Source organism: Homalodisca vitripennis, chromosome 1 (genome assembly GCF_021130785.1).
Source record: "Homalodisca vitripennis isolate AUS2020 chromosome 1, UT_GWSS_2.1, whole genome shotgun sequence".
In the NCBI taxonomy this organism is placed as follows: domain Eukaryota; kingdom Metazoa; phylum Arthropoda; class Insecta; order Hemiptera; family Cicadellidae; genus Homalodisca; species Homalodisca vitripennis.
The window spans coordinates 22,144,111-22,216,199 of NC_060207.1; the positions used below are offsets into that span (position 1 = coordinate 22,144,111).

At 30.5% G+C, this 72,089-nt stretch overlaps 1 protein-coding gene across 1 annotated transcript; it reads right to left on the reverse strand.

The window, feature by feature from the left end:
* Nucleotides 1-44,594: 44,594 nt before the first annotated feature.
* Nucleotides 44,595-51,915, reverse strand: LOC124354925. The gene is made up of 3 exons (XM_046805773.1): nt 51,893-51,915; nt 48,161-48,351; nt 44,595-44,809 (listed from the first exon to the last, which is right to left on the reverse strand). Exons 1-3 carry the CDS (start codon nt 51,913-51,915, stop codon nt 44,703-44,705), a joined length of 321 nt encoding a protein of 106 aa, XP_046661729.1. The 3' UTR covers nt 44,595-44,702.
* Nucleotides 51,916-72,089: the final 20,174 nt, after the last annotated feature.

The following is a 72,089-nucleotide window of genomic DNA, read 5'->3' on the forward strand; positions in this document are numbered from 1 at the left end:
ACGTAACAGTACAAAATACGCAGTACCTAGCTTAAGGGATGTTTTTCGCTCGCTATCAGTGCTGCCGCAGCCCGCATTGATGTCCGGAGACATTTTTGTCAGACCGTTCGAAACTGAAAATACCTCCTCATCCTGTTTAAACAGAATCATACAGACTTTGGGTTTTTTACTGTTTCAGATGGGACACTAATGACTCCAGCCACAGGTGCTACCCTACACCGATGGTGACAAACGAAAAACATCCCTCGAGATAGTACCTATAACGCAACAGAATATAATTCTAGTGGGTCTGATTAGAAATATCTGATAGCGCTATTAAATATTATAATTTCATTTGCAAAATATAGTTCGAAGCCTGGATGACCAGGTTTAAAGTTCATTTTATTATTTTGTAGCATTTTAATATAACTAAATTATATAAAACTTCACGTAAAAGTGAAAACTAATAGGAAATCACGTTGAATTTAGCTTGCTTTCACCTTTTCGTTTCCTGAAATCTATGTCTGTCTGAAGAAAACATTTGTCCAAAAGATCGGCGTGGAAGACGTTCAAAACGAACTCTGAATCAGAGATACTTAGATTACAAAAGAGCTCTATCTGTTTACTCAGCAGCCACCCAGAGTAGTCTAGGTCTAGGTAGAGGGTTTTATCAGGTGCTTAATTGTCTTTGTAGTATTTTATATTTGTATATCTGAAAACGTGCTACAAACACGTGGTTTCTTCTGAGATATAATACAAGAAATGTGTATGTTATCCTTACCATCAGCCATTCATTACCAAATTGGACAACACCTGAAGAAAATGTCTGATGTTCGTAGACCAAGCCTGCGGTATCTAGCTGTCTTAGAAGCAAGATAATCCCCAGCTACACAATTAGACTATGGGCAATTATGTAGTATTTCTCCGTAAACATTTAAGAACCGGCTTTACTGGAGGCTTTATCTTGATCGTATCTCCACGAGATCAATGTTGATCTTAATGCACTTTAAGTTCTTATTTTAAGGCATAAAAGTATAGAAGATGTCTCATTTTAAAGATATATTTGATAAGCATAATCTATGATAATTCTATAGATTATTTAGAAAAATCCTAAACATGTCTGTACTTCATAGTTTAAATACCCAAAACGAATACACCTCAAAAAACTAAAAAGCGTTTGGATGCGTAAGTTATTAATTATAACTTTTAAATATTTTAAAAATTTTAATCTTCCATAACGCAACCATCAAAAATTACACTTTGAAAAGGTACTTAGTAACATTTTAATAAATATTAAATACACATGTTACCTTCATACGAAAGGATTACAAATGCGCAGATGACACTTTTGTATACTTACACCACCTCGGAAAAACACTTCATATACTGTAATACATTTTGCAGTGCATCACATTTTGTGCGGCACATTCACTTGAGTAAGCATTTAATTGGTTTTTTTTTCAATAGTTTTATTTATAGTATTTGGTAAATATTGTGGAGGTTACCGGAAAATTACTTTTTTTGACGTTAAACGTTTTGATTAAACAGTTGTATTAACTGTATTACTATTACTATTATACATTAAACAAATATGTGTGGATGAACCTACAAGAAATTTGGAGCACTAATCATCAGTCATTTAAACGTACCTACAGCAGTTTGTACAACCACAGTTTCAGTACATTTGTAATGGTTTAATTGTTTAAATAAGAAATTTCAAAAATTTATATTTTATGAGCTATTAGTTATTACTGTATATCAATGTTTTCGTTTTTTATACAATAACATATATTATAATAGTTGTAAAAAGCAACAAAATTCATTTTAAAATTTACGATTGTTCCAATAATAGTGCCGTTTACTATATTTATCATATATTGTTCCAATTTTAATCTATATTTTACATATAAGGAACAATTAATTATTAAATTAAAATGTTGCTTCTATGTTGCTCCTAACCTATTAACCTATAAATCCAGCAAATATGTTGGACATACACTTGTATAAACACGATGGTACCGACATGTAACTCACCGTGAACATAATACAAGTACACAAAAATTTAATTATTTAATGAAATAACAGATATCGAACAAAATTATTGTTACCTTTTGTGTCGAATCCGACTATAGAGAATGTCGGGACGCCATGTGTTTCCCGCCCTTTCCCAGAGAGTACTGAGCTGTATCCCCTCCTCAGCTTCTCGCACCCCCCCCAATCCACCCCATTGGTGAGGGTGGAAGCATTAAAAACACCCGACCTCCCAGCATCATACAAAAACCACTTATATTGTTTACACCTCTCAGTGCAGTGATATACGCTACGGTATATCTGCACGTGCAGTTATATCGGGAGTAAGCGATGACGTTGATAGTCTCATCCGTAACAGTTGCTTTCCACGAAAGTCCCTCAGACCTTTTTTTAAAAGAACATTTAACGCACATGAACATTTAACAATACAAATATCGGAGGAAAATATTTATATATTGCAATAATTTTAAGACGAAAGTTCTGAAGGTAAGAACACTAAAGCCTTTCTTTATTTTAAGTAGTTTCTTTATCTATTTACGTTCTTTGTATATTAGATCTTTATGTTTGTTGCATAACATAAATTTAAATAAAATTAAATTTACGATCTGATTTTTGAATTGGTAATTAATAATTGTAACTGGTGTACTGTTACAATAGATTACTCCAAAGTTAGAATACTTGTGGTTGCTTCAGATTTAGAATGGACTAACTAGGAATGTTGGAATGGAATCTAGTAATGTTATTGTTGCTCATAATTAATGCGATGTGGTATGGAGAAGTAGGTTTCTATTCCCTTAACAGGTAATGTTTTACCAAATATAATTATAGTTCAATTATGGGAATAGAATAGCATATTTTTATACATTTGGAGAATCATAAACAAATCGCTGTTTATTTTTATGTTGCTAAAATGAAATATGGACTTTATTTGAAATAGATATGGACTAAATGAAATACAGTAAAAGGTGTACAATCCATGTAGAGTCACACTATCAGTATATATGCCAGGTATTAAGGAAATTCCTGTTTTTAGCTCGAACACTGAGTTCTGATCTAAATGTTCGGATCCTGAACCCTCGTCAAAAAGTGGTTATTCGGACTGACCGCCCATTGGGTTCCTGGTTAGACATTTAACCTAATTTTATTCACGTAATTCTCAGACAAAGCACCCAAATGTTTGGCTTTAGAGCAATACGCAATAATTAACTTTCTTAATCTGTTTTTCTTACGTAAATGAAAGTGACTTTAGAATACCAACTAAGTGTAATATATTCTAAATTAACAATTTTATATTTTAAGTTTTAACATAATTATAACATATATATATATATATATATATATATACCATATATATATATATATATACCATATATATATATATATATATATATATATATATATATATATATATATATATAAAATAGCCTAAAATAGAATGAAATGAACATTGGTTGTAAAAGTAGTATTTAAATTAAAAGATAATTGGAATTAACTGACCATAATTGTCGTAGGTGTTAGAGATTATTGATTGATATTCGAATACGTCTCCTTTTATTACCATTCATCTATTAAATGTAATTGTACCATGTTATTGGTAAAGACTGGTCAAATTTATTATATGTTAAATGGAATTAAGATTATTATCATCAATCCAATTAAGATTGCGTCTCACCTTCCTAGCAGTTACCCACACTTTTGCCAGCAATTCCATAATGAAAAATGAAAATATATCGTGGTAATATTTCTTTTGAATGACATTTTTAACTCTTCTTAGATAAGTAATAGTCAATAAACATTATTGTACCATCCTGATCCGTTTAAGAGTCAAATTTAAATTTGGGACTCTTAAGTTGGAAAGCGAAACAAGTTTTGATAAGCATCTCTTAAATGACTAGAATTCTACTCAATATTCTATGATTTTTTATTGAATACATCCAACAATGTCAGTAACAATTAAACTATTTTAGCCGAATTTGGAAGAATCCTAGAGTCCTTTGATTTTCAGTAACGCACTTATAATGTAATACATAGTGGGGCTTTGTGTAGTTTTGTAATGGAATAAAGCATATTTTAGTACATATTTTTACAATATTCCTGGTTCAAAGTTTCAGATGTTAAGCGAAATTTTGTATGATTTTTATTAAACGCTATGTGCGTGTATGAACATTTCTGGCTCGACGTCAACGTTAACGCCAATTACTTTCCCGATCAGGAATATGGGTTATATAATATATAATACTGTAAAAGTAAAAGTAAGATACCGATAATAATTTTGTTTTTTATATCAATATTACACTACTAATCAAGCACTGTATAATTAATGTTTAGTAACATTTACAGTTAAAAGGGGATCTCTGTACCCAGCATTGATTACAGAAAAGGATAAAATAAACATTAGTGTTACTTTTTACCTTACACTATGCTTTTAATTTAATAAGTTATGTTAATAAACAATAAACGTAAATTAATTTAAAGTGGTTAATTTAAACACATGATTTTTGTCTCATTATAATGTTCACAAAGAGCAGATGATTGTATATAACAGGCTATTAATAACATAAATATAACATAACAACTTAATAACATATAACATAAATAAATAACATTTGTTGGCTATAATGCATTTGTGAATTTTTGCAACTTTAGGGGCCTGTGGGATGGAACCCCGAGGTCGAAAAGAAAATCTAAACCTAGTGCGCCTCTAAGGCACAGAATAAAGGTATGTACCAAATTTCATGAATCTACATATTTCATCGTATTTTTTGTGTGTTGATAAACAAGTTAGTAGGAACATCTATTTTTATTTATTATTATTATTTCCTCTTGTTTTTTATATAAACGTCAATTTTATTATAACTTCTTATTGCTTATAAGTAAAGTATTGTCATTGATGTCTCCCGAAGACCTTTTTACGTCGAAATATAATAACTAATAGGGGTAGGGTTTATATTTTATTTTTATAGAAATATTTGGACAAATTTCCTATCGAACTTTCCTTTGGTTAATTAAATAATCTGCATTATCACAACTAGAACACGCCATTATCAACTTACTTCATTTGTGTATTTAGTAATTTGTGTAATAATCTTAATATGTTCAAGTCATGTTCACAGCTAGGAATTTACAGATTTATGTGTTGTTGTGTATGTCTAATTTATTTAAAGTACAAACACTTTTTATAAATAGGTATAATTATTTATCTGCTAATTTTGTTTCAATTGATATAGTTAGGGATATCAATAATGGGTGTTCTTTTTGTGTTTAGTTTTTGTTAAAGTTTTGATTTATTTCCAAAGGTACAAAATATATATGTATGTAAATATGTAACTTTTTGTTGTATATAGTATTTATTTCAGCTTTTTCTCAACTTAATAATACATATATTGATACAATGAATTTTGAATTTAAATGTAAGATATTAACATGTTTTCAGCTCCACGTGTATTTGTAAATATTATTGGTAATATATACCTGTATTTATTAGGTTTTTTATTTTATTTTCCTCTCAAGTAGCTTCGGATAGTAAAGATAAACATTAACGAGATACTAAACAAAAGGTTATTTTCGCACAAAGAGATTAAATTGAATTGAATTATCGCAGAATTATACATTAGTTGATAAAGTCGTTAAATGTGTCATACTGGTAATATAACTTTAATGAGCCATGAGTAGATTACTTGATCAAATATCCCCCTAAAGAGAAGAAGTTTCTTTAATAATAAGATCAAAATTATTTTTGAGTGAATGAATATATGATCAAATATAACTAGGGACTTAAAATATGTAATCGAGCTTGTTTAAACGCGAATTAAAGTGTTAATGCTATTCTAAGAAATTGATATGAGTTGAAATAAGGTAACCCAATTTCTCTAGTTTATGACCACAGAATTTAGTATAATATGTTTGAATGCCTTTTTGTAAATATTCATAGATTAATTTAAATATTTAACTAAAGGTAACGTTGTGGCATACCATTCAAATCTCATTTAATTAGCAGATTTTAATTATGTTTAAATTTTTGTAACGATTAGAAAATAAGAAACATTTATTCTGTAAGAAAATTACTTTTATAAACGTTCTGTTCAAGATGTTAATGTCAATTGTACATAAAAATACGTTTACTACGTACCTATTAAATTTAGAATGAAATTCGTTTTCACTAGCTATGTAGTTTTTTTTTTTTTACTTCATGTTTCTTTAAGATCACAGAACTATTCTTGCATTCTTATGAGTTTTTTTTTAATTTGTTAAGTGAGCCCGTAACTTTAAAAATAAATTACGTAAGCAAGCATGCACGCGCGAGAGTAGTAGTGATTTGGCTACTCATTAATACCAATATTTCAGCTGTGTGAGGCATCTGGGTTTGTAATAGTCGTGTTCCTAACAAACTTCAGTGGTAATTACTTGAAATAATCAAGTAACATTTGATGATACAAACTGATTTGACCGGGAATACTAAAATTAGTAAAATATAGTTGCTTCAATAAAATAACATACACAAGAAATAACGAACATTTTTTCAGACACTTGTAATTGTTACTGTCACAAAGCCAGTTTCAAAATCTACAATCTAATCTCTGCCTGATGCGGATAGCTAATGTAACATAGAGACTACAAACTCGTAGTAAATAAGACATAACAGAGCCGTATTCACGTATAACACAGAACAAACGTATTACTCGTATGTTTAAACTCTCAATCATATTTTCTCTCAAATATGCATTTAATAAAAGTACTGCTAATTGTAATTAAATTGAACTAAACACCATAATACGTCTGTTCTCTCACAGTAACCAACAATTGATCATAATCCTCCATCGTCAAATACAAACTGTAATAAAACAGCGGACGGAGAAACACTTTACTCAATAAAATACCGAGAAAGGTTTTGAAACACATTGGTTCAAACAGTACTTGACAATTACATGTGACATTGATAAATAACAATAATATAATTTCAATGTTTTATAATAGTTGTGTCCAAAACTTATTTTAATAGAAGATGTTGACTATCCCTATGCACAGGTCCAATAAACAAACATATCGTGATTATTTCATGTGGGATGTTATGTCGAGAAATATTTCATTTGAAAACTTTGCATTTTGCATGAAGTTTTTTTACAAAAGTTTTTATATAAGAAGGAGAGTGCACATGATTGTGCATGTCTAACCATAAAACTTGGCTGACCGACAATTTTGAATTTGTGTATAATATATTTAATATAGTCCTATTGTAACTATAGTGGTATCTTCAATTTATGAATTCGTAGTAATGTTAGTGTATTGTATTATTGACAATATTCGCCATTTTCTTGTTTATAGTATATATGAGTCCCATCAAATTTTGTACAAAATCTAAATTTATAATTTTGATTTTAGAATATTAAAAAGAAATTAGTCACATTAGCAATGCGAATGGAATGCAATAAACATGATATGATAATATGTCATACTTTATATTTCAAAAATAAGGATAATAATTGTGTGGATATATTTGTTAAGTCTTAAATTTTGAAAGTTAGAAGTATACAAAATGTATTCGTTATTACGAGGTTTAAATTTGTATTCATTTCATAGAAAATACTTAAAGTTTTACAGTTTATACGACTATGAAAACAATTCACTTTATATTGCACTAAGGTTTTGAAGATGCAACAAAATATCCACTTTATGGTGTACATAGTATACGATTGTATGTATAACAGTAATGTAACTCTGCACCTTTTGATCAAGAAGTGAAGTGCTTGAAAGCATTTTGCTGAGTAGCTCTTTCTCTGGACTATAAATCAAAGGTATCTTAAAAGGAATTGGTTGTATGCTACTCAAGCAGTATTATATCTATTCCAGATTATCTAGACAAAATTATCTGCAACACTGATCTACAAATAACTGAAACGTGGTAAAGAAAAGTGTCTGTTTGTCTGATTGTCTGTCCGTAAACACTCTTAGTGGCCGTATCTCAAGTTCGATTTTCTCAAAATTTGTCACAGCGTTTTCTCTTATAAATAAAAAACTTAAGTTCGGTATGTAACTCAATTTGAAGAAGGAGTAACCCTACGTTAAAGCAATAATATTCAGCAACCATTATATGATTTTTATTTTTTGGCTATCCTAACGAAATTTATCATAGGTTTAGGATCCTACTGTTTTATAGGTTGTTTCAAAGGTCAGATCCTGATTTCAATCGTAATGTGACCAAATGGAGCGAGCCTGTCGATAGAAGCATTAAATCAAGTGACTTGTTTAGTACCTCTATTAATGGACGGATATTATCTGAAATTGGCATCAATATTCTAGGACTTATGTGTTGACCAGGATCTGTAGCAAATACTTTTTGAGCCAAGAAAGAATGTATAGAATACATTCTATACATTTGTGATTCGTGAATACGTCAGTAATTTGTGATTTTATTAGTCTGAACGGATGTCATAATGGGACTAAATGGCGTACCAAGCCAATCCAACTACTTGGTCGAGATATTTATTACATACATTTTAGTACCGAATTTGCATTAGTTTCGCCTTTCTAATGGTCAGTTGCAGGTAAGAGAAAAGCATTTTACAGAATTTATATTTAATCGTTATTTTGGAAACCACTAGACAAACAAACAGTTTGTCAATTACAAAATGTTTTTGCAAATAACACAAGCATCCAAAACACTTTTACTTTTTTTCTAGGTTCATAAAAAGCTTATTTGTGTATTTTTGTGATGCCTACCATACTGAAACTAAATTGTTTACCAAGGTAGGCAACGAACTTAGCTTAACATTTTTGTTTAAATTTGAACTTTTTGCGGACAATTACCGTTTCCACAAGCTACGTTATAAAGCATTGTATACCGTGTGTCTAAAAGTCCCCCCTTTCCTTATTAACTTTCTTATGGATAGAGATGAAGTGGTTTACTTTGGGGGATGTTTATATGACTAACTGAGGAGGTTTTTGACATATGAACATTTTTACGGGAGGGTAAGATCCCCAAATAGAATATTTTTTAGGTAAGTCATAATTTTAAGTAGAAACCCCTAGCAAGTGACACTTAATTTTAAAGCTAGCCTAAAAAGAAAAAGAGTACCACAAATTAGAGGTCTCTAATATTATTCTATCAAAGTTGGTGGACAATTAAAGTTTGAACATTTTATAAAACCTGCGCAGTTTAAGTTACATTTAAAGTTATTGTGAGATCAATAAAACATTCACTCACTAGCTATTTTGAGAAAGTAGGACACAAAATCATAAAACAATTACAAGAATCAATAAACATTAACAACCATGATTAACATAGCATTTGGTTTTGTTTTGTCTGCCGAAGCCCATTCGGTTCTGAGAACACCAATAGTTGGTTTTGACATGTCATTTGTTAGTGTTTACCAATTAATATATGAGACACATTCAGACCAATTTGACACAGTAACTGGACTATTCATCAGAAAGTTAATATTTTTATGACACTCGGTACTTGTATACAAAGTGAATAAAACTACTGGGGCTACTGATTGTGGCTGTATAACAAGTGAATATAGAAACTCCGTGTCTTTGTGGCCAGATAATTCGATAAAACTATGTTTTAACTCCAAAAATATGTAAAGGGTATTTTAAGGGTTTGAGGTTGTTTTTGGGACATTTTTAAATGCAAATGAGGGGCATGTGGTACCTTATTAGGTTCTTGAGATATTTAAAAAAAGTGTTTTCAGTTTATCTTGCTGTAAATGTACAAGGTTGTCATATAAAACAGCTTGTTTTCCTTTTATAAAAATATCTGAGTTGATAAGCATACAACAAAATAATGTACTACACATAGTAGGTCAAATAAAAAAGTTATTTTTTTATTTCTTTACTTATGAAACGTAACATTCATGTTTATTCATAATATGTAACTTGTTGTGTGTTTGCGCTACAATTAAATTATACTTTTGCAGCTAAACAGATGTAGACTGCCACAGAATATTCCTAACTGTATGTGACCGTGTAAAACATGTACACTCATTTATTAACGCCTGTGCTAAACGGGTTCTTTGCAGTTCACAGAGCACAGTAATGAACATCCAAAGCAAAGAACAGAGGGAATTGGCACTGCAGTTAAATTACAGCAAGTCTGGTAAATCGATTGGTACTAAATGAATAACATGCTACCATGTCCAGAAATTAAAGAGCTATCGATATGAATTATTTGTGCATATTGTTCTAAAGACATGTTTTGATCAAAACTTACAGCAGAAATGTTTTTTACTCATCATGTTTATATCGAATGAACTCTATAATTAACAACCGAAATGATTACATTTATGCATACGAGGATCTTTTGCTATCATACCGAATTGTCTATTGAGAACTGACATCAATACAAATTTGGGCATCCAATTTTTGGGATGGTTTTTTTACAATATTTCTTACCCTGCAGGCTTTATTAGAATAGTCCATTTAATTAAATATTTTTGGGAGATATTAATAGTTTAAAATACATTTGAATCGAGAATCAAGTTAGATTAAATTGTAGGATAATTTCATAAATGTGAAGATGCGCTTACATCGAGTTTTCGAAAAGTAAGTATTTGATTTAGAAAGTCCCAAAAACACCACCTTATTTAAAGTTGTTTAGAAAAAATTACATTTTTCATTACAACATACTCTACCATACTATCAAATTTAAGTTATTGAATTTTCTCTTAGGTCTGTCTCTACGGTTAGAATTTGCAACAATCAAATGTTTTAATTAATTGCAGCAAGTATATCGAAATAAGGCAAACGTTTTAATTTCAATAGTTAAAAATATACCATCAAGTACTATATTAAAGGTGTGTAATTCGTGTGAAAAATGTATTAAAACTAAACAAAGCAACAATCGCAGCTACGAAAGTTCTAAATCACATTTTAGCTAATATAAGTACTTAAATGGAATATTTATTATCCTAAAATCGATATTAATATACATGATTCCTTAATGGCTACATCTATGGAGCCTTGCGAGCTACAATGAATTAGTTGACTGAAAATTATGAACAATACCGGAAATATTTCTTCTTTCATCCTTCACATATATAATTATGTAGGATATAAAATACTGAGACGCAATGTGAGAGAAAAGAAGATAAGCATACTCGTATTTGCTCATTTACAAGATCAACTACCAAATACAGATCTTGATAGGAGAAATACTCAGTCTTGGCTGACCAGTGTACAACGCCAGGACAATACACTCCAGAACCTAGTTGATCTAGGATCTAATCTGAAGTCAATGGAGCAGCAACGTTCAATATAGTTCATAAATCACAAAAGAAAATGCCTTCTGACCGTGTATTGCTTAACAAAGTTAAAGAAACATTCATTCTAGGTATACTCAATATGTACTAGGTTGAAGCTGTTGTAACAATCAATAATATGCAACATTTATACGAGTAATTACATCTGAATTTGCGATGTATGAACCAAGTAATTAGATGTTATTTTTCCTTGGATGCCTGAAGCACAATGCCTTATTAAATAGTGCTTGTTTGTGGAAAATACATAGTATGTTTTAAACATGTTGGGCAATCTCAAATCAATAATATCAAATCAAAAAAGTGATTTTACGGATATAAAGTGATTAAAATGTACTACTTAACCATTCAAATCTTTGAAATCCCCTAATTTAGTAGAATTACACTACTTCACAACGAGTTCCACATTGTACACACGTGTTTAAAAATTTCAAGAAAAAATGTATGATTAATACAGCTTATGAAGTGTCTACACACACGCGCGCTCATACGTGCGCGCATGTACGCAAATTTGAAATGTTTTGCATAAAAGAAATAAGTTTTGATTGCTAAAGTTAACTTTCTCATAAGCTCGATGAAGTTTCACTCTTGGAAAGTCGATCCTGTTCATATTAAATTTACTTCAAGAACTTACTCGTACTTCTGTCGTTCATTAACTAAGTAAGTACTTTGTTCCAAACTACTGAGCGTTACAATTTCAATTAAAATAAATTATATGTATTCTGATTATATTTCAATTAAACTAAGGAACACATTTTCAGCAATGTAAATTAGCAGTTTAATTTATTACAATAAGGTATGGAATACAAAATAAAAATGTGTATATAGATTATTAACATTTTGGATTGTTTTAAGAGTTATTAGTAATTATAATTATTGCAGTAATCGTCATAATTTTACTTTTTATTTAAATAAGTTATTTATGTGGGAATATGTTCCAATTCATTGTAGGTATGTATCAGGTTTTAATTGTAAAGTTAAACAATGCCCATTATATTGAGTTTTGAATAAATATTAATTTATGAGGTTAAATGTCTTTATGCTTGTTCGCCAGAGTTTGTGTATTTTAGTGAGAGATTCTGATTGCTTTTTCTGTAACATTTTGAATGTGAGAAGTATTATCTGCATGCAAAGTACGTATCGTAGTTTTTAGTATTATTTTTTATTGATTTTATGAGTAAACATGATCGCAAAGAGAAAATTTCAGAATAAATACATTTATAAATAAACTAATACGCTCATAAGAGATTAAAACATGTGACAACTATCTGAACACACACATAATTTTATAGTGAATTGGTGTGTAGGGTTTCATCATTTAAACACTGATATGAAATCCAGTTATTGAAGTAAAATGTGAATTTATTATCTGGTAAGATATGTCGAAAAAGGTTTCTTATGTAGACTTTACATTTTACATAAAGCTTCATGTTTAGATGAATGAGTTCCATGATAACTAACTTTAGTGTCAACCTCTTTTTACTGCTGTCTGTCTGTCTATCTGTCCGCAAGAGATCTCGAGCATGAAATGAGCTTACAGATTTACAATTTTGTATACAACCTCAGTGAAGCCTGTTACGACACGTGGTGTGTTGTATTTATTACCTTTTAATTTAAATATACAATTATTTAAATATACCTCTATAAACCATATTACTAGTTGTTTAAATAAAGTTTAAGAAGAGTCCATAAGGAATAGTCCAAAGTGTGATTTAATCTCTACGAGAATCGAACCCGCAATCTCTCGGTTAGAGAACCGCAGTCTTACCTTATGCTACGGTGAAGGTCAAAATAAATTTCCTTAATACTTCATGTTATCCAATATTAATCTCGGTTGAACATTAATCACTTAAACATTTATTATACTGTTGTATAATTGACGTAAAAAGAGACAAGAAAGGAACAATTATATAAATCAAGATTAGTTCTTCCTTGTTTACATACTAGTCACTGCAGAAGGGTATTAGAATCCATGTAATTCGCTAATGCCATTCTGCTTTATAATATTAAATTCGATAATCCCGTTGACGGGTCATTACACAAAAATAAAATGTCTGGTTTAGAACTACATTTCTAAATTGTAGAAAGTCATAATTTATATTATATTTTTTTAATAATATAGTTGAACTGAGAGGATTTATTGTAGACTGGTAAAATAGAACAGGAGCTGAATACTTCAGCGGTAGAATTCACTGTACTATAAATCACACATACAGTAGTAGCGGTGGCGGATGCAGAGTTGCCAACGTAACATGAAGAGCTGTACACTCTGCAACTGTCCGTGCTCGTCGCGTGTTTGTGATTTCTGTTTACAGCACTGTCACTAGTGTGTCTATAGAGTATTTTCAAGCACAAATAGCACGTATAGTGCTGTTGCGATCGGTGACTTTGATGAAGACACAATATTTCACAGAACCTGTTTTGTGTATGCTCTCCGAATAATGCTATCAAAACAAACAGAACTTGGAGTTTAAAGTAGTGTCTAGAGGGGGGAGCTAAATAAGTATTTAACCATTAGAGAGAGAGGTGCAATTATTTTACGAGATGTTAGATTGCCAAGTAAGTAGTGGTAATCCATCAGCCGTGATCCAGATCTCAGGAGCAATTTGTTGTGGCATTGTTTTTGCGCAACAGAATAAACGAAAGAGAACGATCATAGATAACATCATATTCTACTGTAATACATTATTGCGTGTAATTAAAAATACCCGTAAATACTTAGTTAATGTATTGTGAAATGCAGATTTCCAATTTTGAGTAACAGTATTTTTAGAAGATTGATTATTAATATACAAATTTCAAATAAATTGGTGCACGAAGTCAGTTTGTTTTAAGAAAATTACAGAAAGACAATAAATCATAAATCTAAAATAAAATTACAGAGTACACCTTTAGGCAACTACATTATATCGTTACCAATCGATTCATACGTATAATGATGCAGGTGAAATTATCTAGTTACATTATGAAGTTGTAAAATGGAATTGTGGAACTAATTGAGAAACATACATGCATACATTAAAAAAACTGAATATTAAGTTATCTGAAATGGAGATACACTAAAAGTGTGATTACACGTGTATAGTGTAACAGACTGCAAGTAATTGAAGGTGTCGGTAGAATGGCGCGTGGTAGCAGCTACTAGTAAATTAGCTGAAGTAAGCAGTAAACAGCACAAAATTCTACATTTGTATTGTGAAGGAAATTGTGAAGAACAATCACAATTAGTTACAGTGTGATTCAGTGTAGTAATTTAACAACAATTTCTCAACTCACTGATTTAGTATTGTTCTAAAGTATACTAACAGATGCAACAAGAGAAAAAATTAAAAAATACGAGAAAAATTAAACAGCTCATACCAAATTTTGCCTATTATTAAAAATATTGATAGCTTACTCGGGTTTGATTATCATCAAAAATAAAAGTATTCAAGAGTTCTCTAAATTATTATTTTTGGTGTTACCGTTGCAATGGCTTTTTGAACATTCAAGCAGTAAACATACTAAAATCAAATTCAACATTTAAACTTCACAGATCTAAGAAGATTCCAAGGTTCCAAGTAAAAATGATGTTTTACCTAAACTCGTTAGTGCTCTTGTAATATGCCGTACAGAATTAAATAATATACCACAATATTTCTGAAATGCAATCCTCTTAGGGATACGAAAGTCTGTAAACAAGACCTAACCAATCCATTGTGTTATTGGGTATTTTTATGTTATGTAATGTTTCTTGTTTAAATAGATATCGTTATGAAATCTTGCAACAGTTCAGATAATTTTTAACATCCGTTGAAATATCGAATAGATCTATTATATTTTTAAATCTAACACATAATTTTGAAATACTTGTACACAAGATATCTTACATGGCATAATAATAATAATAATAATAAGTAAAAACCTAGAAGGTAAAATATTTGGATTTTTAGAGATTTATAGTATAATATTTATAAACTTTGTCGTCTTTAAAGCCATTTAAACACGCCATAACCATTGAGGAGTAAGAGTATTAAGATGTGCTTAATTGAATAGACTTCGTTAACTTCCATTCCTGAATAATTAACTTAATTGAATTTCAGATTCAAGACTTCAGTTTCTTCTCTATTCTAAGAACTCCACTATTAGAAACTTTATATAGCAGTGCCAGCAAGTTTAATGTTTTACAAATATTTTCAAAATTAAAATAAATCCCACTTGAAGATGAATTAAATGTACCAGTACACGTAGACTAAATATAAGTATTTCTACATAGTTTCTTTGCAAAATGTTTTCAAATACTGAAACGGTTAAGACTTACGTTGAAATGTGCCCTGGTATTGGAATGCAAATCTGTTGAAGGTGCAATGAAGTTTCCAAGAATATATAGATTACAGGGTAATCTATATATTCTTGGACTTATAAGTATTTATAAGTATTTTGGACTTTTGTCATCGTTTTGTCTTACAAATATAAAACAAAACGTTTCAAGGTTGAAATTCGTGCTCTTCATCGGGTATCGAAAAAACCTTGTCACAAACTTAAGTATACAAACAAATTAAAATATCTAGTAAATACGTAGTGATTAACTCACCTAAGTTATACATAACAACCGAAAATTTTTGTAATGTCAAAAAAGTGGCAAAGTTGGTGCTTATTCCAATCACCTTAGATTATCACGTGTATTACAGTTTTGGTATGTACTGTACAACATCTTCTGTTGTTATCCTTAACATTGCCGAGTTAATTGCCACATATTTGCCAAATATTTTAATTTTATGCATATTAACAGTATGAAATTAGGTGTTTTGACACCTGACCAACACAAAGCGATGGCAATAGTAAATCTTATTATCCTTTCAAATTATCCATCGTTAATATCAAACATATAAATAGATACAATTCTACAACTAAATAAAGTACATATTTGTATTTAAAACACACATTTTGTAAATTAAATTTGGATCTCTGTAAGTTTACTGGATATTAATATAATGACAATTCTTCCATTTTATCTATAATTTCACATATTACTAAATATGTGCCAAACTAAAGTTTTTTGTTGCTCGCTTAGGGTAAGGAGCAGTGAAAGATATGAAAAAAACCTTTGCGCTTTCTTACTGACACCTGTCAAGGTCTCTTGAGGGAAGATAGCAGACTATATCAGTTATGTTAACTTGGAGAAGGGAAGGTCAGCTTTGTTCCAGTCTCTCCAGCCAAAATGGGAAGGCGACAGCACTCCTCGTGTACAGACATAGCAACAGACTTTAACACTAAGGGAGTTCCACCCACACCAACAATCATCCCCTTAATATCATCCCCTCATGATCCTTTCAAATTATCCATCGTTAATATCAAACATATAAATAGATACAATTCTAAACAAAGTACATATTTGTACTCAAAACCTAACTAAATTTAATTCTCTGTAAGTTTACTGGATATTAATATAATGAAAATTCTTCCATTTTATCTATAATGTCACATATTACTAAATATGTGCCGAACTAAAGTTTTTTGTTGCTCGCTTAGGGTAAGGAGCAGTGAAAGATATGAAAAAAAACCTTTGCGCTTTCTTACTGACACCTGTCAAGGTCTCTTGAGGGAAGATAGCAGACTATATCAGTTATGTCAACTTGGAGAAGGGAAGGTCAGCTTTGTTCCAGTCTCTCCAGCCAAAATGGGAAGGCGACAGCACTCCTCGTGTACAGACATAGCAACAGACTTTAACACTAAGGGAGTTCCACCCACACCAACAATCATCCCCTTAATATCATCCCCTCATGATCCTTTCAAATTATCCATCGTTAATATCAAACATATAAATAGATACAATTCTAAACAAAGTACATATTTGTACTCAAAACCTAACTAAATTTAATTCTCTGTAAGTTTACTGGATATTAATATAATGAAAATTCTTCCATTTTATCTATAATGTCACATATTACTAAATATGTGCGAAACTAAAGTTTTTTGTTGCTCGCTTAGGGTAAGGAGCAGTGAAAGATATGAAAAAAACCTTTGCGCTTTCTTACTGACACCTGTCAAGGTCTCTTGAGGGAAGATAGCAGACTATATCAGTTATGTCAACTTGGAGAAGGGAAGGTCAGCTTTGTTCCAGTCTCTCCAGCCAAAATGGGAAGGCGACAGCACTCCTCGTGTACAGACATAGCAACAGACTTTAACACTAAGGGAGTTCCACCCACACCAACAATCATCCCCTTAATATCATCCCCTCATGATCCTTTCAAATTATCCATCGTTAATATCAAACATATAAATAGATACAATTCTAAACAAAATACATATTTGTACTCAAAACCTAACTAAATTTAATTCTCTGTAAGTTTACTGGATATTAATATAATGAAAATTCTTCCATTTTATCTATAATTTCACATATTACTAAATATGTGCCAAACTAAAGTTTTTTGTTGCTCGCTTAGGGTAAGGAGCAGTGAAAGATCTGAAAAAAACCTTTGCGCTTTCTTACTGACACCTGTCAAGGTCTCTTGAGGGAAGATAGCAGACTATATCAGTTATGTCAACTTGGAGAAGGGAAGGTCAGCTTTGTTCCAGTCTCTCCAGCCAAAATGGGAAGGAGACAGCACTCCTCGTGTCCAGACATAGCAACAGACTTTAACGCTAAGGGAGTTCCACCCACACCAACAATCATCCCCTTAATATCATCCCCTCATGATCCTTTCAAATTATCCATCGTTAATATCAAACATATAAATAGATACAATTCTAAACAAAGTACATATTTGTACTCAAAACCTAACTAAATTTAATTCTCTGTAAGTTTACTGGATATTAATATAATGAAAATTCTTCCATTTTATCTATAATTTCACATATTACTAAATATGTGCCAAACTAAAGTTTTTTGTTGCTCGCTTAGGGTAAGGAGCAGTGAAAGATCTGAAAAAAACCTTTGCGCTTTCTTACTGACACCTGTCAAGGTCTCTTGAGGGAAGATAGCAGACTATATCAGTTATGTCAACTTGGAGAAGGGAAGGTCAGCTTTGTTCCAGTCTCTCCAGCCAAAATGGGAAGGAGACAGCACTCCTCGTGTCCAGACATAGCGACAGACTTTAACACTAAGGGAGTTCCACCCACACCAACAATCATCCCCCGCAGTAGTTTGGACCTATCGATCTACTCTTGTACAACCGCTCCTGGACATCCTGAGGGTTTCCCATATATAAGTGACACATTTGTTTTTGCTGTACCCAGTATAAAATGAACTGGAATGTATAAAACATCCAGAATGAACCCTATTGGGAATATAATTAGGGTTCACTCAGCTCATGTTGCAGGTCTACTCTGGTAGGGTCCTTCATTTGCTCTTTCTCTCTCTTTTTTAGAATTAGAATGTTCAATAAAATAGTGGAAGACCGGTAGACAATATTTATTTTTTATATTATAAACATCTTAATCGAGGAAATAAAGCATAAATTAAACTTAATTACTGCACTGGGAGTTATCTTAGAACGAAATGAAATTGCAAGAGACGTAAGTAGACTTTTTTGATAGATATAGATTTCCGAGTATTATATAAAACAAATTCAAATTTGACACTGTAAATATATTAGACCGGAAGTTAATTTAAAAGGCCTGAAGTAGCCGCTTTTTGCCTGAAGTAGGCTTTTTAGTCCTAAGTAGGTTAATATATTTCCTTCGCCGAGAAAACAATGGCATACTCAACTATGCCACTGGTAATAATCAGACCACAAGAGCTGGATAATAACGGTTATGCTAAGGAAAGTATGTTTTTGAGACCCATGTATATATTTTATTTGTTGGGGCAACAAGGCAAACTCAACTGTGATATCGGGATTATAATTAATTTGAAGCAGAAATGCTTCTATACGTGCAGAATTTATGTAGGTCCTCATCTCTGATTGTCTAACCATAAACACTGAACTAATATGCACCTAATCGTATGCCAACTTACACTTCTAAAACATCATAGGGGACCATCTTATTATATCATAAGTATTTTGATTTGCTAACCTGCGGAGTTGTACCTCAAATATTGCGTCCAATGCCGCGGGTAACACTAAACACAAGTTAAATCAACTTTATTAACGTTCTTAATGTTGTTCCTATTAATAAAAACTTATAACAGGAATGATGCTGATTAGCCTAATTCAGATTTTTATTATAAAGCCCTACGTTATGAAGTGAGTACTACACTACCGTTTTGCAGTTATTTTTAATGTTTTAAACGTCTTAAATACCGCACTATCAAACTCTGAAGAGAAGGCTTAAAATTAAATCATCGTCAGGTATAAGTAATAGCGCAATCAGTAGTGACAGAGAGTCAGTTAAAGGAATGAAGGTGGCACTCCGCCCCTTCAATTTGTCTTTGGTTCCTGGCTTTATTAGGAGGACCATAAAACATTGTTTTTTAACTACTTCACTCATGAACTAAGGTGAAAATATGAACATATATATTATGAATAAATATTTTTAGAGTATTTGAAATGACATTTTAAAATGATCCTTTGAATCAAGTATGAGTAAAGTCATAAAATATGATAACAGAGTATAATGAGATAAAATGTACTTAAAAATTTGATTTGAACAGTAAAAAGTCCTAACAAATAAATTATCATTATAACCAATTTTACAATGACGGTGTTAGTTAAGTTGCAATAAAAAAGGTTATCTTTGTAAGTTTTGTAATAATATTAATCATAAGTTTGTGTAGGAAAGGATAACGATTGCTTGGCTCCTGAACTATGTTTTAATGTAAAATAAACGTAACAAATTCATGAAACCTCCATTGGATAAAATGAAACGTGACAACTATATATATATATATATATATATATATATATATATATATATATATATATATATATGATTAAATATATAAACTAGAGGGAAGAGGTAGAACAAGTGTGATAAAAAAGTTCATGTTTCACGCCAGCATCGTTGGAGTCACGCGGGATAGCCGCCAGGTAACATTGTCTGGCTGAACAGTAAACGATATCATCAGGTTCGCAATTAAACTTTATCTCTATATTGCGATTTTGCAGCGTATATCTATGGTTTACTGACATAGTGGTAAAACCCAATTATTAAACACTGGCCTGACATCAATCATTTAATTACTGAGATAGTGAATGTATAGAGAAATAAAGATACGACAATATGAGAAGGTATCAATTTTTAAATTTTATTACTGCGGTAATCTTTTAAGACTGTGCCTGTATAGCAAGGCACATTTACTTAATTAGGTTTTCCAAATTTGAAAAACACTTAAAATTAACGATTATAAAAATCCGAAGACTAAAAGAATAATGTTTCAAATTTCAATTTTTACTTATAAAGCTGTATTCCAACAATGATCTAAAGCAAACATTTGTACAGTTAAAGTATTTCGTATTCATATACGTTTAAAAAAATAACAAAACTACAAAATGCTATTACTGCAAAAGCGCGTAATAATGCAAAAATATTATTTCACAGGAAGGGGTTTTAAAAATTGTGGGAGATGTTATTATCATTTATAAGTACAGAAAAATGTTGTTACGTAACATCAATTATTTAGTCCAGACATGATATTATTATTAATAGTCCAAAAAGTAATATTTAAAAGATATATGAATCAATCATGTTTATAAAACGTTTTAGTTTCTGATAGTATAGTAATTTTCAATATTAATTATTGTTTAAAATCGCAAGCTTATCTACAACAAAACAAAAAACACTTTATTCATACAAATTACTATACAAGTCACTCAATCCAAATTATTTTGTATGATACGTTTGATAAGTAGTGTTCAAAATAAATTTTTTCTTATATACTTAGGCAGGAATGTTTAAAAGTTGTAATTTCCCGTACAGTTATAAAGAGAAAATGAGCTTTCTATAGCTTTTCAATGTAAAAAGAGGTAAGGAATAAATATCGGAAAGCAAATAACAGCGACGTATCTGGAGTGTTCCAGACGACTTGGCTAACAGCGCACAATAACTGGGGGAACGCGGGGTGTGGTATTGGTGGGGGAAAGAGGGCAATGGGGGACAGTGTCGCTTCTATTGTTTGTGGAAAATTAACGCTTTTCTTCTGTGTGTTATTGAAAATGAATATTAGAAATATAATGTATTTCGAGTACATAGATTTTGAATATGAATAGTTGAAATTATTGTTTACTTATTATATATTATAATATATTTTAGATTTAATTCCTGTTAATTAAGAATTTTAAATTGATTATAAACATTGATATATAAACACAAACAAACACACGAGCGCGCGCGCGCGCACGCGCGCACACACACACACACACACACACACACACACACACACACACTTTATAATTAGACAAAAATTTTAATTTTATAATATTTAGTAAAAGGTTTTGTTAATTTCTTCTTCAAAACTTATATTGAGTTTCTAAAATAACACTGGTTTTCAAATGAATGCCAGAAGATTCATTTTGCTGAAAATTGTTATTAAAATATTAAGCTATAATATGTATTCGTAGCAATTTTTTTCAAGTAACCAAGACTGTGTTTAAAATTTTTTTAAACAGTTATATCAGAATTAGCATTAGAATAAAGTATGTTAAAATAACATGTATCATGTATATCATGTATACATGTATAATATGTGTATCAAACACAATAATAAATTACAGTATTGCATTATGATTTGAACACGTAAACATCGTACGGTGCAAGCGGTGCGGTTTAGAGTACATGCACTATAGAAGCGCACTACCTGGGTTTACTATAGAGATATCGTGCACTACCTGGGATATCGTTAGAGAAATTTCCTTCAAGAGATAAATCGATCGTCAGCGGCGCTAGCTTGGGTGCAGGTCGAAATGAGAGGGTATCAAAAGAGTTACAATATGAAATGATTTTTTTATCGTATACTTGTAGCTTGACACGTCTAAAATCAATCGTCAGACACAAAAAATAGTGTTAAATTAGATTCCGCGAACCATATTACAGACCGGAGTTGTGGCGAATTTCAGTCCTGTTATCTAGTTGTCTGACGCTGATATATCATGAATGTGTCTAATTGTTTATTAAGAGTATCAAGACAGGAATGTCGGAAAAAATATCGTTTCATATTTATGATACTTTCGAAAGTCTCTTTAATTCGAACCTCACTAAAACTAGCGTGACTAACGATCAAATACTTACTTAGGAAGAACTCCTTTGACGACTTCAAGAAAAACCAACTTGTGTCCTTATAAATTGAAAATTGAGTTTCGACTAACGACTGAGCGAGAAGTACACTATATTCAGTCACTAGTACTAAATTTAAAATGTTTAAAATGCCTATCAGTGTGGTCTGTCTCCTATATTGAGGCTTGTAAGACCTAACGTATGAATATATTGATTAAATCACACTGTTTTACTCTTCGTACTTCTCTAACATATCTGTGTTATGTGTTATGTGTATTATCAATCAGGATATGTTTATTTTAATTAATATTGATTTATGACCCCTCACATGTTGTATTTATGTAAAATCAAACAACAAAATACTAATTCTTATATATTTTCAATTTAGTCGCATCATACATGCTCATTTTCCTTGCAATAAAAATCTAATATAAAAATCTCTCCTAATATGAACGATTAAAATTTCGGTAATATTCAAACAATTTTGGTATTTGGCAAATGCTTTCAAAACTACTGCGAACTTGTGTACTATTCAGACAGAGAATCTCAATCACAAATATGCGTACAAAGACTTTCATGCCGTACTTGTGTGCATGCAAAAGTCAGTCCAACTTGGCAAAAAAAAAAAAAAAATGGAAAACCCCTCAATTAGATTTAAATAAGTGGCATACAGGTACGTCATAGCAGCTGAGTAGGTTGGAAGCTATTCGGGCCTGGAAGTCTTTCACATTTGTGTAAAGGATTTTAATGAAATACAGCACAATCTTTCACAGGCACCACAGGCAACTAATGATAGCTAAATCGTCTTTGTCAGTTATAGTTGATATATCCTAGTATTGATAAAGCTTCTTGCAAATCATCCCACCCCTAAGTTTGGAGATTTTTAATGCATTTTTCAAAGATTAGTTTTAATTTTTTTTCAGTCTGTTGGGATCAAAATGTGGGGTATGGTGAAATAAAGTGTTGCGATTACTAGGTATCCTATACTTAGATACTGTACCTATCTTTCGTGTATCAGTCTCACCATGTATTTGTCTGTGTTAGTAAAGGTAATGGTCAGACTAAGTCTTATTCCACATTATTTGCTAGTACACTTACTCACAGTACTAAGAGACTTACGAAACTAAATTTTATTCTTAAAATGTATAAAAATAAACCGTAAATAAGGCACTAAAGTAATAATACAGTGATCTGGAACTGTAAAACTAAACTTTAACACTCCAAGAAGCTAAAAACTGTGATTTAACTGTGATAAAGCCGAAAAAAGAGAGGAACTTGAAAATAAGTTTTCAAGCTCTGCTGATGTTGCAAAGAAGACCTAGTTAGCTAATCAAGATATTGTTAAGAGACTAACAATTACGTTTGTATGTTTATTTGGCTTTTGCCTACATCCATATTTGTAGCAATCAAATTTAAAACTGACATAGCAACCAATAAAAACTTAATTGAAAAATTAAGCTTCAAGTTTCAGCGTTATAAAAAACTGACTGTACATAATAATCTAGTTATTTGCCCCTATAAAAAACCAAAAATGTTTGATATAAGTATGTTTTTTACCTAAATTAAATAGTAAACTAAAGTCAAATAATTTCAATATGAATCATTTAAGCGCACAGAAATGCTGAATAAAAACAACGTGTTTAATTGATTTAGAGTTGTATATGTATTAAATAGACGTTCAAAATGGAAAAACAAGAGTTTGCACATTTATTGTGTTCATTTACACTTGCTGTACAGCACACAGTCAGAGTAGAATAAAAATACACACATTCCCTAGATGTACCTGTTCCTCCCCCCTCACACTCCCTCTTTCTCACTCCCCAACATTTAGAGATTTTAATAATATTGATTTCTAGAATATATTGCAGTAAATCCATCATTTATATTTTCTTTTATATTTCTGTTGGGTTTCAAACAATCATCAGGTTTTCTTGAGTCATCACTACAGATTTTATAACTTTATTTCATTTTTATTTACAACATTAAAGGTGATGTCTGCTCAAAAAGTGAGTTTGTACTTTACTTTTAACGCTTTAACTTTCTCAAGCCTTATCTAAGTTTCTCCTAGTAGGCCAAGCAGTAGGTCTGCCCACTATTACAAGGGCTAAAAATGTCCACTTCTGTTTGCCTGTCTTATATATACGATATCTTCAGAACGAATTAACGTATATACTTGAAGTTTTGCATGAAGCTATTTTTTATTGAAGTAACACAGGTCGTTGATTTTGTGTGTTACCAAGTAAATGCTGCATGCAACCTCAGTGTTACGCGACACGTGGTCTACCTTGTAAACTGCAGTACACAACTTCTATGTTGCTCTAGTTGTCCTGAGTAGTAGTAAGCTATTAGACTTCCGGCAGCTGCTTTTTAACTGTGAGATAATAAAATTTGTGTAAATAACAATTTTAAATATGTATGGAAAAACGGTTCAATCTTATTTGTAAATTTTTATTGAAGTATCCAAAAATTTATTCTGTGATCTCTTGATTATTATGGTGCAGCTTTGCTTATTAGTTTCGGTGTTAATTATTATTATAACGTTTAAAGTTGATATCAGTCTTTGGATAATGGTTTTTAGAAGAAGTTGTTAGTTAGATATGAATTACACCACGATGTCTCATTCTTAAGATTTTACAGATTATATGGTAGCATTTAATATTTCCTAGATTATTGATGGCTCTATTAACACTGGAAAATGTCACAAGACAGAAGTTTTAATATTAAACTAGTGATAAGCTGTTTTAAAGTATTTTAAATGTGATTTCAACGTTTTTATGCTTTGTAAATGTGTTTGAAAAAACCATCACACTGCTACATACTGTGTGCTTACAGATTTCTCATAAAAAAATTAAAATCTATTGAAGAATGCAGTTTTCAATTAATAAGTTTATTGAAGCATCAGTGTAATAAAACTGGATTTCAGTAACCGACGATCCTTCAAGGTTTTAGTGCCCTATGTTAACGGATAGTAATAAAATGAGATATTTCATAATTAACTCTCCATATAAAGTTAATAGCCTGTACAGTTCATGGGAACTTTATTAAAAGCGTTCCTTTACTGGAGGTTTTATTACTGAACCTTTACTAATATTAATCCAAATAGCTCGCAAATGTACTAAGTTTTCTGTTTTCAATACGACGGTCCGTCCATAAAATCAAGAACTATTAAATTGCTCTATGGTTTAATCAGTGCACTGGAATCAGCCATTTTAATTTACCTGGTATCATATACTATCTGCGAAAAAAGACAGATTCACTGCTAGGATTGAAGTAATTCAGTTAAACATTATAACGTAAATAAAGAAACTATAAGAAATGCTTATTACAAATATATAATGAATGGTCTGTCATAGGTTTATGTATTGTTACTTAATATTAATTTTAAGATAAAACGTGTCATATAATAAGTATTATGTTATGTGTAAAAATTTACATATAAAAAATTGATAAGAATTTGATAAACTTTGTATGGTCTTCGTAATTACTCAAATACACAAATTTTAATTTTTGTCATAAAATATATTTCCTACTAACTCTTGTAACAACTATAGCACAAAACACCCAATAATAATCCGGTCAATTAATATTGCCCTAAGCTCCAGTAAAACTCGAGAGACGATGTAGCAGACATAGAGTAATATTAACCCGTATCAGCCAAGATTATAAAATAAGAAACGAACACTCTGGTGTGGAGTACTCAACATCTTCCTGTGTCCATATGACTGCTCTAGGCTGTTAAGGGTTAAACCATTGATGTACTGCCTATTAAACAAGATAATCTTTAACATCGCCCTTATGAATATGGTTGAAGTAAATGTTCAAACGAGCTGTGTTTACTTTTAGCCAAAACAGGTCAACAGTATTATAATGGCTTTGGATTAGCAGGAACAGTAGCCATAGAATATAGACACCTTGTTAGCCATGAAATAAGTATCCTATCATATATAAGATAACCATTGATACTATATTCTCCAGTGTATTTTTGAAGCGTAAAACATCTGTATTATTTTAAACATTTCTTGAATTTTGAACGATGATCTTAGATTACATAAAACTATTATTTTACATACATACGTGGTATTAATAGAAAGCTCTTACATTATAAATGTTCCTTTGTAGATTTTAAATACAACTGACTAAGGCACTCAACCACACAGGATTCTAAAGTTAAAACGTTAATCTTATGACAGTATTTTAATTTTTTTCTAAACAGCTGCTTACTAAAACACACACGTGTTACTCAAGCAGATATTCTCAATCACTTACAAACTTATCCACTTATTAACTCATCCACTTATCAGGTGTTACAAGATATGACATTTTGCCTAATATCACTAAGGCGTAACAATTACATTTCATATGAAAAATTGCGCATTTCATATTTAAACCTTAAGTACATATACGCAGTATAAACTTGGGTTATTATTGTGAATTTACACTAAGATTGTCTTTTTAGTACGTTTGTGTTTATTATACCATTTAATACTGATTTAATGGATTTACTTCCGTCGGTAGGAAGGAAATATCGATTGATTTTTGAACAGTTCTCCCGTTCAAATTTTTAATATATAAATCATAGATAATGCATAATTTATTAAATGTATAAATTTATTATTCATTATTTCACCCATTTAAAATTAGTGCAATTTGCGTATTTGAATGTTTATTTTTGTAATATATAACACAGATTATAATTATTTTTTTTTATTTAGTTTAAATAAAAATTTACATTGTTTTGGTAATAGCTAGGATACTGTTATTAAGACCGTTGATTTTACTTCGGTGACTTCATCTGCTACAGGTAACGAAAACACTAGCCTGATTTAGGGGTGTATTGTGTAAGAAATTCGTTTCCATCTATTTTATATGTTACTATTATTGTATCAAATAACTGTGTTAAAGTAAAGATGAAGTACACCGTTACATTGACAGATTATGACAATTTTCAATATATTTTACGCTTCAAGATATTTGGGATATATCCTTTATTTTTGAAATAAAAAATTGTTTGAAATATGTGTGTGTTGAAATAAAACTTATTTGGCAGTAAATTACTATACACATTCACATGAAGGAATATTTGAAACTTTTCAGCGACCGAACTCTTGAAAAAAAGATTTCAAGATTTATTTTAGCATCGTATCAGGGATTTAAAATTAGTGGGAAATAAACATTAGAGACGTTGAAAGAGCGGTCTGACATTTAATTCGTGTAATATTGGACCGTGGGTTTACACAGCTAATACGTACTCAGGATATTGCTCGGGTCAAGTTTGTCTTCAGTAAATATCATCAATACCTGTAAAGAGTTAAAAGCTGATTGCTGGGCTGGGTCAAACCAAGTAAGTCGTCCGATAAATTAATTCATGAAATGTTTTTATATACTTATCGAAATATTATTGATTTATTCTTTTTTAAATATTTTATACGAATTACAGCAGTTAACATCCTTCAGGCATAAAACTGAAAACGAAGGTTTAAATTAAAACATAAATCCACTCAGTATTCTCAAAGAATTAAACACTGATTTTATTGATAACTGATAAAATTGTGTTAGACTGTAAACAGGAGAAACTAAGTTTATGTTTACACTACAATGATTTTTATTTCCAAATTTCCCATGACTTGAACATAATCGAACCCACATTTCCCTTCCATCACTATATTAAACAGAATTTTAAAGTGTCCGATAAGTACCGAGCTGTAGAGATGCTTTTATTTTCATAAGTTTGTATAGAAACCACAAAGGAAGAATTAGAACATCCATACATCAAGACCTGCATGCATCTTTTTAGTCGGGTGCGTCTCTTAAGTAACCAATAAAAATAATTTTTAAACAGAGAATTGTACCAAATTAAAAGATGAAAGTTCTAAAATGAGGCCTGTATAGTTAAACACTCTAAATTTCTTTTCATGTTTTAACTAAGATCATTGCTGACTTAGGCAGAGGTATACGTCAACTAATGTTTGATTTGCTTTTTTATGAATATTTTTTATAGTGCATCGCAAAAACTTATTTGACCTTTTAAAATATTAACGATTATTCTTAGTGACATTAATTAAGTATATTTAAGTGGATAAAATATTCAATGCAAGTTTCATAGAAAATTTATTTTGATAATATTTCAGGAAACTCTTAAACTATTTCTAAGTATGTAAATACGAAAAACATTGTAGTAAAATATGTTATGGTCTTTGGCAGAAAATTATCATGAAACATTAATTTTACGCACATTAATTTTTATACCCGCACTTTTAAAATAAACAGTTACTTCAAAAAATGCTGTTTCAGCTCAATCGTAAGCTTAGAAGAACTCATACAGTGTAGAGTAGCTGTTACTATAATGTCCTCGGGGGATACACATCTTCTCGTAGTGCTCTCTTAGGGACTTGCAAAGTGTGTCAGTTAGAGTTTGTTATTTTATTATTTTATTTTATTGATACATGTTACATTGCAGTGGAATATATAAAAGTATGTAAAAATATTATATTTTAAACCTGCAAATTTAATCTCTATAAGCAAAAAGCTAATTTATATAGCTGACGTAAATTTACTTTACTGTTGTTTATCTGTTAATTTTCTTACAATGTTTTTATACATAATATACATGTATAATATATAATTATATAATAATTAATTATTCATATTAATGTTTTAAACAATTTTTATATTATAAGAGGCTGCTTTGAATGTTTGTGCTTAAGCTTAATTCCATGTTTTTTACATTGTTACTTTTATATGATTAGATTTTTACCTACATGTTTCCTTTTTATGAGGAATTTTTTCAATTAAATATTTGTGGAATAAAGTAGAAGGGGTTAATAAAAAGGCTTGATTGCGTCCAAACAACCAAATAGTTATGTATTAGTATTACCATGAACAAACAAATGTTAATAATAATCCACTATACAACATTGTATACTGTGAGGGAGGGGTCAAGAACCAGATAATGGGGTAGTTACGAAAGTACATTAGAGATACCAACAATTAATGAAACAATGACCAGACTCAGTATGTTTGTGTGACCATCCATTGTACTCTGGGCATTCTGCAACATACAACTATTACAGCATTATTTTCTTGTGATTTATCTAAATTTATCTGGATGCATATACCGGGGTGCCCATGTATTATAAGAATTAAAGTATTTGCTTAAAAAATATGAAGTGTCTCAAATATAATGGGTGGATGTTCAAATCTCATAATCTTAAAATTGAAACAAACGTCAAATTATATATAATTTAAAATGCCTTTCCCTGTTAAAATTTCGGGGAAGAAGAAATTTATGTATCCCTATTATTTCAAAATTGTGATCTGAAATGTATAGAAAATATTTCTTTTTTATTTTTATCGCTACTCCTATGATACGAAGTAACAAATACAACAACTGTTTTTTTTATATTTCATAACATAGCTTTGTTGTAACATTTGCTTTTTTGGAAATATAAAAAAGACTAAACTAGACGTTTTATTTTATTATAGTGAAGCGTACCTCTCGTATAAGAAGAACACCAACCAGTATAAACGTAAAACTAAACCGAGTAAAAGGAACAAAATATACTGAATAAAATATACTATAGTCGGTACCACGTTCATCGTGCAGTACAGGTTTAAATGGGAGGTACTCATATTACTGCCTTTACTGGGAACATGGTGCCTAATGTAAATAGATTTTATTGTACCCTACCTTTTGTTCCTTAGTTCATGTTAATTAGTTTATTTGTGATGTCTGCATCACTATAAAATATTTATAAACATATCGGTAGTATGATTTTGTTATTATAGTGTTTAAGAGACATTTATATTATACAGTGTATCCGCTGATTCTCTCTTAGTACTTTTAAACTTACATTGCAAGATGTCAGGGTTCAGGACATTGCAACTGTGTAAAGGCAGGACAGAAAGGATTTGTAATCTTATCTGAGATTAGATGGCTTATCCTCTTATCAGAATTCCTCAGCCTAAACTCAATAGATGGCTGCAGATAAGACATGTTTGTAAACAAAATCGAAAGTAAAAGTATTCACCAGTTGGTAGGAGTGACGGATATTTGTGGACGTGATTTCCAATGTTTATTGTATTTATGACCTACAATTGCATATTGTAAAATAGTGATATACCTTTTCTTCTCACTGTAAATTTGATACTTTTGTTACTTACCTGCAGTTTGTTATAGGGCCAACATCTGCAGGAAATCCTGTAAAACGTGGCGAACGGAAAACAGTGTTGAATGTTTTCAAATACATTGTGTCCTTTGATTGGAAAAACTAGTAAAGCAACATTAATTAGTTTGCATCCAGTCAGCACATTTCAAAGATAAACGCCACACAAAAAAAATAGAATATAAAACCAGTAGAAAACTTAAATATGATGGGTTTGTTGTAAGTTTAATTCGGGAAACAATGCATTCTTTTTGAGTCAGCATTACACCTTTATAAAAATTAAACTAAGATCAAGATCTGTTGAAAAAAGCCCAATACAAAAAAAGAATACATACAGATTTGATAACAGATAAAATGAAGATTTTCCACCGGACAGCTTGAAGAAAAACTGCTTGCAGAGGTACAAAAATTTAAGCACTTGTTTTCACTGAACGTTATCGCCGAGATAACCGAGATCTATTAACTCAATGTCCTGAGATTCTCCTCTCATCACTGTGAGTTAAATCCCATTGAGTTAGTCTGGAGCCAAGTAAAAGACATGTTGCTGTAAATAACAAAACATATAACGTCAATCAAAAAGAGCGATTGATTAAAACCTCTTTTAACGCTGTCGCAAAAAAGCAATTGAATAATTCATGAAAGCATGTGGAAAAATCAAAGGAGACATGTGGAAGATATAAAATTTACAAGATTATGTGGGACCATTAATTTCCACTGTCTGGATCTTCAAGAAACTCGAAGAGTGAAGGAGAAGATAGTTCAACTACGTCGCAGTTCAGCGTTGTATCTGGAGTTGCTGTATTACAGTAAATCAAGCAAGATAATCATCATAGTAACATGTAATATAAATATAACATAAAATAGTACCAAAATAAATAAACAGTATATTATTTTGAATGTGATTTTTAATTTCAAAAATTACTTTTGTAGTTTAATATTACTTGTTTCATTTACAACTACTTTAATACTTCAAATTTATTATTTTTAACTATAAAATGTATTTAACATGTACACGATATACAGGTAACCTATAAACCACTATCGTTAATTTTCATAAATAAATCAATTTTCTGTTTGAGATTAATGTATATTTTTTGCAATAACTATGGGAATACTTTAAAATTATACAATAGTTTCATTTAACTGAACAGTAACGTAAATTGCAGTAACATGGACTAGTAACCTGCTTTTTAATTTGCTGTCTAAATTATTCTCTTTAAAGAAATAAGTTGAGACAGACTAAACTTTTGTATAACACAAATAACTTAATCGGTTAAGTGTGTTTACGCAGCGTGGTCCGGGGAGTAAATGTCTTGAGGACGGCTAGTATCACGGGAACTGCCATTAGATAACATGGCTTATGGGCGCAGTGAACGTAGAGCCGACGATAGAACTGTGTAATGTTGAGTCTTGGTAACATCTGATAATCTAGACTGATAACCACTGATAATAATGCATTCATGTTTTACTTTAGGTTATCATTTTACGACAATAAAGCTAGGTTAGAGTAGAAAAACAAAAATCTGAAGGTTATTCAGTTTTGTGCCGGTTTTTAATGTGACGTGATGAGAAGACCTTACCATTTAAAATGTTTGGGTTATGTGAGCTTTCATATTTTTAATAAATTAAAGTTTACAGTGATAAAACAACCGTAAACTTCTGCATGGTTTCATTTGACAGCTAGTGTCATAAAATATCGAAAACAAAAACATTTTGGTGTGTGTTCGTATCAGAAAATTGGTAATAAAAACAAATAAATAAATATTGTTCTTTATACTTTGACCATAAGTTTTAACATAATTATGTTTTTCTTCGCCAAAGTATTCTGAGTACAAAGGCGTGTGGTTGTATTTGAAATTTTAAGAGATTCGAACGTGGGATCCTCTGTATATGGGATGCCCTGTAATTTTTGGGAGTCGATATATTGCGGAATCTATTTAAACTAAACTTCTGCAATAACCCGCTTGACTGCTAGACGTTTCGAACGGGTGGTCTGACACATCACGTTTACCCGTAATGTAAATATAATAGTGTAAATTATTAAATTTACACGTATTTCAATTCTGATAAAGCACGCGATCAGATTGAAACTAATGTTCAGGTAAACTTATTTATTTCGTACAAGTCTGTCTTTAGAAAAACCAAATAGGAAAATTACAACTCAACCAAAATAATAACACTCTAGTCTAGTATAGATGTTAAATATAACACATTTACGCACGCGATCCAGATTGAAACTAATGTTCAGGTAAACTTGTTTATTTCGTACAAGTCTGTCTTTAGAAAAACCAAATAGGAAAATTACAACTTAACCAAAATAATAACTCTAGTCTAGTATAGATTTTAAATATAACACATTTACGCACGCGATCCAGATTGAAAACTAATGTTCAGGTAAACTTGTTTATTTCGTACAAGTCTGTCTTTAGAAAAACCAAATAGGAAAATTAAAACTCAACCAAAATAATAACTCTACTCTAGTATAGATGTTAAATATAACACATTTACGCACGCGATCCAGATTGAAACTAATGTTCAGGTAAACTTGTTTATTTCGTACAAGTCTGTCTTTAGAAAAACCAAATAGGAAAATTACAACTCAACCAAAATAATAACACTCTAGTCTAGGATAGATTTTAAATATAACACATGTTACGCACGCGATCCAGATTGAAACTAATGTTTCTGGTAAACTTGTTTATTTCGTACAAGTCTGTCTTTAAAAAAACCAAATAGGAAAATTACAACTTAATCACAAAATAATAACTCTAGTCTAGTATAGATGTTAAATATAACACATTTACGCACGCGATCCAGATTGAAACTAATGTTCAGGTAAACTTGTTTATTTCGTACAAGTCTGTCTTTAGAAAAACCAAATAGGAAAATTACAACTCAACCAAAATAATAATTCTAGTCTAATATAGATGTTAAATATAACACATTTACGCACGCGATCCAGATTGAAACTAATGTTCAGGTAAACTTGTTTATTTCGTACAAGTCTGTCTTTAGAAAAACCAAATAGGAAAATTACAACTTAACCAAAATAATAACTCTAGTCTAGTATAGATGTTAAATATAACACATTTACGCACGCGATCCAGATTGAAACTAATGTTCAGGTAAACTTGTTTATTTCGTACAAGTCTGTCTTTAGAAAAACCAAATAGGAAAATTACAACTCAACCAAAATAATAACTCTACTCTAGTATAGATGTTAAATATAACACATTTACGCACGCGATCCAGATTGAAACTAACGTTCAGGTAAACTTGTTTATTTCGTACAAGTCTGTCTTTAGAAAAACCAAATAGGAAAATTACAACTCAACCAAAATAATAACACTCTAGTCTAGTATAGATGTTAAATATAACACATTTACGCACGCGATCCAGATTGAAACTAATGTTCAGGTAAACTTGTTTATTTCGTACAAGTCTGTCTTTAGAAAAACCAAATAGGAAAATTACAACTTAACCAAAATAATAACTCTAGTCTAGTATAGATGTTAAATATAACACATTTACGCACGCGATCCAGATTGAAACTAATGTTCAGGTAAACTTGTTTATTTCGTACAAGTCTGTCTTTAGAAAAACCAAATAGGAAAATTACAACTCAACCAAAATAATAATTCTAGTCTAATATAGATGTTAAATATAACACATTTACGCACGCGATCCAGATTGAAACTAATGTTCAGGTAAACTTGTTTATTTCGTACAAGTCTGTCTTTAGAAAAACCAAATAGGAAAATTACAACTCAACCAAAATAATAACTCTAGTCTAGTATAGATGTTAAATATAACACATTTACGCACGCGATCCAGATTGAAACTAATGTTCAAGTAAACTTGTTCTTACAAGTCTGTCTTTAGAAAAATCAAATAGGAAAATTACAACTCAACCACAATAATAACTCTAGTCTAGGATAGATTTTAAATATAACACATTTACGCACGCGATCCAGATTGAAACTAATGTTCAGGTAAACTTGTTTATTTCGTACAAGTCTGTCTTTAGAAAAATCAAATAGGAAAATTACAACTCAATCAAAATAATAACTCTAGTCTAGTATAGATGTTAAATATAACACATTTACGCACGCGATCCAGATTGAAACTAATGTTCAGGTAAACTTGTTTATTTCTTACAAGTCTGTCTTTAGAAAAATCAAATAGGAAAATTACAACTCAACCACAATAATAACTCTAGTCTAGTATAGATGTTAAATATAACACATTTACGCACGCGATCCAGATTGAAACTAATGTTCAGGTAAACTTGTTTATTTCTTACAAGTCTACAAGTAGTAACAACAATTGTAAAGTGATTGTTTGTACGTATAAAATAGATAAATAATACATTATCGGTAACTCAGATTTGTACCAACTACACAACAAACTAGAGTAAGAATAATATACTCTGCCTAAAAAATATTTAAAGATATTATTTTTATAAATAAATAAGATATTGTCTGCCCTAAGTGAGAACTCTGTACCAAAATAAATAATACATGTATGTGTAACCTCCTTTATACTTTGATATAGCAGTTTAATGCTAGAAAATTTCATGAATAGTATGTGTCTAGCAACTACAGGATATTAAAGTGATGAAAATGACTATTGTCAGAATCTAACATTTAATGTGAAAAATTATGTTTTATTAGAACAATACACAAAATCAGACGGACTCTTTCTGTGCACACATATTTAATACTATCAGACACTCAATACAATGTGGATGATAGAGTATACGCGTTGTTTAAATTCACTTACATTCCCAAAGAGCCGAGGAACAGTCGGTTGGACAAGGCATTTTGCGAGTGCTTTGTTTCAACATTCCTCTTTTGAATTTTTCCAGGCCACATACTCTGAAGTTTCTGCCGCCACCATACTGTAGTTGGTAATATTCCACACGTACATAAATTAAATCTGCGGAAACAAAAATTGCTTGATGTAATTTCAATAAATATCGAATCAATACGAGTACATGGTCTGACGGGACTAGAAATTGGAAGACTAATAAGTTATTTATACACATGTAGTCTATAAATTCACTTGAAAGGTTTGTGTATTTCAATCACATTTTCGTTCGCTTATTTCAACGCATGTGTAAATGAATCATTCAAATAAGTTCATTGTGTGTATTTTTCTCTTTCTTCATTAACTGAGCATAAATGAATCTTAACATTCCAGGGGCTGGAAAACTTCATTTCTCACAATCTGTTTATCTGTTTGTCTCTCTGCACGATATCTCGATAGAGATCTGACCTATATAATTACAATTGTGGAAGAAGCTTCATTTCTAAATTTAAAACAACGATCTCGATGATAAATGCATAACTGGAATGTGTACATACACTAATTACAATCATGTAAGATTTTAACATGTGACATTTTTATTTATAAAGTCTGAATAAAAAATAATAAGGGTAGGTCAATGTTAAAAGTTGTCGACAATATTTAGTTTCAGAGCACTCTTTCATTGTAGTTTCCACTATAACTCACCGGACCTTAAACTTATTGAACACTGCTATGAAATATAACTGGGTAAAAAAAACTGTGAATGTACCATGTACCATGTGAGAATGTACCATTTGGCAGGATATCTCGAGAAAGATTTCATCTTTAGACGTAAAAGGTTGAATGATCCTTCATTTCCACATAGAGACGAGTTGAATATATGCTACAGAATTTGGCTATGCGTTATACTAGACTATCACTCAGTAAGCTAACATAATGTCTCTTATGTCTGCCTGGAGTATGTAAAAATTTCGTTTCTGTACGATTTCCTGTATGTATCTGTCCTGTATGATCTGTCTGTATCATGTCTACTGATCATCTCGTGCATAAAATGAAGTACTGGTTTCACATACTGAAAGCAACATCAGGAAGGTCAGTTAGGCAACACGTGGTCTCCTGTATCCTACCTTGGTATACTATACTAATAATAATATAAAAACAGTGAAGGTTGTCAATTTAAGTAAACAAAAAAATATCAATGTGAATTTATTAAGCTTTTAGTTGTTTTTAGAAAGTGTACGAACATCAACGCAGGAACATAAACTTCTTAAGTTATAAGTACATGAATATTTGTAATGCTCTATCATTCGAGTCTAATAATCTGAAGTATGCTGTTGTAAACTTTTATTAAACTGTTTTAGTGAAACATTTTCTTAGAACAATATTTTAGAACATTTTGTTAGGACTCCATTTTTAAATAGCTGTATATTTGTTTTTTAATATCTATTCAAGTATTCTACATATTATAGATAATATATTTGTAATAATATTACAGAAACAATGATTCCTCACTTAATCTTTTATTCTGTTTTACCAAGTTATACTAGGGTACACTGTAGGATATAGTATGAAGAAGTATGTCTATAAATACAAAGATTTTACTACCCCCTTAAACCGTATTTGTGCTACAATAAACTTTCTCATAAGCTCGATGAAGTTACAGTCTTGGAGGTTGCTTCGGTTCATATTAAATTTACTTCTTGAACTTACTTTACTTCTGCTTTTGATCATACGAGTACTGAAAGTGTGCTATTAAATTGAATTGAACACTCTGGAACCTAATCATTTTTCAAAGTAAAAATTACAACATTTTTCAGTAAATACAAGTATTGATTATAAATTATATCGCTCAAAAAACATTTGTAGTTAGTTTTCAATAATGTTGCTAGCTATTTTATATATATATATATATATATATATATATATATATATATATATATATTAATTAAATTTGTATAAGTGGCAATAGCCTAATTTAATTTCAATAAATATTGAATCACAAAAAGTACTTACTCTGCCGGGACTCGAACCCGGATCTCTCACTTGCATTTTTTGTGATTCAATGTTTATTTAAATTATATATATATATATATATAATATATATATATATATATATGTATTATGTATATATATATATATATGTGTATATATATATATATATATTATATATACTATGATATAATATACATCTCGTATATTACGATATTTTTGTTGAGCAGGAATATAACCATGTCGTATCAAAGATTCTCTTTATTTCCAGACAAATTGACAATATGTTACGTTTAACTGCAAAATGCTTTAAACGAGCTTTTAACGTGAGGAATTTTTTTTATAAGATTTCGCAAATACTTCATGAAATGAAACTTGGCTAGAGGCGGATGTTCATTAAATACTTCTCTGCGTCTTTCATTACGCCGTTATCTCTATCTCATATGTGTGTATATTTTGGCAAAGGGCCAAAGCTTCCAGTGTGTTTTTGTGTCGTGGCATTCATTTCAATACAAAATTGAGTTTTTCTCAAAATATAATGACGTGAGTCAATAATTTGACATTTTTTGCTTCTTTGAATTACTATGAATTTAACTTTACAATTATATGAATAATTTGTTTTTGGAACGCACATGCCTTCATAAATTGATTCTTTGCGTAATGCGTCTACAGTACTATCTCATATTTAAGGTGGGAGTTATTAAGCCATAATAGCCATCATTACAATCTAGCTTGGGTAGTACTTGGTCAAGGGCACCAAAACATGCCAACAGACGCAGGATAGTTTATGTATTTATTTCAAGGCAATCTTCCATATTGGTATATTTCCAAGAATTTCTAATAATTCAATGTTTTAGTATAGTTGTATAACGTTTACAATATATTTGGGTAGAGTAAGTTTTCATAACTTAAAATAAGATTTGTTGTTATTATTTAAAATAGTTCGGTGCATTATTCCACTATGGAAATCTATAAACTGGTTTGATGGAGTTCTGTCGTCCGATGAGGCGATCGATTTTTACTGGTGGGCCAATGTATCGTGATGTCTATGTCTGTCTGAAAGAAGTGCCGGCTGGACGCCCGTTGTCAGTGACAGTATAAGCGGTCTCAGGTTGCCTCTCATGAAGGAGTGCAGGTATCCAAACCCCCCTTGTCACCATTTTTTATGTAAAATCCATTAGTTGTGGAAGTTCTTTGGTAGTCCGAGACAAGTTTCTTCCTTTGTACCACTTTCCCCCCTCGATACCAGTGACTTTCGTGGAGTGATACTAGTGATAGCAACGGCTCATTTACCCATGGACATCGGTCGACTTCCTGGAAGTTCTGAGGTGTATAATACATGACTCCTTAGAGTGGGATCTTTCGTTTTGTCTTGATTTTAGTCTCTAATTTCATCATGGTCCCTTAACGATCCGGAAGTAGTCCTGTAGTCCTATTGATGTAATTTAGAACAGACCATTAAAGTTTTCCCTTTATGTTGATTATTAAAGTTGCCCATAAAGTTGTTAAAAAAGTGTTTCTTTAAAGTTGTATATTAAAACTGGTTTATTAACTTTGTTCGTTGGGTTCGTCTTTGTCAGTCTGCCTTGATATTCCTTAAGTAATTGCGTAATTCCGTTTGGAAAATGTGTCAGCTTTCACATCGTAATCCAAATTATACAGAGATAATGTACATAAGCAGTGAGATTAGTGCTTTTACCGTCAAAGGTCACACTTTGAGCATTCACGGCCATTTCACTTAGTGTTATTACAGCCACTTTAATCAGCTGCGACGGTAAAACTTTTGAGGTTATATTTACCAAAAAGTACTTGCTTGTGGAAAAACATGTGGCTACCTTTAATCCATCAGGACAAGCATTTGTACGAAGCGCACCTCTTCACCATGTCACGAAATAACAAACATTACCAACATTGACAACTAAATATTAAATAAACCTAGTTGAGTTGCTCAGAGCTGACGTCTTGACGTACTGAACACGAATGCAAAATCTCACGTTAAACGACGATTCGTGTAGGTACTAGAAAGGCGCGATGCCTCACAACGCGGTGAGTTCATGCCCACTTTAAGCCCCTGCGAGCCCGTGGATACACTCTCAACGCACAACTGTATACGACCGGAAAACACAACATGCGGCTTATGGGCAGTCTGCGTTCCAGTAGTATAGTTCGTTGACTTTAATAGGTTGCAATATTTATCATCTCAAACATATGTGTTGCATGTTAAAATATATAGTTTAATGCTCTGTAATTACTGCAAATGGAATAAACTATTACATCAATCTCTCTGTTTAAATTAGACAACGATTAACTAGAAACTTATTTATGACAGCTGACTAATTCTCTCATTAAAATTTTAAATAGTCAATACAAAACAGTTTGCTATACTTCTTGTATGACTTCTTAGCCACTCCATAATAGTTATCTCTTATTGGTACTCAAGCTTAGTACTGAGGCTAACTAACCCATTGTTATTTTGTTGCATAACTAGTTATGTTGAACTCAGTCTAAAGGTAATTTTAAGCCCACTAATTTGGCATAATTATCTTTTTATGATTTTTGAATAATTACAATTTAATTATTGTTTGTGGGTGTTATCAGTGTTTGTGATAGGTATACTGCTGACCAATTACTACTGGCCACCTTGTACCTGTAACTTAAACACAAATCGTACCGTAAGTCGACTGACTATCTTCGCACGACTTTAGAAAATTACAAATTTTTATCGAATTAAAGAATACATTTTTACTCAATTTCAACTTCGCACTCTCAAAACTTACAAAGGAGAAATTTCTAAGAGGCATAGCGATTTTGAGGCAATGTTTGCGCGTCTTATGGAATACCAAAGCACTTAAAGCCATATAGAGCGATTTTACTGTAAATAACCCTATCCTCTGCACATTTGTTGCGAAAGCTTGATCACACTGGTTGTTTAAGAACCTTGAACTCTCTCGTCTCATACCCACTGAAAGTTTTAAAGTTCACACTCTCCCATCTTTTCAGGAAATTATACAGTTCCTGAAGACGGAATGCTTTTGCGTTGAGGATGCGAATATTCACTCAAAAACAAAGGATCCTAATCTAGGTCCAATCCGCTCTCGCCCCAAGGTCCACTTTTCTCAAGAACACAATCACACTTCTCGTGATCGTGACTTGTTCTTGAGACTTACATCCTGTGCAGTGACAACGCCTGGATTGGACTTTTAAGTGTGTTAGAAACTGTTTGTGTCACTTCTTTATTTCCTTTATTTTTGTATGTGTTGATTGCCTCACCACCTGAAGTGAGGATAGATTTGAATTCTTCAAACGTTGTGTTATGCAATAATAATAAACTTTAAACAAATAACTGATTAAACTTCTGTACAATAACTTTATACTGTAGCTACACATGTACTGCGGTCGCCGCAGTCAATGTGTTAAAATAAAAAATAATAATTGTGTCATTGGTCACTTTTTAGCATTGTGTCATATTTACCATTTTTATGACATTAGTTTAGATCTCTCATTTGAGTAATCCTGACTGATTCTTACTGTTCCACCTTGGTTTTTATAGAGTATGGATCCCCCATTCATATATTATTCGCAAACAACAGATTAAGAACATTCTTAATCTGGTATTTGATACCTATCTGTAACCTGGAAAAAACTCTATTATCGCAGTTCAAAAAATAGTTCATTTTTTATATTAAGCTTTTTTATTTGATATATTTTGGGAAACAAAAACTCTGGATTTCTGTTCTGTTGAAAAACTAATCATAATAGGTCTTAGAGTATCTATAATTTTTTTTAAATTGTATACTATTTATCGAAATAGTTCTGGGAAGTATACTTATATTTGAAGAAATTTTTCCTAACTCTTTACATTTTTTTTGTAAATTTTGAGGTCCACCTTTATTGTTCCTAACTGCGGCGGAATATTGTATTGTCATTTACAACGTGACGTTCCGAAGGTTATAAATTATATTATAAACTGCCAAATGTGTTGGTGTCCAACGTTTTGTCAGTTGATAATAAATCACTGTCAAATGGCCTTAACAAGTCAAAAAATAGATTGATTGAATGATATTTCTGGTGCAGTGTAATTCAACAATTATAAACTTATTCTATTAATGGTTATTCATATCAGACAATAGCTCTTCGCAATTATAAGCAATTATATTCACCGTTTGTGAATTACAATGACAATATATGTATTGATTTGTCGAAAATAAATGTAATTACATTTTCATCAGAATCCTTCTTTGCCAATTCGGTGGGTAAGAAAGGAAAAGAAGCATAATGTTGCAATTTCTTGCGAAGTGGTGACTTATTTTCCAATCGGGGTTTTCCCGTTGAAACTATTTTCAGTTACTACCAGTAATGAATTTATGCCTAAAATAGGATTTACACAAAATGAGTGATAAGGAATGAAAGGGGGAGTATCGACCCAAAAGGCCCAAAAAGTTGAGAACATATTTTATAATAAAATAAAACCCTTCAATGACAGGTGTTAATAATTTAAATTATTTTAAAAATTCATATGTGTTATATGTTTAGTAATTAAGAAACACATGTATTTTCGTGGCGTTCCTGCAAACTTGAAAGGGTGTCAATACAGCTTTTTCAATAACTTGATAGGTACTCAAACTTAACAAAATATAAAAATCGAACTAGTGTTCCTCACGATTAGTTCTTTCCTGTTACACGCAGAATTCTGAAGCGGAGAATCGGGATTAACAATGCCTTATGGAAAACCTCATGTTTTATACTAAAATGCCAAATACAGAAGACGAGTTTTAGGCTATGGCAAAAATAAAGTCTCAAGTTTTGAACATCTTCAGTGGATAGTAATGATTGATATTTGCAATCGACATTGCTGGAATTTAAAACTAAAACCCTACTTTCTTATTCAGGTACTAAATACAAAAAGATAAGATTAAGATTGTAAAAAGTAAATTATTCAACATATATAGTAATAAAATATACCATAGTAAATGGTAACAGTAAAAACTTCTAAATAAATAAATGAGCACGAAACCAGTGTACTTCGGAGACGTACAACCCAAAAATTAAAGCTCTACATAAATCTATGTCTCTAACTCAAAATGTACAAACTACAGCCATGAAAAAATTATTATCTTTGTATTTCATGCGTTTAATCCTTACATCCCTCTAAAGGTGTAATTTAAATATAGATTTCTAATTCTATATTGGGTTGAGGCGTTTATGTTTGTCTTTTTAAACCTTTTTTGTTATTACCTTACACTGTATTGTTTCACAGCAATGTTTTCAATTACATTCTTCTTTCCGTGCCTCAACTTACGTTTTTATTATAACACCTTCAACAAGGAGACGAATTCAAGTGTAAGAAATAAATTTTTTCTTTTCTCGTAACATTTAAAGTAAGTTTCGTAATCGTTTTGTTCCTCGAACACATCAATTTTCAAATCTAAACAAGAGTTGAATTGGAAAACTGTTTTTAAAATATACTTTAGTTTTTAGTTTAACCAAGTGTTCTAGTGGAGAAGAAAATAATGTAAAAGGAGTAGGTTACTTCCAGTGGTAGACACAGTGCACTATAAATCACACATCTTAATGTTGGCGGGTGTACAGTTGGCACCGTAACATGGCGCCACGGCCCTACATACTGCAACTGTCTTTTGGCGCCTCTGTTTGACTCTTGTTCGCAGACGCTCCAGTTCACGATCCGGAGTCGTTATATCGCATTCAATTTTACAGTTAAAACGTCCGTACACTCGAGTTATATGCTCAGAATGTAATTTTGCTACGAGGAAGAAAGCCTTTGGGTGTTGTAGATAATCAGGATACATCGCATTTTTTAATTGTCAAGAGAAAGTTACACTAAACAATATTTTTGGAAGCCAAGGTATATTCGGAAACAAATAAATTATGTTTCTTTAGGTGGGCTTGATAAAATCTTAGTTTTTCACTGTACATTGCGATTTCCACGAAAATATCGATATAAAAATACTCAAAGTATAAAATATTGTTTATGAGAGAGAGCTAAATAATTATTCAAGGATTAGAGAGCTGTACTGTATGTTAGATCCGTGTAAGTAGGGATAATCCATCAGACGCCATCCTGCTACCAAGAACAATATAATTGTTGCATTGTTATTTGCTTCAGAATAAATGATCTCAGACAGTAACATATGTACTATAATAGTAATTTATTATTTTTGTAATAGAAAATTAATACCCGTCAATGAGTGGTTAATGCATTGTGAGATGGTAATTTTTAATTTTTGATTATACTGTCATATTGGAACGAAAAACGTTAACGAAAACATATATAATTATTGTTTATCTGTACCATAATCATTGCTATTCTAAGAAAAAATAAAGAATCCATTTTCTTCAAAAACCTATATATGTACAATTATTAATTAAATTAGAAAAAAATAATTGGATTCATACATACCTACGTATTTATGTAAAATTAATTAGTTTAATAACTTGGAAGACTTTCGGAGCAATTGGAAAATTTTTTAACTAATAGTTACTACACGCAACACTTTTCAAATATTATTTATTTTCCAAATTTTTGTATTTGCTTATTGATGACATATTATACATCATTATTATACATCACATAATATTTTTATATAAAAAAGTAATCTAAACATTTATTAGTGTACTCGCCTAAAGATGAAACCTTTTGTTTCAAAAGGCCTGGTCCAAAGATAAATAGTATTCGAAGTGTTGTGTACTGAGTACTAGTTCAATAAATAAAATAAATTCGGAGAATTAACTGGAATATTCATTTGCATACGTTTCAAGCAATTTATAATTAATAATTAGGTGTATGGAAATACTAAAAGTGTAATTAAACGCAAGCAGTGTAACACGCTGTCTATAATTGCCGAGCTCGGTATGTCGGAACAATAATGCAGCTACCCTGGGCAGTAAACGACAAAGAGTTTACACAGCAAATGTTGCATTTATAGAGGGAATTTATTACCAGCTCCCTAAACAATTACGGCGTGATTCAAAGCTGCAATTAAAGAATGAGCTTTTATTACTGAACAGATTCTTAGAAATGAAATGAGGTTGCAGCACTATTTGTGATAAGGGAATAAAGGAGCACGAGTCAGATGAATTCATAAGTTTGTTAAGATGAACCGCAGCAGAATAGCTGTATATAATAAACAGCTGTTATATACATAATTATTCCATGTGATAATGATGGAAAAACTTTACTTTATACTATCTTTGATGTAATGATTTAAGGTTTAAGTATAATGGAAAGCAATTTACTACAGTATACTCAATCATTAGACAGATAATTTTGCATCATCTATCTGTACATAGCAGCTTTCAGTCTTGAAGTATAACACGTCTTTATTTAAGTAACTGTTAACAACAGGTCCGTCTGCGACATTTGCTTCTGTAGCAGACGAGATTTCCGCAACATTTCTTCTTCATCCCGGTCCCAGGAACTACCTTGCCGCACTGAAACACAGTTATATGGTGTTGATACAGTACTGTATCATACATTAGTAACAGCTATATCATGTTTAGTATTCTGAGGATAATGTTATATTCCTCGTGATCTCCTTTTCCGGTTATCTTAGTAACGGTATTTTATTCCTTGAATGTTGTCCGCCCAGTGATACCCGTTAATACAAGATTCGCCGGATTTTGTGGAATTAAAATGTAAAAATGGTAATTTAAATTAATAAATGTCATCTTTTGAAGGGATTTGGTGTAAGAAGAGAATATAACACGTCCTAATAGCTACAAGAGTATTGAAACATGATTGTGCGCAATGATACGTATCCATTACTGCAGTGTTAGATTTGCCAATAACTGACGAAAAAACAAATTATCCAACCAGCAATACTACAAAGGGAGTTTGATCATCCCCTCTTTACAAAATTCCGATAGAGGATTGGGTGCAAAACTATTGAGCTGAAATGATGGCTATCACTGTTATAGCGTTATAATATCTTTATGGCGCTGAATCAATCTCCTTTCGTACCGAGCTGTCGACCTAACTGTACCGCTGGTTTTGTGTTTTTGGTATCAGTTTGGCTTAAGAAATTTACACTATTTTCATTGAATAACAACTAAACCATGTTTGGAGTAATATAATACACCTGAAAATAGTTTCAGGCAAGACATAAATTAAATTGATATGTCTTAGAATTATAAATTAAAATGTTTTTATATTTGCTGTTGCCTAGTAACTTAATGTTGATAGCATAAATAATAGTTACTACAAAAATATCGTTCAAATAGTTTGTGTCCGTCTAAATGTGTGACGGATACCCTGTAACTATACTCTGAGGCCAACATACGGAAAAACACATAAATTATACAAGTCCCTTGTACGCATGTATACATATACACGTGTAAATTCATAAATCAGACGGTTTGTTCACAATTAAAAGAATCACAAGAATTAATTTTAGTCATCGGTACACATGTCCTTATAGACCTTATAAACTTTTACATCATATTACACATAGGCTAGGTAAAAAAATATAAAAATACTTTCACACCAAAAACGTGGTAAATGGTCAAAGGGTTTTCGCCACATCCTTTTTAATTCACTATCAGTATCCACATTGAAACTTTTCTGTACTCATGATTTTTACACGTAAATGACAAAATAGTTAAAATATTAAAGCCTAAACGAATATTGTTAACTACTGGAGATTTCTTTAATATAGTTTAGAAAAATAACTGTAACGATGTTAATTATTAGGTAAGGAAATTATGCAGTTAATTCTGAAGAACGTTATCTGATATAGTTTTGTATAAAGGATGACACAATTATACTATACTATTATCAGATCAGATACTATTAACTAGATCAGATTAGATTATTGGAAGAAAATACACTATGCTTATTTAAGCATACAGCTTGTGATGATGCAGATAAAATGAAACATTGTAATTCTTAGATTTTGGTAATACTACATTTAGACTTTACTTAGTAGTAATTTGTCTAATTATAATAAAACCAATGAACTAATTCTTATTTCTTCAATCGTAAGATAACAGATTAAGTACTTTTGACGTATACAATATTGTCACCATTGTTAGTGATTACTAAAAATGAAATTGCTCATTAAAGTGGATGTAAAATTGTTCTATGTAAATAACCGTTCTATAGCCACATGTTTTTATGTTGTTTGTCATACACGTTCCAATCAGTGTGTAATTGGTTCTCAATTAGCAAGCGCAACGGTGCATGTTTCAACCATAACCGTGCAGTTTTAATTACTGATATAGACGCATTGTGTATCCATTAGCATGATAGTAACGGAATTAATAGCTGCGCACAGTGATAAGTTCTTCTAGTACTAAGACTCAAAGTTCATACATCATCATGAATACAGAAAACTTTTAATATCCTTGACTAGGGCCAATTGTTTTAGTATAGTATAGGTGGAATTGTATTATAACAATACGAATTAAGCTCTGGTTTGAACTTCATTCAAATGAAAGAACTAGTGAAGAAAGCTGTATGATACTTTTTATACCTTCATACAGAAAATAAATAAATTCATAAAAATTACTGCCCACCTAAATAAATAGTATCTCTCCCTCATCCGTCTAGTATTAGAGATAAACGTCTAAATAAAATTTGTTTTAATAATTGAAAAATGATATATTGGTATATCTTATATTATCAATATCGGCTCTCTTAGAACAATGATTCACCGGGAAAAAATCGGAAAGTGATTCTTCCATCTTGAAAGAAAGCTTTGCATAATCCCTTTGACGAAGCAAGGTCAAAGGTGGACAAAAGGGGAAATTCGCCTCTAGAGAATGGATTTCCTAAGTTTGTCATTTATATATCTAAAATTACAGGTTACAAGATAGGGGTTACAATTTGAAAATAGAAGTTACCACCTTCTACCCCACTTAAAAAGGTGGATACACTTTTTATCCTCCAAAAAATTACAAATTATTAATAGGAGTGGTGAAAATTGTACATCGATATCTCAGTCCGTTTGGAATATATCAACGCGTATCAGGACTGAATTTAAACCCTGTGTGTGTGTATACCTTATGAAGATAATAATATGATAATATAACGACTATCAGAAAATAATATATCACCTTACTACTTGGGTTATACAGTAACCATAGAATCTAATTAGGATCTAGGAAAGTTTATTTGGAGTTGCATGGATCATAAAAATCCGAAATATCGTAACAAGTTCTTTAAATATTATTTATTTTAGTTTTACAGAAACTCAATATAAAATAAATAGATAATGTACAACACTGGTAAATAATTAACTCATAATCAATTCTGCTCGAATTATTGACTCAATAATGAATATATTTTTGGAATTTATGTGTTCCTAAAACTACATATAAGAGATATAGGATATAAGTGTATCTGATCTAAGTTGTTTTAAATCTACTTTTTACTACAACATTAATTCTGAAAGACTAAGTTTGAAAAACATTTGTGGTTTTCTAAGGATTGCACAAATATTATCTGATTTCTTTAAAGTAACATAATCAGGAATCTTAGGATTTATATTTCATTTAGATTTCATAACTACGACAGAACTTTGATAGTGAATCATTCATGTTGGCTACTCCATAGCATTAAATATAATGTTTTTTTTTTTATTATTAGAGTTTATCTTAAAAGGTGTGCAGCAATGCTTATTGTACAAGATTGTGCCCTTTTTCACTGTTATCTATTTTTTATTTAATAATTTAAAGAAAAATAAATGTAGGAAATATAATGAGTTCGGATACTTCCCCGATAGCAGAATTACACTTGCTACGTGATGTAATACCAGTCACATATATAACAGCTAGGGAACTTACGTAGTTGTTGATGAAGACGCAAGGAGGTCTCTTGCTTGAATCGATAAAAAAATTCGCAACCGAGAGGGAAAAACTGTTTGAATGTAAGGTGTTCTGGGCCTGCACACAACTCAGCGTCAGTAGCAGCAGTATCCCGGCAGCATACGACGTCGTGGCCATCACGGCCCAGAGAAGACTGACAGTAGACAAGACTTATGAGAGGGAGAGAGATGGGAGAGATGGCGCAGTTTTATATGAAGGTTTCAGAAGTCGTTAATTAGTATCTTGACTGCTCAGATGAGTTCTGCGAAGTGTTGTATACCTGAAATCCACGGAACGTTAAGATTCTTGTTACATTACAGCTGTGATACATTAGGTATGAATGCTTAAGCATGGTATTGTAAAAGGATTTTTATTTCATCTTTTGTAAATTTTTACCTAATTTATCTCCTAATTTTATTAAGATGCTCCTTATTACCTTATTATACATTTGTAAGTTATTTCTCTAACCTTAAGTTGTTTACTGTCTACACTGCAGATATTGAATGAATGTTACACTTCCACGTAACACAAATATATAGTATAGCCCACATGTTTCATTTACTGTTATAAATTAAATACTTTATTTTTTAGATATTAATTTTTTAAAGGAAGTGTTTAAATTCACAATTATATTTCACTAATAGTTCTTGGATCTAATTAATATGGATTTGCTCCATTATTATTCAGCTTATTTTTATATGAAATATGTAGACAATGACTTTAAATTATGTATCTATCAAGAATGTATTTGTATTATTTGCTGAATACGTGAATGTGTCACTCATTTTGTTACGGTGACCTAAAAAGTGAACATTCATTTTAAAGTATATTTATTTATAAATTTTTTCACTCTGCATTTATGCCAAAACATTGAAAACGTTTAATTTAATAAAGTTTACAAATCAAAATCTCAAGGTTCTTTGTAATGATTATTTTTAAAAGTCGTGGTTCTTTAGAATTTATCACTTTGCGTGATTAAGGTGAGAATAATGTCCCAATTCTAACTAAAAAAATAATCTTTTTAAGAAATAAAATACCCAAAAGTTGTAAGTTTTGTGAGGTCGATCCATCAGAAGAAATGGAGAGATCTATCCACCTGGATGAGGTTAATGAGGTTTTGCGAGGTAAACTTAAAACAAATAATGGAAGATATCAGGGAAAGGGTAACCGACACCATGAAAGTAATTATTACAACATCTTACCAGAATTAAATTTTCTATATCATAAGTTGTTCACAAGGTTTTGATTTTACTCTGACAATATGTCTCACTCTAGATATTTTTATAACATAACCTAATAATAGCAATAGTTACTGAAGTTCTCTGAATCAAGAAGATTCAAGAATGCATATCATGAAATCTCTAACACTTTTGAAATTTTTTAACAATAATTTACTAGTTACAGAATAATTTTTTATAATATTGTCTAAAATATACATTGAATAATACAATTATCTAACTATACACCAGATCTTTAAAATTATGTTATAATAAAAACATTTAATCAAATAATTACTGTAATTTCCAATAAGCTAACATTACTTGCGCCACTATCTTCAAGTAATCAGGCTGTTGGTAACTGTAAGCACGTTAAATGTGAATTCAGTTGTCTTTGAAATTTGAATGCAAACGTATCCTATCGTAACCACGATGGCAACGAGAAAACAGCATGATACATTCATTTCATTTGTATTTCATACATGTATCCTAATCACACAAAATACGTACATAGTGACTTGGTGTATAGGCTTTTATTATGTAACCACTGCTATAAAACCCATAGCTATAAAATGTGAATGTGCCATGTGGTAAGATATCTTGAGGAAGGTTTTATGAGTAGACTTTAAATTTTGCATGATATCCATTTCTATATAGACAAGAATTAGTTCTATGGCGGTGCGTGTACAACGACGGTATTTTGTGATTGTCCCTGAATCTTACCACTCACTAGGCAGTAAGCAATTTGTCTTATGTTTTGGGGAGGATGTAAAATTTCTTTCTGTATGATTGTCTGTCTATATATCCGAAGAAAACCTTGAGAATGAAAGGAACTATAGACTTGATAATTTGCATGCAACCTCAGTGAAAATGGTTACGAGACTACCACGTACACACCTTGTATAATATAAAGGCATATATGGTATATACTTTTTCAAACAGCTAAGGCGAAAGACTAACAATATTACGAAAATGTTTCTAACAGAGTACATTCCATTAACTTCCAGATGTGACTGAAGTGTTTAATTTAATTTCAGATTCAGCAATGCAGCCCTTCTACTATTCCAAGATTTTCATTAATAGAACATTTTACATAATGACTCCTACAAGAAACCAAATATATATGCAAGTTTAAAAAATATACTCTTTAAGTTAATATATATATATATATATATACATTCATTAAATTTGTATAAATGGCAATATCCGAATTTAATTTATTTCAATAAACATTGAATCGCAATCGAAAAGGGAGGGGGGTATAATGGTAGCACATTCACCCGGCAAGTGAGAGATCCGGGTTCGAGTCCCGGCGGAGCAAGTACTTTTTGCGATACAATGTTTATATATATATATATATATATATATATATATATTATATATATATATATATATATATTAGAATAATAAATCACACTGAAGATGGTTTTAAACCGAAACACGTGTCTGAAATAAAAGAATTTTAAAAGTGTTTTAGTTTCCGATTTATTATTCTAACATAAAGATAACCCTATAATATGGAGTTCATAACATAACACTCATTTATATATATATATATATATATATATATATATATATATATATATATCTTTCATCAATTTAAATCTGTAAGCGCTCACTAATATAACACGCAACTAAAAATTAAGAAGGACTCTATGTGTGTACACACACACACACACACACACACACACACACACACACACACACACACACACACACACACACACACACACACACACACACACACACATGTGATGTTAGGTATGCACCACTTTTATTTTCTGTGTGTGTGTGTGTGTGAAAATAAAAATCTCTTACAGTCTAGATATACCTTTCATAGATTTTAAATACATTTCCAGTTGCATTCAAAATGGCTCTGCCGTATGGCTAAAACAGCTAATAAGTTATTCAAACCCTTTGCGAATTCCATTAGAAAATATTATGTACATTTTCTATCTATACTATTTTATTAAAATCTAACGGATTGTCTCAATCAAGTTAAACCTACGGGACCAATTGTACTGAAATGTTATATGGATGTTCTTAGGGTCACAGGTTAACTATGTCTATTCCTATTTCAAAAATCTCTCCAGACTTCACCCCCTGGTCTTCAAACTCCCTTTTGGATTAATGAGCAGATAGTAAATGTGTTTTAATCACCTAACAATATCAAGAATATTAATTATAATAATTTATACACATTTAAGGGAAAAATCAATTACAGTAAAATCCCATACTTTATTACATACAGCGTTTTAACTGTAAACCAAAGAACTTCAAATTTACTCTCCCTTTAGACTTAGGAAAAGGGCATAAAATAATTCAATTTTTACTAAAATTGTTGAAAATATTCAATGAAGTATCTTGAAATGTTGAAGAGAAATTAATGAAATATCAGAGGCACTGATTGACTCTTCGATTCAGAGCCCCATATTTAAATAAAAATCCAAAATATAAAAATAAATTTTAATATCTTCCAGTGACTACCACTTACCTCAGGATTGTTTGGAGTGCCATTTAAAAAATACGTTCATGGTGTCCCTGTTATTCAAAGTGAAATGGCGTGCTAAGCCGCGGATAACTACTAGTACATGAACTATTTACGCCATGACCCGAATGCTTTACATGCTGCAATATAAAACTCGCAGTAGGATATAAATAATATATCACCGTCAGGGATAAGGAATGACGCAATCAGCAGCGGAAGAGAGACAGTTAAATGGGTGGGAGTTGAATCCTACCGGGTGCAATATTTCCTTGGTTTCCAAATTGATTAAAAGACTACTAACATGTATTGGTTTTATTTTGTGTACATAATTTACTCCCACACTAAGCCAAATATGTTGCAAAAATGTAATACATTTGATATTCAATTGACGTAGAAAGTTTCATTTAATGTTTGAGAAGTATTGCATCATTCAAATATAACTCAATATGTGTTTACTAACTAGTGTGTTCGTCGTGAATAAATTCAAATTTTAAAACTTTTTATTTATATTTCCTTGGTGTCGAAATTGATTAAGAGACTACTAACATGTATTGGTTTTATTTTGTGTACATGATTTACTCCCACACTAAGCCGAATACATGTTGCTAAAATGTAATATATTTGATATTCAATTGACGTAGAAAGTTTCATTTAATGTTTGAGAAGTATTGCATCATTCAAATATAACTCAATATGTGTTTACTAACTAGTATGTACCGTCGTGAATAAGTTTCAAATTTTAAAACTTTTTATATTTCCTTGGTGTCGAAATTGATTAAGAGACTACTAACATGTATTGGTTTTATTTTGTGTACATGATTTACTCCCACACTAAGCCGAATACATTGCAAAAAGGAATATATTTGATATTCAATTGACGTATAGAACGTTTCATTTAATGTTTGAGAAGTATTGCATCATTCAAATATAACTCAATATGTGTTTACTAACTAGTATGTAGTTGTAGTGTCAATGTTCCAGTTCCTTTGAACTTTTATATTTTCCTTGGTGTCGAAATTGATTAAGAGACTACTAACATGTATTGGTTTTATTTTGTGTACATGATTTACTCCCTAACTAAGCCGAATACATTGCAAAAAGGACATTTGATATTCAATTGACATAGAACGTTTCATGTAATGTTTTAGAAGTACTGCATCATTCAAATATAACTCAATATGTGTTTACTAACTAGTATGTACCGTCGTGAATAAAATCAAATTTAAAACTTTTGACAAAATATTTATATTAATAAAATACACTATATTCTTTGTGTAATACTATCGTTTATTATTAGAATTTTATTAAATAGTAGATTTTTTTTATGTACCCTTACTTCAATTATACTTTAAGGCATGGAAACTGTAGCTACATTATGTTTATTCAATGCAGTGTGAAATTAACCTATTCTCAACGATCATATTTGTAAGCATGTAGTATTTCTATAAAATTTAGGTTAAGAGAGGAATGGAACGGAATGAATAAATTACCTAATTTCTCAAGTCTCCGCAATTACTGTTTGCCAGCTGGCCACCCCTCTATTTCCGCCAGCTTCGTCTCTTATTAAGACAACATTCTGATAATTCAACAAATCACTAATGACGTACATAAACTAAAAAATTACTCTGCTAAGTATTCTAATATTGTTAACTGAATTCATTAAATTCAGTAGCTGGCTTGACCATCACGTACCAAAGTTAGAATATTATAATATTCTAGAATATAGAATATCCTCTTATAAATAGATGATATCAAAACTGTCGTCAACCGAAGTAGTCATTCGTGACCCTAATAATCCCTTTCTTATACTAATTAATCAACCATTTTGACTCTTCCTTAATAGATATTGGGACTATTTCATATTCCGATAGAATAAACTGATGTATCCAAACAACTTGGTTTGAAGAATTTGTGAGACTCGTGGAATTAACTGGTTTTATTCAGCACACGTTGTGGCGATTGCTGCCAAATTTTGTGTAGATATATTGATATATTGATAATTGTGTCGGGATCGAAGACTAGAATAATTTCATTATAAGAATAGTGTAAATACTCTATCTAAATCGCAGGCTATAAAATGTAAAAACAAATCTTCCAATTTTAAAAAGTTACAAATGTAACATTCCAAACAAAGTTATAGAAGAAATTAACATAATTCTATCATGATGGTATTTAAAATAAAGACCATGAGCCTGTTTTTTTATAATATTGAAATTAATTTTTCTTATTCGTTTTGTTATTTGGAAATTTTATTATTAAAATTATAAGAATGTATATCAAGTGAATAAACTACTACAAAAAGAATCAATATGTATCAGATTTAACTTTTAAATACTCTTTAAATACAAATATTAATTCAGATTTAGTTATAGATAATTCAATTTCTTCAGATAAAACCCATATAATCCTATTAAATTGCATGTTTATATTTATATTCAATAAAACACAGAAGAAAAGCGTTAATGTTCCACAAACAATAGAGGCGACACTGTCCCCCATTGCCCTCTTTCCCCCACCAACACATCACCCCGCGTTCCCCCAGTTATTGTGCGCTGTTAGCCAAGTCGTCTGGAACACTCCAGATACGTCGCTGTTATTTGCTTTCCGATATTTATTCCTTTCCTCTTTCTATATTGAAAAACTATAGAAAGCTCTTTGCTTTTATATGTCTAAGGAAACTATAATTTTAAAACGTTGCTGTTTATACACTACAGTGTCCAGAACACTACATATGAGCGTAACAAAAATAAATTTGAATAGAATGACTAAGTGAGAAGTAACAATAAGATTTAATTTTGTATTTAATTGATTCATTCAAATGTATTTAAGAGTGGTACTTTTATTGATATTCAAAATTATTGCATCACAGATCATTAAACAACGTTTCATACATTATTATTGATAAAAGTTTTTTAAACTGTGTAATTTTAATTGTATTGTGATAAGGTGCACTAACACAAGGTTTACCTCAAATAACAAAATTAAATAATTATAATTAATAATTATCACTAATTTATTTACTAATAAACTAATGTCATTATAATTAATAACAATATCGATTAATTTTATTACTAGATATGTTTCTTTTTAAATATATTATATTATTCTTCCACAAGCCTTATTTTATTCTGTAAAAACTTATTTGAAATATTTTAAATTTCACAAGTCCAGTTAATATTACGAATGAAATGTACGAATTTGTCTTATTAGCTTTTCTTTTAAACTTTCTCTCTGTTGCATATTTTTTTATTACCATTCTAAAGTACAGTTATACAATTTTGTTCTGGGAAATTTTTATAGGATAGCAAATTCATTACTAGTTGTCTAACTTCCCGACATCCCAAAACGTATAAATTTCGCACACAGATGCTTCATACCTTTTCGTAAAGATCTTACTCTATAAGATTTATATGATTGTTTTTAAAATTCCCGAAGTTCTAGATCGATTAAATTTGACAAAAATGTGTTTTATGCTCTCATCACACAAATTAAAGACTTTACATGAAGATCAACCATCCATAAGGGTTGAAACTTGGTTGCAATATTTAGATGAATTAAATTTTAGTTTTTTTTCCGAACTTTATAATGTCTTAGATTTCATTTCATTTCATTTCGCTTAATGCAAGATAAATAGAAAAACAAAATCATTCAGATAAACAAATGTTTTGAATCACATTAATAGTATTTCTCCTTCCATCCGCCTCACAATGGAAGTGGAAGTCCAAAACAAGCTTCAAATACGTGGAAAGCAATATAAATAATAATAACAATAAAAGTATTAACAATAATAGCAATAGCTAACATAACAATGACAAGAAACAACGATAACATACATAAACATAAAACAATAAGTAAGCTCGAGATAATAATTTATTTATTTATATAGGAGAACTCCATTCCGGAAAACAAACATTCACCGGGGAACCCGACTCTGGAAGACCAGTATTGTGACCAGTATTCCATATATTAGTTTTAATGATTAGTGAATTTGACAAACAACATGGTGGTTGTGATTCCTGACCTAGACGTGCCACAACGCTTTGGTAAGATTTGTTTATTTTAACCTAGTTTGTAATTATGTATTAGGTTAGTTCTTTATCTGAAGAATAGATCAGATTGCAGGTCTCGAAACATAGTGTTACTTATTTCTTGTTTCACTGAACGATGGCAAATGTCCGGAAAATCCTGTTTCCTTCACAATCCTTCCATCGTCAAAAATAACCTTCAAACAAAGAAAATCATAATCTTGAAGAAAAATCACTTATAAAAGTTGAAATAAAGTTGCAATCCTAGAAGAACTATGATTCTTTATTAAAATTCTCGTTGTCCTATGATTGTGAATTTTAGTGGTTCTTATTGTACTCGTAATTTCAAGTAAATTAGATAAAATAAATTCTTTTTTTATGAAATTTAAAGTAGTTGTGTAGTTTATCAATCAATTCTTTTCATTTTTGTTATAGATCATTAAACCATTTTCAAGAATTAAATCGCGAATATATCCAGTACATCTTTTAATAAGACGCTTTCTATGTTTGTGAAATTTTTTAAATGTTTAATCAAAGTTTCTCGAGACAAACCATTTTCCTATGAGATGAATTTTAGTGATATCTTGTAATTTTTCAATATTAAAGACACTCTTAAGTCACTCTTATTTTCCTTAAAACGTTTCTTTAATTCTTGAAATACATTTATATTTAGTTTTTAATAATTATTAATTTGGTTATTTATCCAATTTGAATATAATCAAATTAGTTGTCTTTACATTTATCATAAATGAGATGTTTAATAAATCTTCTTTGTTACTTTTCTTTAAATATTTAGATAGTAGTAATGACAATTAATTTTTTCACTGTCCATTTATATAGGACGTATTTGACTATTTATTCAATATGTTTTTTTTTTTTAGAATTGTTTATTACGAAAGAATTTTGGTAAAATGGAATTTTTTTTAATGATTTGAAAAAATCTTTGAACCTTTATAATAATTTTGTATGTATATGTGTGTGAATTTTCCATTCATTTTTGGATAGCTCCACAAGAGTATAAAGAAATTTATCATGTGATTATATTTTGAAATACAAACATATTTACGGTATTTATCACAGTATTTACATTTGAATCTTAAATGGCTTCGAATGTGAACTAGATGTGACAATATACAATCAACTTATGCGTATTGACATATCTTTAAAATGAAAAATCGTCCACAATTCTACGTCCAATAATAAGAGCTTAAAAGTGTTTTTATGTTGAATATGTTCTTATGGGATGAGACAAGAGGTTTTACTACAACCAGCAATAAGCAAACATTTTTACTATAAAATTATCACTTTTAAACAAACACTACCTAATGTTTAAAACAAAACTTTGATTGATTTCTAAGGATAGTTTAAATAATTATTTATGAAACTTTTTTCGGCTGCAATAAAAAGTAGCGTTACAATAATTTATATAATGTATATTGACAACGAAATGATCTTATTTATATAACATTCTGCATATCGCGTTTAAAGGGAAGAGAAGAGGTAGAACAGGTGTGATAAAACTTGTTCATGTTACACGCTGTCAGTGTTGTTAGTGTCACGCGGAATAGCCGCCGGACATTCAGTAGCACTGACTGGCTGAACAGAAAACGATATCACGTTCGCTATGAAACGTTATCTCTACATTTTGTTGTTATGGCATGGACGTGACTAATTCAAACGTTTTTCAGAATTAGCTGATAGGTCTAAAAGCTGATTTCTTTATTTAACATTCCTGATAGTACTATACATAAAGCCCAAATATAAAATGTAATAGATCTATAAACCAAATGATAAAATGTAATCTCTGTTTTTGAGGAGTAAGTACTACTTTTAGCATGACATGCCAATAGACCTTATATGCAAGTTGAAATATATATTTCCGTCTTTTCTCAGAAAATCGGATGAAATCTTTTGCTGACCGTAGCGAGCGTTTCCGAACATATGTACCTGTTTTATATGAACTTTTTCATTATTTTGATGAGAGGAAACCACCTGAGAAGTTTATCGAATTACTCGTGGAACACCTTGTATAAGAATATCCCTTGGCTAACTGATTGAGTATAAAGTTACAAAATTTTCCATAAAAAATACATGTTACTAATTTAAAGATCCAGTTAAATGTAATCCACTATTCTTTACAAGAGTTTGCAACCGTTTGTAATTAAATCCATTGTAAATATGTTTTATTCATTAAACAATCGTTTTAAATTTGTGTACATTTCTAATGTTTAAAACATAGAGTAAACTTCATGATAAACAAATTCTGATTTCAGCCTTGATTGAAGTCGATGTTGAGCACAGAGTTAATACGGGTAAGAAAATAATATAATTTTAGTCAATTTCTATTTTACAGTATAAACTATACTTTCAATTATCTATAAGATTATTACATATTTGGATAAAATAGTTCAATTATTGTTACTGTAATTGTTAGATGTATAGAATAAAAAAAACAATAGAATGTTGAAGGGTTAGTTCCAAGGTTCTTTTAAAAAACCAGTACCAAAAAACTGCTCTTTAATTTTAATTCTTAAAATAGATGAGGAGGCTAGGATGTCTTTCATTGACTATTACTTAAAATCTCACAAGAGTTAGAAAAGGCATTCAAAAGAAATATGCCACTGTTTTTGAGAAAGAAATTGCATGGGAAGGGTTAGTAATGTATAATCCTGTTATAAATTATTCTTCGTCCTAGCAGAATTTATAGCATTTCTCATTAAACTACAAATCACTTTAATTCCACAGGTTTCAATTAACAACTCTATTGATGCATGCTTGCAATAAAACTGTGCATTGTGAATTAACGATCCTGAAAGGTTTTAATGTTCCATGTTAAGTGGTTATAGTTGAAAGAATTGCATCATTCATAACTCTCCAATTAAAGTTAATAACCCGTATAACATAGCAGGAATGGTTTAAAAGCCTACGTATATCTTTATTGAGCACGGTTAAATGTATTTAAAATTAATATTGTAAATCTTTTGCTATCCTATTCAGAAAAATACATTTTCAAATTGGATAGAGATAATGAGTTACTATACTTTGTAAAAATTTATTGCAATGCACTTAGAAGCAAGAAACATGAAGGATTGCCAATTAGTTATGTATAGCAATATTTATAAATCAAAATAAAAACTAAACTTCTTAAGCCGTAGTTATAAACGGGGTTCTAAGTTAAACTTAACAATCATAGAAATACTAAAAGTAAATGTAATGTTACAAATATAATATAATATAATATGTAATGTTAATATTATAATATAGTACGCCATAAGGAAAGAAATCTTAAAAGTATTATTGGTGGCACAGTGGTGAGCCGGTTTTACTGTAAGAATACTTTAGATGCAATTAGTAGACTACATTGAAATATTTAACATTAAAGATAAAACCTAAAAATATTATATACGGCTATTTTCAACTTAATTACTGTACACCACTGCTGCTCTACTCACAGAGCATTTGTCTTTCTCTCACTGTTAGGTTATATCTTTAATATTAAATATGTTATTGTAGTGTGATAATTTATTGCAACTAAAGTATTTTTACAGTAAAAGCAGCCAATAACTGTGCCACCTATTAAGATTTCTTTTCCTATTGCATAAAATATTGTCATCTGTAATTTTATGATTACTTATAGTATTTCTATGATTGTTAAATAGTAACCCACTGATAAGTATGTATTTAGCGGGGCTTGAATATTTTATAAATTTTGGAATGAATAAACTCTATTCTATTTTACTAATCTGGCATTTATCATGTAAACATGAAGTCAAAAGGCATTATGATGTCAGTAGATATTCTAGAAAGACTTATTCCAATAAATCGTGCAATATCATGAATATTCTAATGTTGTATTTATCACTCTAGTGTAAAAGTTGTCATGTGAACATGAAGTCAAAGTGTGTTGAAATCTCTTATCTCATATTACAAAATTAATTAAATATTTTGTAAAAGTGTTAAAATCAATTTCGATTAACTTTTATTACTCATGAATTATTAAATATCTGTGTTGTTTTCATAGTTTTACGTCTGTATAATTTAAAATAAACCTAATAATAGCAGGATAAAAATGTGAACATTCATCTTCATGTATGGGATATTATTGATATTAAGACTTATTTGAACCTGAATTTTAAAAGGCAAAATCTAAACGAAATGATTATTTACCAAAAACTATAAAAATGATAATTTACTACTTCGATATTTTTTTACTTAATATACAATATCTTATATTAAGTATACACTTTCGTGCTATCACATTGTTGTTTGGGCTTATCGAAAGGTTTGATTTAGTATGTGACTGCACATGAAGAAACATTAGAAACTTTTCGACCACTCCACGTTGACTGCCGTTCCCTTGAAAAGGCGAATTCTCTTGAGCATGGATGACAACAGGCTCCCAAAATTATATCAGGATGATGAGTAAACGTTAAAGCACAGTAGATTCAGACACGAAAACTCGTATAAATTTTGAACGCAGGCTTACTCAGCTAATACGCACTCAGAATATTTCTCGCTTTAGGCTCAAGTTTGTCTGCAGTAAACATCATTAATATAGAAGTTTCCCGCTCTTTGCATGGTTTCGGTCAACTTAATAAATCGCGTGTCTAATTAATTTGTTAAAAATTATAACATATATAATGTAAATTTTAGAAATTTATAAATAAGATGATTTAAGATTTTAATAATAAAAAAGTTTCAGAAAAAATAATTTGTTTCAGTAGGGAAACTGAAGGCGTAGACAAGTTTAAATTAAAAGAGGGATAGACCCATTACATTCAAATTACACCCAGTTTGTTGGCAACTGATAAACTTTTGTTCGATGGAGAGCTGGGGAGTATAATTAAATCTTTACACCTAGAACAACTCTCATTTTACAAATTGGGGCCAACAGCTGCGTACTACAAAATTGACCCCAAGATTCTCTCACATTATCTTAAAACTCAATTTGCAATTCAATTTTAAATATTTCTTAAATTCTAAGCATCAGTTATTAATCGAAAACTGCTTATCCATAAATACATAAAAAATGTTTATAAGTAATATATTTTATAAGAGAAGTTAAAGATTATTTGAAACACAATTTCTCTTTTAAGTGACTTTTACAAAAGTATATTTTTATTACGATTAGGACATCCAAAATAATTCAGAAAATAAGCATTGTGCCAAATATGAAGACAATCAGTGGTAAATATTGGCTTATACATTTTCATATCAGGTATGTACATATACAGATTTGTTTTAATTCAAACTGCATTATCTTCGCGATAATATCAAACACATTTATAAGGAAAATAATAAAATTATATTTCCAAAAAAGAAACTCTAGTTTTAATCACTACTCTTATAATTATTAAATATTCTACAAAAGTGTACAATTATTCATTCTCAGTGTTATGATTTGTTTTAAACAACCCTTATATTATTACTAAAACTACATAAACAAAAATAAAATATTAAATTTTGTTTAATAGACTGTTTAAGGTGTTAAGAAGTAAACGTTCATTGGTTAAAATTAAATTTCAATAAAACATTAAATGAAAATCAACCGGTACTTTTAAGAAATATCGAGTAGGCTGAAGGTAAAAAGCTATGCTTCATAAAACTCAAAGGTAAATATACAGTATGGTGTTGCTGTTTATAAGTCCTTCTTACTTGGAACGTGTCACTTAAATATATAACTTAATATTCAAATGGATGTTTTTACTGTGTGTTATTTATGGATGATTTGCAGGATAAAGTATTAAAATCCTAAACTAGACTCATATTCGTCTTATAATGAAATATTAGATTTAAAACCTCATATGCGAATATTTTTCAAGATATACAATATCATTCTGTGTTCCTATATAATTTGTTCTTCCATATTCGTGTATAAAATATAAGAAATTTATTTTAAATTCGTTTGATAACTTTTTAGACGCTTTTTCAGCATAATATTGCCCCACCTGTAGGCTACTTTCTACTGCAAGTGTTAAAATAAAAAATGTAAAAACATCATAAAATTTCAAACGATATACCGAATTGTTTTGGTTTGAAGTTATCGTTTTAAAGTTATAAACAGAATATAATACAGATATTTTGGTCAAATTCCTTATTTATTATAATTCTTTTTCATTTTTATAACAAAGGAACATGTAGGAAAAAATATAAATTTTATCTGCGGTTAAGATAAAAAACACACAAAAATACCAAATTTCCACCTTGAATGTATTTACTTTCATCACTGAAATGGGTGATCAATGTGTTAGCTCTATCGTATTTTATATACAGGGTGACCGGAAAGTAAGTTGCACCCCTTCTTAACTATTTTTGTTATTTTACATATGTAAAATCTGTTTGCAGTAATCGTACTAGCTACGATGTCATTCAGTGGATTTGGTTTCTAATATACAGATGTCATTGTCAGGGATCAAGGATATACGCGGTTAGGTTGCGAAGGTTTCAAATCAATTTCTTAGCGAGCACCTAGGAGGTGATATTTAAAAGTGTCATGTAAAGCAGACTTGTTGTATTAAAAATTTCATTGTGATAATAATATTGTCGTCGACAGTATTTAGATTCTCAAGAATGTGTACTATTATTTGTGAATACGTCAATAAATTTGCCTTGAGCGCATCAATAGAACCAATTTGTGAACTTAATGTTCTCTTAATGTGATACATTTTAACAAAAGTTACACTGCGATATTTTCAAAAATCTTCCTTAGCGAACGCCAAAGAAGTAAGATAAACTTGTGCACAAAGTTCTATGTAAATTAGATATGTGATTTTGAGTGTTTCGTTATGTGTCATGCAATTCATTCATTTTTCGTAAAAGATAATATATGTGATTGGTTAAAACTGTTTTATAAAAAAATTAAATAAGATGTATGTCAAGTATAAATCTTCCTCAGTTTCTTATTTCATAAGGCTCCAACATATTACATCACAATTGCTTTATCATCACCATTAAGATTTCTCTATACTGACAAAAATAGTTTATTATTATATTACAAAATTATACCATGGGTTTTTAAACATTGTTCACTCTCAAATTTCAAAGCCCCGAAATATTATAATTTCAAATTAAATCTCAAGATCTCAGCGACCACCATTTATCTCAGGATTGTTTGACTCGTAATTTTAAAAGTATGTAACTATGATGTCCCTATAAGTATAAGTGTAAGTATAAAATCTGGAGCGAAGCCATTGCTAGTTACACTTACTCGTATTCTGAATGTGATTTATACAGAGCACACAATTCAGATTTAAGATCATATTGATATAAAATAGTTTATTATAACTAACTTATTGAAGTAAATCAAGTAAAGAAGTTTATTAACTGTCCAATGGAGATGTTAAATACAACGTAGGAGTAACTTACGTCACAGCCATTTTCGTGTAACATTGAGATTGCATGCAAAATATTAAGTACATCGCTTATTTCATTAAGGTATATGTGTTACTATGTAATGTTTTAAAACTTCACATGATTGTTATATTTTTATTCTGCTGTTATGGTTATCCATGGACACTCGTAAATATGTTTGCTAACGCTCAGAAAAATTGAATTGGGTAACATGCACCATCATGGAACTATATGTTGCTTATATATAGAACAAACTTCGTGCAAAAGTTTGAGTTTGTAAGTCAGTTTGATCTCGGGATATTGTGCGGACAGACAAACAGTCAGAAATGAAGATTTTCCATTTCTTGAGTGATTGTTTAGCTTCGTTAACGTTAATCCAATAACACATTAACAATGATATAAAGCTGAAAATGAAAAAAATTGTGTTTACTAAAAGTGAATAAATATAAAATTTGTAATCTTGAACCATAAGGTTAGGTAGTGGTAACTACCTACCTGTAGTTTAAAATACAAAGCAATAAACGTGAGGAATACTCTCTAATTTTAGAAGTATTTAAAATGCTTGATAACAGTTCTAAAGTTTTCTTTATCTGAATGTGTTATGTATTAGTACAAGAATAATGTATATATAAATCTCAACTTTGTCCCGACTTGGAGTTATACATGTTTTGACGAAATATTATAAATTTAATTAGACGGACATGAGTTGTGTGATTTATATTTTTCCAAGTCTATAATATTCAACAAACAACTCTATAAAATAACAAATATAGTTTATATAGAAAACAAACGAACTGTCAGAGCACCAATGTCGCATTTCTCGAAGGGACTTATACTGACTGAACTTTAATAATAAAGATGGCCATATTGCGTTCAATATCATTGCCAATACTGTAATATTGAAAGAATATCAATGCTGACATGTGACATTAGTAAGTGTTAGAATAACTGATATATTGAAACTTTTTGGAGTGGAAACTTTGATTTTCAAACATAAGACGTATAACGTTTCTATTCCCTAATTCATATTTTACAACCTGCAGCGTTATTAGAGAACTTTGATTAGAGAAGTCTGATGGTTTTTTTTATATCTGCTTTTCTATTTATGTTTCTTGTTATGCTTTTATTTGTTATATTTTGTATATTTGTTACATTTTGTATATTTGTTATATTTTGTATATTTGTTATATTTTGTATATGTTATATATTTTATATATTTGTTTATAGTTGTATGAAACAAGTAATTGTATAAAGCATATAGACTGCTTAGCCTGTACCGCTTGTGCCTCATAGTAGTAAACAATCTTAGTATGTGGTATTATACGTAGTATTGAACTTGAAATTTGTATTTAAAACAAGAAAAACTCTAAATCCAACTGTACTCCCGCACGCGCATATTGCGCATTGGGAGAAAATGGTTTATTTGTATTATTTGTAATTTATTGAATAAAGAGTTTTTGAACTTGAACTTGAACTTATCAGACTTTTGCTTGCAATAGAACCAAGTGTCATCAAATCTGGTATGAACTTATGTAAATTAACTTTAAAAGTGATTACTATGTTGAGCTAAAATACTAAAACTACAATTGCTTTTAATTTTTACCTATTACGAGAGATGTTGGTTACGATTAGTTACGATACACGTACCTTGTAAATGTTAGAGGAATACAACAGGAAGATGACATTGCGTTGAAAGGTATACCACAGGACTCAATATTGAGTTTTCTATGACTTCTAGTGGATATTCTGCAATAATGGCTGGCTAAGGCAGCTGTTTCTGGAAGGGAATCACCTTTCACAACTGCCAGCCATAGCATGTTTTTATGCATATGTGTTACTAGAACACACCAAATACTCGTATATATTTTATTAACTGTAGAGCATTAATTTCAAAATAATTATTAATGTAAAATTTCAGTACTTGATATGGAAAACTCTTTTTAATTCTAAACTTTGCAGGAATGTCAAATGATGCGACATAATGTAGAAACTTGAGTATGTGCATTGTGTAAATTCAGCTGAATTCCCTGAGCGCCGAGCAAGACACCGACACACTCTGTAGGGCGAGGCAGTTTGCGGTTACTTTGAGAACATTCCTCTTCTAAACGTTTCCAGGCCGCATTCCTTGAAGTGTCTGCTATCTTCAAATTCTAGTTGGATATTGATTGGGAACCATTTACATAACCTGACAAAGCGTTACCAGAAATAAATATATAATGGACCATAATATCACATCTTTATTTAACATTCAGATAATCAATAATTTATGATTTTAATCACAGTTATACATAGATGTTTTAATTGGAAATATAATTTAAATAAATTATACTGAAATTACTGACATCTCATTCATATGGACTAATCAGTAGTAAAACATATATTGAATCTAGTTACAAATATATATATATATATATATATATATATATATATATATATATATATATTACAGTACAATCCATAATTTAGATTTACCTAAAATTCTTATAAGATATCATTTATTGTTCTAATGAAAGCTTCCATTATTTTTTTATTAGACATGTAAAATTATTTAAAAGAGTTATATTAAAAGGTTAGACTTAATGACCCACGCAGTAAAATGTTTTCAAAGACCTCAAATGAATCAACACAAATTTGTCGATATCTAAATAAATTTCACCTATATTTTTGTAGACCTACCCATTACTTAAAAAAAATCCAAGAAAGTTTTTTTGTCAATTATACTTAAAATGTCGTAATAAATAAAAAAATTGAAAGCAGCCCCACTTTTGATGCAAGTCTCAAATCCTTCAGCACATTTGTCAATTGATCCCGTGTCACACGCTCGCGTTAGCAGCGGTAATATACAGAGAAGCTTATTTCAAGGTAGCAGAGGAATCAGGATTAACCAGCTTTACAAGTAAGCCTTTTTCGCCATATGTACACTGAGAGATCTTTCAAGACCAGATAGCAAAATGTAGGGTTTTCAGTAAATTGTTTTTAAAGCGACGTATAATTAATTATTTAATTAAAAGAAAGTAGATTTTATACTGACTTCAAATATACCGCATATATGTAATATTTTCCTCGTGCTTTGTATCAAATGATTCACAAAAACAATCTTTTTTGTACAGTTTTATGAAGGGAAGTTTGTATTCTATATTTAGAATAGTTGGTAAACCTGATTGACATTTCACTGCACACGGATTTTGGAATCAGCTGTTTAGTGAAATATAGAAAATATCTGGCAATGTCCGTCTAAAAATGACTGTTATTGACATTTTTGTGATTGATAACACAATAGCTTGTTCGTTTCAAATGTCATCGTGCTTTATAATGTTACTAAAAATATATATCGTTATGAAAAATAAGGAAATAACCTAATTAAACTTTAACGAAAATAAGTTTATTCTTACTAAAAAAGAATATAATGAATAAGTAAATTGTGTTATGTAATTGGAATTTAAACGTCAAGACTCTGTTGTAAAAGCAGCTTTTAATTTACAAAATATGTCCCATAACTCATTTGCATTAGTTACATCCTACAACTTCATCAGTGCGTGTTATTTTGTGCGTATAAAAACTTTGTTGGTTATTTATTCCCAAATTAAAATATCCAACAGTGGCAAGTCTTGTGAGCGTGCTGGCCAATAGACTTTTATTAGTTATAATGAATTTAATTGAGATTTTTCATAATTTTTATATGACGATCTTTATATTTACAATATTATAAATTATGGTTCAACATAAAGATAGCATGCTATTTTGCTAATCACAGAAAGAATATCAGTAACAGCAATTTTTATACTGACCTTGTCTGATGTATTTTTTTATTTCACTAAAAAGCTGATTTCCAATAATGCGTGCAGTCAAATATCTATCAGTCAGATTTAACATCAATCCAAATAGTAGGATAAATATTTCCTTCACAAAACCCTAGCAACGAATTTTTATGAATTATTTGTTGAAACCCATGAGAAAATTATTACATATATGGTATTTTTAAGTCAGTAAAACATTTACTTTCTTTTGATTACAAATTGGTCGATGCATTAAAAAGAATTTATTGATTAAAGCTTACACCCTCTGCTTGCTGGTCTTGTAAATGTTTTAATTATACTATTTAAATCTAAAAGGCATTTGACACAGATTCAATGGAAAACGTTTCAAAATAGGCACTTCTAAAAGCCCTGTAATAGTTTGAAATTTTTGACCAAAAACAGTTTTTCGAACACATTGAGTGAACGACATAACCAATAAACAAATTGACCACGTTAACTTGTTAGTATTGTTATTACGCACAACTTTGCCATATACACTTTGCAGTATCCCTTATAGTTTTCAAGGCTCCTTCAGTATACACAATTTGGAACACACTGTATACCGAAAAAAGGTTTACTAATTTCCCTCTTCGTCAAAACCTTTCTCGGACTTATAGAGTTATATTAAAAAGAGAATTAGCCGAATTGGTCCAGCCATTTGCGAGAAAATCACTTCGCAATACATTTAGTAATTCATCTTTCTTTATAAGCATATTACTGCGATGCGTTAGAATTTAGTAATAAGGTCAAATAATTTTCAAAAATAATATCCTTCCTTTATATCACATTTTCATTGATAGCTCTTCAAGGATTTGTGTAGTATCAGAACGATAGAATAGCAACGTAACATTTTACATTAAATCCGAAAATGTGGGTTAACAGCTCGTGTAGCGTCAGACAACCACATTTAAAGTGAGAGGATCTCTTACTCGTATTTAAACCAACGTAACATTTTACATTAAATCCGAAAATTTGGGTTAACAGCTCGTGTAGCGTCAGACAACCACATTTAAAGTGAGAGGATCGCTTACTCGTATTTAAACCAACGTAACATTTTACATTAAACCCGAAAATGTGGGTTAACAGATCGTGTAGCGTCAGACAACCACATTTAAAGTGAGAGGATCACTTACTCGTATTTAAACCAACGTAACATTTTACATTAAATCCGAAAATGTGGGTTAACAGCTCGTGTAGCGTCAGACAACCACATTTAAAGTGAGAGGATCTCTTACTCGTATTTAAACCAACGTAACATTTTACATTAAATCCGAAAATTTGGGTTAACAGCTCGTGTAGCGTCAGACAACCACATTTAAAGTGAGAGGATCGCTTACTCGTATTTAAACCAACGTAACATTTTACATTAAATCCGAAAATGTGGGTTAACAGCTCGTGTAGCGTCAGACAACCACATTTAAAGTGAGAGGATCACTTACTCGTATTTAAACCAACGTAACATTTTACATTAAATCCGAAAATGTGGGTTAACAGCTCGTGTAGCGTCAGACAACCACATTTAAAGTGAGAGGATCTCTTACTCGTATTTAAACCAACGTAACATTTTACATTAAATCCGAAAATGTGGGTTAATAGGTCGTGTAGCGTCAGACAACCACATTTAAAGTGAGAGGATCACTTACTCGTATTTAAACCAACGTAACATTTTACATTAAATCCGAAAATGTGGGTTAACAGGTCGTGTAGCGTCAGACAACCACATTTAAAGTGAAAGGATATCTTACTCGTATTTAAACCAACGTAACATTTTACATTAAATCCGAAAATGTGGGTTAACAGGTCGTGTAGCGTCAGACAACCACATTTAAAGTGAGAGGATCTCTTACTCGTATTTAAACCAACGTAACTATTTACATTAAATCCGAAAATGTGCGTTAACAGCTCGTGTAGCGTCAGACAACCACATTTAAAGTGAGAGGATCACTTACTCGTATTCAAAGCAACCTAACATTTTACATGTAATCCGAAGAGGTAAGTTAACAGCTCGTGCAGCGTCAGAAAACCACGTTTAAAGTGAGAGAATCACTTACTCGTATTCAAACCACTGAACAGGAAACAAATAAAACATTAAGATGACACTTAATATAGCATTATACAACTTTAAATACACTTATGGACGATCAATTTTTGACACAATTACAAATCTGTCGTAGCCATTTATCCATTTAGGGCAACAAACAGAAATGAACATTATGAATATAAATAAAAACGAAGGAAGGGATGGTCACCAGAACCCATAAACTACTCTTTTTACTCACCTGACTCTTTATCTTTGGACAAGTAGACAGTTTATCTAATCATAAACAGGGCTATAAGGTTTGGTACTTATTTTATTCCACCTAAGTTCTTAATGTTGGCTGAGAGCGAGAATGGGTCATTCGATTATTCCAAGGGACCACGATGTCACCGGTTACTCCGGCCTTCGAGGCCACAAAGTATTACGCACGGCAAGAGTAACATGTTATGAGTAAGATGTAATGAGATGTTATTGCAATTAGATTGTATTTCTTATTCAGATGCTGTCTTCATGACAAACAAAATTCATACAAATAGTCCAAATTAAAATGTTCGAAATGCATGGCATACATTAAATATTTCACTGCATATAGTTACAAGTTGTTACTTAAGAAACTAGGAGAAGAAGCGTCCCAGTTTAGATGCAACACGTGTAAATCTTGTTCATTTAAAGTCAGAACAGATTTTCCCAGAGGAGGTTTTCAATTAATTTGAATCTCATTGCAGTGCTTGCGTTTTACAATGCATTTACCGTAGCAACTGACAAGTAAATGAATTCTATTTATAACTACGATTGTTATAAACGTGTTAAGCCGTAACGTTAATAACATTTGTTCAAAGCCGCAATCTTCTATTTTGCTTTAGCTTTAATACTTGTATCTAGTTGTCGTTCCTGAATGTACTAATATTTTCTTAGGTCAAATAAGACCAATGTAATAGTCTTAGAAAAATAAAACTTCAATCAATTTATATTCAAATAAATAATTAATCACAAAGTGTACATGCTCCGCCGAGACTCTAACCCGGCGGATCTCTCACTTGCCTGGTGTGTGCGCAACCATTACACCACTGAGTCCTTACTTTACACGATTCACTTATTTCGTATTTTGCTGTTTCTGTCACACATGAGTTTAAATAATCATATAATCTGAAGACTAAGTACTTTAAAAAGACTTTTATTTATATTCATTGATTGTTTTATTTTTTTACAAATTTCATAAACGTACATATATATATATATATATATATATATATATATATATATATATATATATACATAGTATATAATATCTTTACCTTTTTTCTTTATTTTTGTAGCGGCACTTTTTGCATTGTTGCACGTATGCACTAATTATATGCTAACCTAATGAAGAGTATAGATATGAATCCTCGAAACATTTTGTTATACATTGTTCACATAACGATGGAAAAACTTAAATACTATTGTCCTTTCAAATCTTCCAGCGTCAAACCCAAACTTTAAACAATTTATCAATAAAAAGTTGATTCAAACCTAAACATTGTCTTTTTTAGCTTTCAAACATAATTCTTCTGATTCTGCACATTTAGCTGCAATTTTTTGGCTCAGATTCTTAACTCACTGGAAAAACTGTATATGATGATCGTCGAATCCTTTCTTGTTGTAAAAATTCTTGGGAATCCGGACATGCCATGCAGTTTTAATCACTTAAGCAACAATCCTGACATTAAAAATGTTATTATTAAAGATGGTTGATTTGATGGTAAGACAGGATTTAGGACATGTGTCACCCATCGTGATGTGTTACAAAGGATACTAAGTTTCGAGAATTAGAATCCACCCTCTTAATCAGTTTTAAAAAGAAAATATATATGGTGAAGTAAGCACAAAGGTACATATATCTATTATAAACATGAGAAATTGGGAAAACGTAAAAGTTAAATTATACAACATACTTGTATTTAATAAAATTAATTTAATCCATAAAATTCAAACATCAATATGAATATCCTTGAATGTATATACAATTTAATACAATATTGTTACAACTTATTTTATATTGTTTTATAACATTTTTGCATCACAGTTAAGTAAGAGTTAACTAGTAGTAGATTAAAACTAATTTTCTTTATTTATATTTGTATCGGTTTTAGGAATTTTGTAATTCTTTCGGAATTGTCTTATTTCAGCAACACAATAGCTGATGTGAAAGTATGAAATGGTTGTAAAGACTTGTATTTTTGAAGCTGTTTAAAACTTACTTTGCCAATGTATACTGCAGAATGCCATACAAATTTTAAAAGTAACCATATTTACCGTAAGTTATTTACTGTATTTGACTACTGGCGGAAAAGGCGCTTTATGGGTACATGGAAAAAATGCTTCCATGGGTACATTCTAGATATACCTATAATCTATCTATCTTAATATAACTCAACAACCAAATCTCTATGAATCATCTCGATTCTGCCCGTAATTCTAATTGTATATTTACGTTGTTTACCTAACTAATACCATTCAATTTAATAACTTAGTTCGTTGTTTCGGCCAATCAGACCAAAAGAATGGAGTTCCAAACCCAATAATTTTCTGCTCTCTATAAGCTTATTTAATTAGCATATATTTTATAGAATGAATTGTAACAGATGATAGTTAGGGCCAAACAGTTCCTTCCCAAGGTATTGAAACAAAATTTTAGTCGTGCATGGAAGAACATTAGTATTTTGTCAATGATAGGCCTACGCAGGTTTAAAGCCAAAGTAGTGGAACTTCGGTTTTGAAAACATTACACTAATTTATTTATCCCTGATCATATATAAACGGTGATTTTACGTATTAAATTTCATTGTGTATTTTTTCTGTATAATTACAGCAACAAAAGTTTAGAATATACCTAGCGCTTCCACATGCTAGAATATCTAATAGGAAAGGAAGTTTTCTATGCCGAAAACATCTATCCTCTAGCCAGATGATAGAATATTCTTGAGCACGAAAGTTTTTGGATAAATGAATTA

Coding starts and splice junctions, on each gene's coding strand:
- LOC124354925 (XM_046805773.1), bottom strand. CDS start 51,915: ATGGCACTCCAAACAATCCTGAG. Junction 48,352..51,892: donor GCACTCCAAACAATCCTGAG/GTAAGTGGTAGT, acceptor CCCTCTCATAAG/TCTTGTCTACTGTCAGTCTT. Junction 44,810..48,160: donor GCGTCTTCATCAACAACTAC/GTAAGTTCCCTA, acceptor ACTGTGTTTCAG/TGCGGCAAGGTAGTTCCTGG.